General features: G+C 40.8%; 1 long non-coding RNA gene across 1 annotated transcript; it reads left to right on the top strand.

The window, feature by feature from the left end:
• The first annotated feature begins 40,663 nt into the window (after positions 1-40,663).
• On the top strand, positions 40,664-65,001 carry LOC140632925 (uncharacterized). The gene is made up of 3 exons (XR_012030569.1): positions 40,664-40,749; positions 63,636-63,694; positions 64,312-65,001. It is a non-coding gene; the product is annotated as an uncharacterized lncRNA (long non-coding RNA).
• The last annotated feature ends 7,088 nt before the right edge of the window (positions 65,002-72,089 follow it).

Genomic DNA, 72,089 nt, shown 5'->3' with positions numbered 1-72,089 from the left:
ATACAAAGCAAGACTTAGGACCCATTCAAGGAAGAAGTCTGGGTGGAAATTCAGAACGGCATCATTAACATACATGATAATTATAACACACAAGGGGTCCATTTTCTTTTTTTCTTAATTAATAGTTATGTTTTAGAGCTGTTTTAGAGTTGCAGAAAAATTGGGTGGAAAAGTCCAAAGAGTTTACATAGGACTGTTCTCCCCCTGCCCCGATTCCTCTATCATTGCATCACCTTGCATCAATGTGTTAAACTTGGTACCATTGATGAGACCAGATTATTAGTATTTCTTAACTACACATGAGCGTAGGTATATAAGTGCAGAAGTCTACTATTATTTTGGTGTCAAGTGTACAGCAGCCACTCGACAATTCTATGCAAAACGCTCACCGTGATAAGTGCGTACCCAGAAGTGGAACTGCTGGGTTGTATGGTATTTCCATTTTTAACTTTTTGAGGAACCTTCATACTGTTTTCCACAATGGCTGCACCCGTTTGCATTCTCAGCACCAGTGTAGGAGGGTTCCTTTTCCTCCACATCCTCGCCAACAGTTGTTATATCTTGTCTTTTTGATTCTAGTCATTCTGACAGGAGTGAGATGGTATCTCACTGTAATTTTGATTTGCATTTCCCTGTTGATAAAGGATGTTAAACAACTTTTCATGTGTCTGTCAGCCATCTGGATGTCTTCTTTGGAGAGAAGTCTGTTCAGGTCTTCTGCCCATTTTAAACTGATGATTTCTCCTTTTGATGTTGAGTTGCATGAGTTCTTTAATATTTCGGATATTGCTCCCTTATAGGATACATCATTTGCAAATATCTTCTCCCATTCACTAGGTTGCCTTTTCATTTTGTTGATGGTTTCCTTCATTGTGTACAAGCTTTTCAGTTTGATGTAGTCCCAATCGTTTATTTCTGCCTTTGTTTTCCTCGCCTCGAGAGACATATTCAGAAAAATATGGCTAAGGCAGATGTCTAAGAGTTTACTGCTTATATTTTCTTTTAAGGGCTTTATAGTTTCAGGCCTTACATTTAAGCCTTAAATCCATTTCGAGTTTATTTTTGTGTATGGTGTAAGAAAGTGGTCTGGTTTCATTCTTCCCCATGTGGCTGTCCAGTCTTCCAGCACCATTTATTGAAGAGGCGGTCTTTTCCCATTGTACAGTCTTGCCTCTTTTGTCGTAGATTAATTGACCATATAAGCATGGGTTTATTTCGGGGCTCTCTATTCTGTTCCATTGATCTATGTGTCTATTTTTGTGCCAGAAGAGCCAGTATTATTGATGATACACTATTATTAACTCAAGTCTATAGTTTACATTAGGATTCACTCTCTGTTGCATAGTTCTATAGGTTTTGAGGAATGTGTTCACCACTGCAATATCCTACGGAGTCTTTCACTGTCCTAAAGATCCTCTGTGCCCCACCTGTCTATCTCTCCACATCCCCCACCCCCTACAAGCCGGGCAACCACTGCTCTGTTTCTCATCTCCATGATTTTGTCTTCCATTTTCTTTTCAGCAACAACCAAGTCTTGTTCCTTCCACTTCTGTGATCTTCCGCCCTCTCCTCCTGGTGGGCTGCTGTCTTACTCATGCTCTCTCTACGCTCCACCTGTGTTTACAAGAGATGAAGGGGCAGAGTCTCCGCTTCTGTTAATCTCAGCTGCAGATATGGTAAGCATTTCCATACAGAAACATTACCATGGTTCTTTCCTCCCTAGTGATCTTTGGTTGTGATGTTTGTCCCTCAAAGAAACCTATAGGCCTGATGCGTGGTGGCTCAGCAGTTGAGCGTCTGCCTTTGGCACAGGTCCTGATCTGGAGATCCAGGATCAAGTCCCATATTGGGCTCCCCACAGGAGCCTGCTTCTCCCTCTGCCTGTGTCTCTGCCTCTCTCTGTGTCTCTCATGAATAAATAAGTAAGCCCTTAAAAAAAAAGAGAGAAAGAAATCTAGAGGCTTTACAAAAACAAAGGAGACTGAAAGGATCACACTTCTGCAAACTGCTTCCTTGTTCTTTTAGGAGCCTGCGTCCTCCGCCCCACCCTCCTCCCTTCAGACTTCATTCATGAAGACAAGTTCAAATTCATCAAAGTAAAACATTTCCTTTCACAGAGGATCAACATCCCCTGCTCACTGGGTCAGTCCCTGGTTGGTACGGGAGCAATGCTAGCTGCTGTAACAAAGGGGTTTCAGTGCTTTAATGTGATGAAATCATGTCTTTCTTCCTCACAAAGAAGCTCAAGTTGGCGGCATTCCTGCCCATCAGGAAGCCACGTGATGGTTCAGGGACCTCGTTTTGGTTCTCCCTGGTCATTTACATGTCGTTAGTGAAATTCATAAAGAAACACAGAAACACAAGCCTACTTCTGAAAAGCTGCGGCCAAGAGAGTGACATCTATCGTACTGGCCCATGTTACCTTGGTTACAACTGTCACATGGCCACCGTGTCTTTGAAGGAAGGCTGGGCTGGGAGATGGGGCATAATCCTCTGCCCCCAAAAGAGGTAAACCAAAGTTTCTGTCTGAGCAGCCTCAGTGCATATGGAGCATTACGTACGTCTATAAAAATAAAGAAAACAGGGGCATCTGGGTGGCTCAGTTGAGGGTTAAATATCTGCCTTAGGCTCAGGTCATGATTGCAGGGTCCTGGGATCAAGCCCCAGGTAGGGCTCCCTGCTCAGTGGGGGCTCTGCTTCTCCCTCTGCCCTTTCCCCCTGTTTGGGCTCTTCCTCTCTCTCCCTCTCTCAACTAAATCAATAAAATATTTTTAAAAATAAAATAGAAATGAGGCTGATCTATGCAATCAAAAGCTGGGTGGAGGGAGTGAGATAAAGACCATGGAGATGGAGGTGAACGCTGATCCTCCACAAGCCGACAGAGGCTGGGGAGCACACCCAGCATGCAGAGTGTGTGCCAGTGGATGCTCCCTACGGACGTGGGGGTCGGGCTGAGGGGACAGGGACACTTCTTTTGTCGACTTGGCTGGTAGTTATACATAACTAGTCCACTTTCCTGTGGGCATTTTTACTTCAGTAAAGAGTTTAATGAACACACAAAAAAGAGTCCCCTTACACTTGACAATTGCTCAAATGTTTTATAGCAAATTATAATTTTAAGTTGTGTACTATATATGTGATGGCTTTGAATATGTATCACAAATACCCTGGGGTTACCATTTGTACTTTTAGTCACAAATCATGGTGCTTCACGTGTTTGGATCCTGTTGATTTTTCTCCCTTCAGTTCCCTCTTCTTATAATTTCTTTGTCCCCCACTCAGGCAAATAAATTCCTATTAAGAATTTATTAATAAATTAAATTAATAAAATAAATTATTTAAAACTTATTAATAAAGTTTTAAAGACTTTATTATTAAACATAATTCTCTTCATGAAGCCTGTTCTGGTAGAATTGACCATTCATGCTCTTGTGGCACAAAGCACACCTGGCCAGTCCCACAGCATTTCAGTAAACTGATCTGACTGCATTTTCAGGACAGGAAGCTCTGTTGATGGGAGGGATTATGCTTAATCATCTCTTTATTGCAGTTCCCTAAAAAACATAGTAAATGCTTAGATATTTCTTTGTTGAATATTCATTCAACAAACTGGGAGATGGAGCATAATCCTCTGAATGTGTACCTGTATGAATGTGTATGAATGTGTACCTACATAATATGATTCTCAATCATGGCTCTGTGACTGTCACATTTTATACTAAAAACATGAATTTAAGAGTATAGAGCATAGTATAACATCACTTAAATATTTGACAAAAGTAAGGACATTGCGAGGTATCTAGTGAATGTTTTAAGTTTAGCTGCTAAGTAATATTTTTGAGTCACTCACTATCTATTTTCCTCCCCATTAGTTATTTATGATGTAAGTAGTATAAATTTAAAAAACACAACTGCCTATATGTTGGCAAATTGAACTCCAATAAAAATTTTATTTAAATAAAAATAAAATTAAAAATTTAAAAATTAAAAAAATAAAAAACCACAACTGCCCTTTTTGAGTTAGGAAAACGCAGAGTTAAATCTCAGCTTTACTCAAGCTATGTGACATTGGACAAGTACTTCCATTTAAGCCTTAGTTTGTTCATCAACAAAATAAAGAATTTAATTCAACCATAATGATTATTTTGCAAACTAATGAGGTCCATTCTCTGCACTGACTCAGGAGACTCTCAATAAATGTTAGGTGCTTGCTCATGTCATCCATCTGCTTAATAAGATTTCTTAAGTTTATCATAAATATCCAGTCAGGAAAACCTATGACTTGCTATTTCTGTTCATTTTCCATGTTTCTCTATTTTCAAGAAAAATACCCAACCTAAATTTTAAATGTAATTTACACCACTCATTGGCTCGATGAGGCTGGAACTGGGCTGGTGTAAATAGGATACTTTTGAGTCTTGTTTCATTTTTCCCAACTTCTGTTATTCATTCCTGGAGGCAACTCTTCATTTGAAAAATGCTTCAGAGACGGGCATGATTGATGATGCCCTCCACGTCAAGCAGGTGACACTCTGGGTTCTAGCACTTCATTGCTATCTAAGGCAAACACTGAATCACAAATGCATTGATTTCCTAAAGAAGGAGCAGAAAGAGAATGTATTAGTTGGTCAACAGGAGCGTGGTGGCACACAGTCTTCACCATCCAGGACGGCCAGCTCTCACTCCTAGCCAGCCCTGTATTTCCCCACTGCTCTGGGCTCTGCCTCACAAGGGCCTTCTTCAGACGGTTGCCTTGGAAAAGCCTAGAGTCCAGCCCTCCACCTGCTTCGTTCTATCCACAGCCCCGCTTCCAGGACAGATCCCCAGAAGACAGAATGCCCCTCCTCTGTCTCCAGCAGGGACAACACTGCACGGTGGGTGCCACCTGGGTCTCCCTGTGGGATCACCCAAAACTCACTTTTACTGACCTCCTTTACTCCCTCACCAGTTGGTTTCCCTCAGAAGAATCTCCATAATAAATATTTGCCTTAAGCCCTCATCTGGAGATCTGTTTCTCAGACAACTCAACCTAAAGTGAAAGCATACAAAGAAAGGGAAAGGGAAGAGGTTAAGTGTAGAGGCAGAAACTCAGTGCCAATGGAAAGAAGAGGCCGTGCAGGGATCCACAGCAACAAGGCAGGTGGAAGTCTAGACGTCCTTACAAGACTCTTGGTCCACACTGTTGGGTGCCCTCGGTGTGGAGTTGGGGGGTGGGGGGTGGGTGGAAGCTCGATTCTAACAAGCTCATTATACAAAATGTCCCACAGACCCCAGAGTGAGAAAGATCCTTTGGGAAGATGTTTGGAATCACAAATGGGTGTGGGCAAATTTTGAGCTCCTTTAGTGAAGCTGTCACGACAGCACAGGCAAACAGGATGGAGACTGTGACCCAATGTCAGGGAGGGGACCGTCACCTGTATTTTTCCCAACAGACTTCTAAGGTAAGAGGATGTTTTATTGTATAAATATTTATATTCCTTTGTGCTTAGCACATCTTGCATATAAAAGCTACGCGAGACAAGCTGAATAATAAGACCTTAATAGGAATGGTCACAGCACCTGTTTTTATGGGGCAACAACTCTTCCCTCCTGTGCCAGGAAACAATGTGTGTCTATAGCAGGGGAGAAAAGACACTGCGTTCCTTTTCCTGCCTATTTTTACAAGCACCGAAATATACCCTCTAATTGCAAGCCACAGTTCAATTCTGATATATAAATACAATCGTTTACTAGTAGGTATGTGTCTAAAAAGAATAAAATCTCCCTTTTGTGGATATAACATAAGTTCTGTCTCTAAAATGATGGGGAAGACGGGGAAGTAGGTCCAGGCACATGGATTTGAGGATACGCCTGTGTGGGGATATATCTGACATCCAGCAAGTATAATCAGTGCCATCCAAGCAATGTTAAAAAAAAAAAAAAAAAAAAACGAAGTCCTAAGAGCATTGACTGTGTGGTATTTCTGCAAATGATGAGGAGCTCGGAAATATTTAAAATCCTAGTACTGAAAATAAGAGTGTGTGTTTATCTAATAAGGTGGCTATTTTATGATAAAAGGTTAAATAAATACTTTCAGTAATAGAAACTGCTAACAAAAATGTCTCTCAGGGAAAGGAGAATCATTTCATTTAATTGTATTCCATTTTTGCCACTGGAGGTTCATCTTGGGGACAATCTCTGGGCTGCGTGGAGGTAAATCAATAGTGGATGCCTCTCTGTACTCTGATGGATGCTAGTTGCCAAAGTTGAAATATTCTTAGTTTCAGGCCAGTTGCTACCGGAGTCAGAAGCCCTAATTGTTCATTTATCCACAGTCTTCTGGGTGAGGAAAGGATGGCATGGTTGGAGAGAGGCCTTCTGTCCCCGAGGTCATTGTTCTCGAAGCTGGAGACGGGGGAGGGTGCCCAGAAGCCATGGAGTGGCCTGGGTCAGATAAGACACAGCTATGTTGTCATTATGATTTTGATGGTGTCCAATTCCATGAATCTCCTCTCCAAAGCTCTAGTTTCATTATTTTAAAAATGAAATCTTCCAAAATATCGAGTTTCCTCGCCAGGGCCTGCTACAATGGAGTGAGTGACGGTGAGGCCCCCCGTTCTGTGCGCTCCCCGGCCCTGGCCTTTCCGGCAGGACGCCGCCTGACCATCTATCACACCGACAGAGAACAAATGTGCGTAGTAAATATTATGGTTTCATCTAATGCTTCAACTGTGCAAACAAATGGCAGCAAATGTAGTTCACATAACAGAGAGGAGGTCAAAAATCTACGGGTGCAGATACTCCACAGGGCCACAATCACAGTACACTTTTCATACAGGGCTTATTTATGGGAACACAGTATGAGTCATGGCAATTCGTAACACGATGTCCTATGGAAAATTTCATTCTCGATTCGGACTAAATGCTAGACACACAAGCGCTCACTTTTGATCAACGAGAGCCATCAACCCACCCCAACAGGTATCATATGGTAGTTTGCAGCTTTAGCCTGAATAGGCAGATGTATATTTTTTTTCCTTCATAAAACAAGGGAAATGGTATAGAATGAGATCCTTGTGGCTGTCAGCAGGATGGCTGCAGCCATCGCGGGGACGCGTTACCCACTTATCAGGGTTCGGTCTCCACCAGCATCGTTTATTCAGTACCTGTACTGCAGCTTCTTAGGCTGGTCTATAAATACTTTTCTAATTTGAATTAAGATAATGTGCTATCTGGTGCTTGTTAGATGTGGCAAAATGCAGTTTGTGCTCACTTTAAATCTCACCAAGTCAGAGAGCAGTTTTGCATTCCAGATAGAGCTAAAAATATGCACCCATTAAAATAGTAATCATCATTAAAATTAGCTCACTGATTTTGCTGATTAATTTCTCGGCGACAAGTATGCTTTCTAAAAAGTTTCAATTAAATCTTCTCTTTTTTTTTTTTTTTTGGACAAAACTAGGTTTTCAAAATGTACACTATCTAAGAAGACAAGAGATAATTAAGGAAATAAAAATAGAAGATTGAAGTCTACCGTAATTTGTACAGACTTTTTGAGGTTTGCTCTCAAAAACAAGAGAGGCTAAAGGATGGGGAAAGTGTTGGTAACTGGAATGTGGGATTGACGTCCCTCATCTTCACTTTGCAGGGGGGCGGGAGGTGACTTGCACACCTTGGGAAGGTGGTTTATATTTGTCTGCGTAGGAGAAGTAGCTGCAGGCATAATAAGTATGCAAGTGATTGGAGCCACCCTGGTGAGACTTAAATGTTTTTGTGCACTTGCTCTATTTTCATATGCAACAGGCAGGCTTCCCGTTCAGCAGAAGGCTGTAAATCAACACCAGCATAGAGGTGCACTTCACAGGCACGGACGGAACAAAAGATTGTTGCTCCTCAGACACAATTGGCACAATCTTTTGTTGTTGTTGTTGTTGTTTTGTCTGTCGTGTCTTTATTTTAGTTTCTATGTTGAATAAATATATTCCCATATCATGTAGGGCTAAAGGCATCAACAGGCTAAACTATCATTTTTGATCAACCCTATTGGAAATGGTGTTTCCACTCAGTCCATTAATCAAATCAACCCCTGACTGTAATCTTAAGAGGCTAGTACAAGTGCCTCTGGTTTTACAACACATTCTGTTTAAACTAAAAATGGGGACACTAATTATAAGACAGAAGCCTGTCGAGAAAAAGGGTTCGAGACAGAGATCTGGAGAAAGTTCTAACATGCGTGTGATCGTGTTTCAAATAATGTGTGTGTGTCGCTCGGTACTAATTAAGGCAATAAAGCATTCCTTAGCCATGAACGTTTGAGGTTTCACATTATAACAGACATACATCACAAAGCAAGAGCGAAACCCAGTATGTCAGTGGGTTTGCCGTACAGTGTGCACTGTACGGCAATGGCCACGGAAATACTTCTGACCTTTCTCAAATAACGTGGACCAGCAGATCCAGAGAAAGACATAGATTCATGTCAAAATGATCTTGTGTCCAGCAGGCGAGAAACAGGAGCACGTAACCCACGAGTGTCCATCTTTCCATGAAAACACAGACACACATTTCTTTTTCATTGTGAAGACACAGATAATGAGCCGTTACGTATCTCTCTGCTTTCAAATATTAAGCTGTCATGGCATCCAGCTGGTTTTAATAATCGTTTAGATTATTCCTGAGCTCTTGGGTGAGTTAGTTTCCAAAATTTTCTGAGAGTCTGTCATTTGAGGAACATGCATCTTACTCTATAATCTCTTGAACATGTTTGCTGCAAGAGATAGTAAACCCAATACGCACTAAAGTTCACTCATGGGTCCTGTGACACTGGGTCTGATGTGTTTAGGATCTGAGAAGAGGTCATCGTTTTTAGCTCCTGAAATTTGAAATGTAAATCTGGTTTGGCATAAGGGAATTCCACGAAAATATTAGTGAAGTGAAATAATCAGTGTGTGTGGGTGCATATGGATTGGTAGGTACGTAGACAGACAAGCAGATATTCAGAGGCCCTCAATTGCCATGTATTTTCAAGTCTTGGCTCTTACGTAAATCCAGAAGCATGTAAAAGTAAACATTTTGAGCTATTCTGAATCTTCCACGTCTGTGTGTGGTACTCCCAGATTTCACTTCTGCTCTCTTACAAATCCTCTTCCCTTTAGTTTCTGAAATAATTAAAAATAATAATAATAAAGCAGACTTGTTCCTGGCCCTCCAAAGTCATCCCATCAAACTCAGACCCTGATCTAAAGCCTGGGCCCCAGCACCCCCATCCTCTCACGGTTCTCCCTGTACTCACTGAGCTGCTGTCCCGGCCTGTACCCCCTCCTTTCCCTCCTCAAGGCACCTGTGCCTTCCCTTTCTCCTGTGCTTCCTTCCATCCTAGGAGCCAACTCTGGGGGGCAGTCTGGTCTCTGGAGCCCACTAAGAAAACAGACCAGTGCCGGGACTCCCCTGAGCCTCACCTCTTCTCTCTTCTGATTTGGCTCCCCAGCTCTCCAGTGGGCTTGACTTGGAAGGAGTCTCTGACAGGCAACTTCCGTCTTCATCCTCATCTCCAGGCATGCCTCTGAGGCATGTGAGCTCAGAAAAAAACATCTGGACATCTCCAAAGCCACCTCCATAACCCCAACCACAAAGTCCCAAGTGACTTTGCAGCTCACACATCCAGAGAATCTGAGGGGATGACTTCCTCAGAGCTACATGTTTTATATCGTCCAGCTTTATTCACTTTATGACACTTGGTGCTCTCTAAGATTATGCCTCATTTAATTGAATATTGTTCTCCCCACCATGGTATATCTCTATGAAAACAGCAGCCTCTTCTCCTTCACTATGGTGCTTTCTGGTCCTAAGAACATCCTACAAGAAGGCAGGCTCTCCGTCTCACTGCTGGATGGAGTAGAAAGATGGTCTAGAAATGGAAGAAGATTGACCTCTCTCCACGTGAGGTCTCATGTCTCCACGCTGGATCCTTGACCGTCTCCTCCCCCAGGTAGAACTGAGAATGGTGAGCTGTGGTCCAGGCTCCTGGGGTCGGCACAGAGACTGTGTAGATTCACGAGAGGAGGAATGAGTAGGCCAAGAAATATAGTGTCCTCTGGTCGTAGGCTAGATCTGCCCAATGGCTATCCCGTGCCCAGATATAAACCATCATGGAAGAACTACACATTAGTAAGTGTGAGATCACTGCCAAGCACAGGGATTGTCTCTGCCCAGTAGAACTGGTGTGACCACGTGTATAAACATCCCTGATCGTCCCCGGGGCCCTGGGTACTTGCCAGGGAAAGTGGTGTGTGAACAGGCCAGTTCTCCTGGTGATCAGCCCCCAAGGCGTCTGTTTTCTATGCTTCCCTGGGAAGGTGGGGGAGAGGCGAACAGGGGCAAGTCAAGAGGTTGCCTCAGGACTAGCAAAGGTTTATGACGACCTAGCAAAGGTGTGTGACAGATTCTGTAGAAGAAAGGAAGTTACATTTAATTTTTAAGTCTGTGTCTGGTGACACACTGAGCCAGATGATTTATCATTTCCACAAAGATTTATTGCACATTTTCTATGTCCTAGGCATTGGTCTGGATGTTGAGATATAAAAGTGTGCACAACAGACGCCTTCACTGCTTTCATTTGGTTTATATTCTTGTTGGCTGAGAGAGACAATGACCATATACTAAAAACCATAGCCATCCGGGAAAAGTGGTAGTGACAGGACTAATGAAGGAACACGGTGGCCAGCGGGTGTCGTCTCAGCAGAGGTAGAGGGAGCCAGGGAGAAGTCCCTGCAAACATCTGTGGGAAGCGAGGACGGGAGGTGCAAAGGCCCTGTGTCCACAGCAGGGAGGTGGGAGACAAGATGCTGAAGTTGTGTTACTGAGGCCACATCTACTAAAGGCTGAAGAGGCCCCGGTTACTTTCCCTCAGCAACTAACCGAGTAAAAGAGGATCGATTTTCACACACAGAAGACTGCTCGTGAGGGGAAATGGTGGGTAGGACCTACCTGTTCTGTGACACCTCATCACGGAATAGTAAATAGCAACCAAATAATACAATTCCTGTTATTCTTACAGGAGCCTTTTTAGTAAGTTATGGATTTGCCTGGGGGAATGTCGGAATGTTGGGTTCTAGAAATTGACAGTGAAGGAGAATTTAGGTGGGACGCTTCATCGTAAAACTTAATATAGAAATAGAGAAACCTCTCTCTCCCCCTATAGATAAATCAGGGAGCAACCATTACCCTAAACAACTCTGCACCACATACCGAACGGTTCTGTGTAAGAGCACTTACACACAACGATTTTCTCTGGAGCAGTTCAAGCGGGATTTATTCTTCTCCAGAGGAAACCAGAGTCGCCGCTCCATGTTCTCTGCCATCGACCTCGAAATTTTGCTTGATTTTAATTCATAAAAATTGTGCAAGACGATGGCACACAGTCAGATTCTTTTCTGAGTTCTATTAAACAGAGGGTACCGCAGTTGATTGGAAAATAGGTATGTGATAGCTAGATGGTGCGCACGGGTGCGTGAGTGGGTGAGGTGCATGAGTGTGTGGGTGATTGTGTGTGTGTGTGCGTGTGCGTGGCGTGCAGTCCCAATGGCCCTGCCTTGGTGCATCACTATTCACCGCCCGAGCCGCGCAGGGATAGAGGAGCTGCTTTCAAGCATGTCTGGCCCAGCGTCCTGCAGATGTGGCCACTTAATTCTGCACTGAAGATGGTGATTAGTTTGATGACAAATCTGAGTGTTGAGTAGAAGGAGCTTGCTGATTAGTTTCTGGAGTTTTTGCCCAGTTTTGTGGGGGGGTTTTTTGTTTTGTTTTGTTTTGTTTTTAATGGGGCATCGCTCTTTTTGTCTGTTTTTGGATTAGTGAGTTCTGTTACATACTGCAACCAGGAAGGCTGCATCAAAATGAACCGATTCTAGCCCTGCTGGGATGTGCATGGGTGTTAGGATCCTCTGCCTACGCCTTCCAGGGCACCCGGACATGGTCAACTGGCTTAGAAAGAAGGGGAAACCAAGGTGTGCTCCGTGGAGCAGGGGCTCCATATGTCCTTCTGCACATTTGAATCCGTCATTCCCCTGTCCCAGGCCTCAGGAAAAATGCCCAGGTCAGCCCTCGGCATACCTCTCCAGCTAGACTCTCCCTCACTGCATCTTGCTGTAATGGATGGGATTTAAAAATGAAAAAAAAAAAAAAAAAGGAAATGGAGAAGTCCTTTGTAAGCATCTGAGGAGAGCTGCATGTGAATCAGCCTCTCTCTGGGTTTCCTTGATGTAGGCTGAGTGCTTGAACCATTTCCAAGAATCCTGTCACCCTTTTACAAACTCGGTTTATGATGGCAGCTCCTGGGATGAATTACGTCCTCTTCTCTGTGCTACTCAAGTAGGAAGTGGTACCTATTCTGTTGAGCTGTTTCAAGGAATTTAAGAAATATGAGCTTAGGAGACTGGGCCTGAAAGCGTAAGAGTTCAGAGTGGGTAGGTTTCAATACTGTGAAGGATGGATGATTGGTCTTTCCTAAAAAGAGGTATTAAATAGGAGGGGGATGAATATGGGTGTCCCCAGGTCCCAAGGAAATGCCACTTTTGGAGAAGTTGCTGTTCTCCGTCAGCTGGGATTTCAGACAAGTCACTGTCTGACTGGAGCATAATCCTAATAAAAAGAAAGAAGCCGCCTGAAACATCAAGAAGTAAGACATTGAGACAATGCGATGCAGGCTAAATCTGCAGGATGAAAACCCCAGGGTTTTACTAGAACTTCCTCTGGGAAGAGCTTTATCGCAACAGACAGAAATCCGGTTCTCCTCTGTCGGAATGATAAAGCTGTATGCCTGACACAAGGAGATGTAAGTGGGGCTTAGAAGAGCAGACCCTGGCGTGTGAAGCTCTGGGAGGACCTGGCATCGCTTACTGCATCTGAACTTCAGAGCAACCCCAGAGGCGGGGAACCCCAGCTGTATCCAGCAGACTGACACGGGAAGAGGGGAATGGGGTCCTCGGGGCTCAAGCCACAATGGTAAATTTAGTTTGCAAAGTGACGACAGCATGATGAGCCTCACAGCAGTACCTGGGAAGCCATCCTGGTGGGACCAAATCCAGGAGGGTGGTTTAAAAGAGGACTGTTAGGAGATGCACAATCGACATGTCTTCTCTGGCATGGAACGGTGTAGAAGATTCCCGTTCCTTAGTTGAATTAGGATTCTAAGTCAGGCTTTAAAAATGGATATAAATGATCTTGTGAACGGTCAATTATTTCACCTTCTGTTCCCAAATAACTCCTATCATTTTATAGTGGGGAAATGTCTACACATGCGTGTTGTGGACATACGCTGATCACAGGCCTTTGCCAGGAGGCCTTCTCTCCAGGGAAGGAAGGGAGATCAAGCTAAGGGTGACCCAAGGCTTAGGCCTGAGATAATCAGACTTCAGAGTCCACGTGTGACTACATCAGAACCTTCAGCCTGTGTGCACCTGAGCCTCACGCCGTCCTCCGGGAGAGCACCCCCAGCAGGCCAGGGCTGCCATGAGACTCAGACCTCAGGAACGTTATATGGACACATGGACATTTTTAGAAAATTCACTTCCTTTAATCCTTCTTTTTTAGGTGATAAAATGTCCAAAAATCACAAACCCATATTTGATTCCCTACTTGCAACTACTAATGATCCCCGATGATAACGAGCATGTGATTTTCTTGGAAATGAATTTATCTGTTGCATTTCTCTCTAATAAATCAATTTGTGATAGCTCTGAGATTATTTCAGACAAAAAGGTATTATGTATTTCTTCACCTTTAGGCATCGGAGGATTTTAAGTGGGCCACCGTGGGTCTAGAGAAAGCACTTAATGTTTCCCTGGCTCAGCTATATTTTGTAAAACTGTTAGCAATGTCTAGACGAGAATGGGTGGGAGGGGATGAGGATATATGTTTTTGTTTTCTTTGAGTTATTTCCATTGTATGTTTGCTGAATGAGTGTGAGTTTAGGCTCAGTCACTTTGAACCCAGGATTGTTGACTGGGGACTGCTCGTCCCCTGCCCAAGGACTGCCACAGTGAGAGGACCCCAACACTTGGGGAAGGACAAATGTCTTACCTGTTCAAGCTGCCCTAACAAAATGCCATAGTCTGGGGAGTTTAAGCAACAAATATTTATTTTCCACAGCTCTGGAGGCTGGAAGTCGTGGATGAGAGTGTCGGTGGGTTTGACTTCTTTTGAAGCATCTCTCCTGGACTGGCAGATGGCCACCTTCTCACTGTGTCTTCACATGGGCACTATGTGGGGTCTTTTTTATAAGGGCACTAATCCCATCCTAGGGGCTCCACCCCCATGAAGTCACCCCCCGAAGGTGCCACTTCTTAACACTATCACACTGGGGATGGGTAGGTCCCCACAGAAGGAAGAATCTGAAAGGACACAAACATTCAGTGCACAGCCGTGAGAATTACAGAGACCAAAGGCTGACAAAAGGCAAAGAGTTTTATATGGGAAATTATCACTTAGTGAGAACTCATATAAGTATTGGGAGCAATGACTTGCCAATCGGGGACTAGATGGCAATGATAATTCTAAAAAGGAATGTTATTTTTAGTTTCCAGCTTTGCAGCAGTCAGGATTTTCATTCAATTAAAAAGATGTTCATTGATTGCATTTTCAGCCAACAGCTGAAGAAGGTAGTCAGCCTTTCTCCCCGACCCTCAGAGGGCACAGCTGCCCAGAAGTGTCCAAAGTTCGCTAGTGCTGATGACAATGGGGTCAATTTACATTTCACACAGGATTGGGATTTTCAGTATTCATTATAAAATCCAAAAAAGATACAGGAAATAATAAAATGAACTCCCAGATTTCTTAAGTCTTCACGATTCAATATACATAACTCAGACTTTTTTAAGAAATTAAAATTTACTGGTAAGTTTGAAGTCCCTTATTGGCCTTTTCCTCCCCCTTAGAGATAGCCAACACTTTGTCATCCCATTCCTACTTTATGCTACGTTTATGTATTGTGTTCGCAGATCTTATACTGAGTTGTCTGGTTTTTTTTATTAATATTATTTTCTTGTTCAAGTGCAGTTAACACACACTGTTGTATTAGCTTCAGGTGTAAAATATAATGATTCAATAATTCTATACATTTCTCAGTGCTCATCACAATAATCCCCTTAATTCCCTCCATGTAATTTACCCACCCCCCCACCCATCTTAAATATAGAGAACAAACTATCAGTTTGTTCTCTATATTTAAGAGTCTGGTTTTTGTCTCTTTTTTTTTCCTTTATTTGTTCATTGCACACATGAGTAAAATCATATGGTGCTTGTCTTTCTCTGACTGATTGACTTCACTTAGTGTTATACCCTCTAGGTCCATCCATGTTGTTGCAAATGGCAAGATTTCACTCTTTTTTTATGGTGAATATTCTGTATACAATTTACAATCCTCTTTATCCATTCATCTATCTATGGATACTTGGGTTGATTCCATATCTTGGCTATTATAGATAAAGCTGCAGTAAACACAAGGGTGCAAATATCTTTTCCAATGAGTATTTTCCTTCCCTTTGGATAAATACCCAGTAGTGGAATTACTAGATCATGTGGTAATTCTATTTTTCATTTTTTTAAATATGTATTTATTTATTTGATAGAGAAAGAGAGTAGAAGTGGAGAGGAGGAACACAGAGAGAGAGAGGGACAGATTCTGCACTGAGCACAGAGCCAGACTCGGGGCTCAATCCCATGACCCTGAGATCATGACCTAAGTCCAAACCAAGAGTTGTATGCTTAACCATCTCAGCCACCCAGGCACCCCCTATTTTTTTGAGGAACCTCCCTATTGTTTTCCATAGTGACTGCACCAGTTTGCATTCCCACCAACAGTGAACAGAGGTTCCTTTTTCTCCACATCCTCACCAACACTTGTTGTTTCTTGTGTTGTTGGATTTTAGCCATTCTGACAGGTGTGAGGCGATATCTCATTGTGGTATTTTTTAAATATTTTATTTATATATTCATGAGAGACACAGAAAGAAAAGCAGAGACACAGGCAGAGGGAGAAGCAGGTTCCCTGTGGGGAGCCAGATGCAGAACTCGATCCCAGACCCAGAGATCATGACCTAAGCCAAAGGCAGATGCTCAACCACTGAGCCACCAAGGTGCCCCTTATTGATTTGCATGTCCCTGATGATGGGTGACATTGCGCATCTTTTCATGTGTCCGTTGGCCATCTGTATGTCTTCTTTGGAGAAATGTCTGTTCAGATCCTCGGCCCACTTTTAATTGGATTAAAATTGTTTTGTCCATTTTTTAATTTAAGTGGAAATGTGCTGTATATTCCATTGCTTAAGTAGCTTTTTCACAAACTTTTGGAGAATGTATTCTATTACATGGGCAATCCTTTTAGGGTGATACAGTATTTTTGCCATATGAACATTCCCAATTGTTTGTCTGTTCTTCTATTATACTCACATGGGCCAGTTCTAATCTGTGCTGATAGTAAAGGATCTTTTCTCAGGCCATCCTCTTTTAAGACCATGTGTCCAGGATTTGCTGATTTACCTGCATAGAAGCAGTCCAGAACACAGGCAGATGTACACTGGGCCCAACTCCACCAAGAGAGCAGCATGGCCACGCACGCTTGCTCTTACAGCCTTGGTTTTGGAAGAAGAATCCAGGAGGAGCTCTGCACAACTCACATAACATGTGCAAGTGTGAGATGGTGGGATTCTTCCGGCAGCTTCCAAGGTGCCAAAAACTGAAGAGATGGCCCACAGTATTTTGTACATGTGAAATCTCAGAAAATGTTCTTTTTCCAGAAGCAATTGAGTTTATGCTCCATTACATTTTTTTTTAAATCAGTGCATTATATTGGCTGATTATATTTTAATGTGTTCAGTTAGAATTCAGGGAAGGACTAAATGCTCCCAGAAGGGAAACACAAAGGTCACTACAACAGGGTGGTAATGAGAGCAACACTGGACTGGGGACACCTGGCCACCTGCTGCCCTTCTGTTGCAATGTAAGCTCTAGCTCTGAGGCTGGGCTCCCTCCACCACCACCCTGTACCTTCGTGTATCCTAGTGAGGGTTACCAGCTCCCAGAGTTCCAGTCCTTCTCCTGTGGTTCAGCTTCTGCTCCCTGTGTTCTGCTTCCTGGGCCATCTCTCCCAAGTCACCTTCCAACATTTCAGACTTAGAGAAAAATTTCTGCTCCTGTATTTCATTTCACAAACCTCTCTTATCTGATTGTTCCTTTTATCTTTTATTGGGTTCTGTCCTTATTTCAGAAAGGCAACATTTTATCATATTTTTATGGATATTTATAGTCTTTTGTAAACAAGATTTCTCATGTTTCTTTTAAGGCTCTGTTGTGAGACATTCCTCCCCCCACACACACACACACACTTTCTTTTTTTTTTTTTTACAGTTTGCCTGCTTATTTTCTTTTTAAAGTGAAGTTCCAGGCTTTCCTCAGATACCTACAAATGTAATTTCTCAGTAAAACTGAATGTTCATCTTCAGTTTTATTGGATGCTGCCAAACTGTTCTCCAAAAGCCTGCACCAAGTCACTGTCCTGAGCAGGGAAGAGCATTCCTGTAACCACCCTCACCCACTGGGGTTGGTCATCAGCAACACCCAGGACACAACACGGCACCTCCACACCTTCACATTGGCTTTCCTACATCTCATGTAATGAGTCTCATACATTGAATGCCCTGGATGACAGCCCCCTTTAACATCGTGTGTTTTATCTGGTTCTTGACTGATGCACCCTTTTTTTAAAAGTCTTCTCCTCAACTGATTACTTTTTTTTAGATCTTTAATATCTACTTTGGTCTTTCTTGGATAAGACATATTTTCTTTTTGGGGAGTTTCTTTTTTTCACTGAAATAATTTTTTTCAGAATTGTTGTATATATATTTTTTCAATCTAGCAAATAAGAACAGGACAGTGAATTAATATTTTCTCCTGCTTTTGTTTGTAGAACTCATCATTTTAGATCCTTTGAAAAGAAATGTATGGTGAGTTTCAGTAAAAGATCTTTTATTCTCTTTTTTATACCCTGCCTAGATCTGTTTATCCTGTAATACAAATGGGAAAGCCCCATGCTACCACAGAGTTATTTCAACTACACATGCTGGCACTTTCTGTCCTTAGAAAATGTGAAATATTCTCTTGGGAAAGCAGAAACATGCTTATTGGCATTTCTAAAGGGCAGTTACATGAAAGAATATCTTTGCAGGACTAGGATATTCATTTGAAAGATCAGAACTAATTAGGATGAATTCAATTCATTTTCCTTGAGAAAAATCTTCAGTGGTAAATTTTGAAAGATGAGGGAAGAATTTGTGTTATTTTAAAACAAAACGTGATTGATTTTTGTAACGAGATTTTTCACTTGGACCAAATCAGAAACATATTTATCGTTATTCTCTCTCTCTGGGTCATATGGACACATACCCATGCCAAAGCCATTCCATCAAAGGCTAACACTTCATTACCCAAATGGAGTACTATTTTTATCAAGCAGTTCAATTATGAAATGATTTTTCATTTTTATCATCCAAATTCTCTATCTCTGTATAGATAGATATATAAGTATGCATATAGATCTTTATTATATTATCTATATACTATCTGCTGAAGTTTAACTTGGGAAAATGAAGAAATTATATTTGGTCATTATTGTGGAAAATTATAGGAGACAAGATGATTTTGTCACTTTTTGCTTTTTGTTTGCAGCTTTTTGGACATGTATTTTGTTGATTACCATAAAACTCAATGTTTGCATATCCGTTGCTATGAAACTGGAGATGAAGTTTCTTCAAGAATATTTACTTCTAAAGATATTTCTGCTTTTCGTAGGCTATATATGTGCTGGAAAAGAAGAGTCTGGTTGGAAGGAGTGATCCACAGTGAGCCGTTGGTGAAGGAGGCATCCCTGATGGAGCTACAGTAAGTCCTAGACCTGCTTGCCTAGAAGAACTTTCTCCAGAATTGTGACACTTAATGTTATGTGTCAATTCAACTGATTCACAGAGTTCTCAGCTTACTCAGTTAAATGTTATTTTGGGGTGTGTCTGTGAGGGAGTTTCCAGATGAGGCTGGCATTTGATTGGGTTGACTGAGCAAAGTAGATCTCCATCTTCAGTGTGAGGGCTCATCCAATCTCTTTAGGGCCTGAATAGGACAAAAAAAAGGTGGAGGATAGCTGGATTTGCTTTTTTAGCCTGGCTATTGAGCTGGGACATCAGTCTTCTCATGTCTCTGGATTGACACTGACACCACCAGCACTCCTGGGTCTCCAGCTTGTCAGACCATGGGACTTTCCAGCCTGCATCACAGCATGAGCCAGTTCCTCATTATAAATCTTCTGCAATGTAACCCATTGGTTGTGTTTCTCTGGAGAACTCTAATACAATAATCATTTAATATTAATATCTAAAGGAAGCAAGATTCAGACCATGCACTTTTAAAATGTCCAAGGAGAAGCTGAGATAAGAAAACTAATATTGACTCATCTTAGTACATAATAGGCTTTTACACTATAATAAGAGAAGTAAAATTTTAAAAAGAGGAAACTGGTTCGAAACTGTGACTTGAAAAACTGTGTATCTTAAACAACTTTTAAAACTAAGTAACCAGTTCCCCTTTCTTTCTTTCAAGAGTGTCCATCATGACGTTTTCTAATAAAAAAAATCAAACTTCTAGAATAAAGGAATTTGTTAAATGTTATAGGAAATGGTTATTTGAGAGAATATAATTTAACCATCTCTACATTACATCAGAGGTTCTGTGATAACTGCTTTTGAATTGACCCAAGTTACTTTCTGATGTATTAGTAACGGTCATTATTCTATTTAGACAAAACAAAACAAAACAAAACTGAGGCACCTGGGTGGCTCAGTCTATGAAGCATCTGCTTTCATCTCAGGTCATGATCTTGGGGTCCTGAGATCAAGCCCCGCATTAGGCTCCACGCTCAGTGGGGAGTCTGCTTCTCCCTCTCCCTCTGCCCCTCCTCCTGCTCTCTCTCTCTCTCTCTCTCTCTCAAATAAATAAATAAATAAAATCTTTTAAAAAACCTTAGGTTCATCATACGTGGTCTGTAAAATATCAATATATCTACTAATTCTTTAAAGTCTTGGGTATTATTTTATTTAATGTTATTTTGAGAATTGAAAAGATTTATTCACACGGCTTCCACTTCAATCAAGTGAAAACTCAAATGGAACTAAAATAGCGAGCCTTTGCTCTTTCTCCCTATCCTGCACTTCCAGAATCTGCATCAGACCTCACATTTGAAGTGAGCAGTGCACACACGGTAAGACTATGCTCTCTCTCCTTGCAAGTAATCCTGTGTGAAGACTTCAGGAATCATCTTTCTTCATTTTGGTTTTGGTCTAGGAAATCTACCCTAACTAAAATGTTTCCTTGTCCCTTGCAATGGCATGTGTATCATGGAAGCAGGAAGGATTACACCTGAAATCCTAAATTAAATTCTCTTCAAGCCTAGGTCTTACAGGAGGAAACCCTCTGGATGTCGCTACATCTTCAGCTATATATCAATCGGCCCAGAATTTTTCTAACATCTTACTTCTCCTATGATTTAGCTTTGCTTCACTTCTCCACTTTCTAGGATTCAATATTTTTCTAGAAGTTCGTGATGGCTCTACTGAATTTGCTGTAACTTCTTCTTTAGCTTTTTTAGTTATCACTAAAGGATAAAAAATTGAAAGACTCATTGAAAATCCCCAATAACACCACATTCAAATAAGACACGGTCAAAACCAAAAATGTTTGCAAATTTTTAAGTGAAACCACCTCTTTAGGGCCTGTGTCTCCAGGCTAGTGCCTATCATTCAGGACTATTTGTGTTGTATATGTCAACAAACCCAACTTAAACCAGCTTAATGGAAATGGGAAAAATCTCAGCTCCTGTAACAGAGACATCCACAAGTAGGGCTGTTTTAGATTAGATCCAATTCAGCACTCGAACTGTATTACTAAGATCCAAGGGTGCCTGGGGCTGCCCCATGCCTCTCAGCCAACGCCATCAAGCCCGGAGAAAGAGCGAAGGCTCCTCTTCACCACAAGCAACAGCACATATTTTCTCGATTTTTTGACTCTCACTGTGTTAAGTGTCGCTTTACCAATCATTATATTCGAGGGGCTTAGGATGTACTGATCAATTTAAGCGAGCTGATCCAACTCGGGGAGCTGGTCATAGAGTCTGTGCCCCCCAAAACAGGAAAACTCTGTTTTCCTTAATGAAATTTTACGTTCTTTTATTACCAAAGGTAGGAGAATGGATGTTGATCAGCTAAAACTTAATGTTCTGAAATTGGAATGCAAGGATATTTGGAGTTTTGTGAACGGACTTCAAAGACCCTTGAAATTCCTTGAGATTACATGTCAAAAGATATAGGAGAAAACACCAATATCTTTAAAAATATTTAATTGACCTAAAATTAATAGCCACTACCAATGAGTCTGTATGTCTGAATATGCTGATAGAAGGAAGCTTAAATATAACAATATGCCAAAGACATCATCACTATCAATTATCTGCGATTACTTTTCTTTCTTTGAATAGCCCATCTTTTAGCAGATGAGGGCACTTAATACATATTACTTGATTTAGATAGATATTTAGACAGAAAATCAACAAGATGTTCATATTCTGTTGTTGCAAGAAATAGGGTTATTATAAGGAGATTATTCAAAATAAATATATGATTTTGTATTCTGTGAGCATGCTTTTAATAGTTTCTCTTTTCATTAGTGGGAACAAATAAAACATTGTAAGAGAGATCAAGAGCATTGGAAACGCTGGAAAAGAGAAACAGAAGATAGTAAACTTGTAATAAACTGTCCTTTAATGGGACCATTCTGCAAATACTTTAAAAATCGCAATGGTAATAATGGCAATAATAATAATTAGGACTTGCAGTCTGTAGGGTCTTCCTACTAAGGCCTATAAAGCATTTCGATATAATGGGATAATATTCACGACAAAGGAATAGCCAGAGCCATAAATGTCCACAGCACTTAAGCACTAATGAGGAGCTCTGGCGTTCCCTGACTTGTAAGAGCATTTCCTCAGAGTACTTCTCAAAGACGGGAGCATGATCAGAGATAGCTGGCAGCTGGGAGAGGGAAAGGAAGGTGAACGGGTTCAGTGGACAAGAGGCAACATGTTTCCCTAGTCAGCAGCAGCAATGCTAGCTGTGATGCGGGGGGGGGGGGTGGTGAAGGTGGGGAGAGAAGTTTTATAGTCAACTCTTTGACACATGGAATCAAGACATTTACTGACCATCCATTCTAGGGGACATGCTGGGTGCTCTGGAGTCCACAGCGTGCCATGGCTCCTTGCATCATCTCATCGTATACAGAAGTTAGCCCAGCATCCTCTCCCCCATCTGCTTGGTGGTTGCCTCACTTAGTTCAGGACTTCACCTTTCTCTTGAAGAAAGCTAATTGGTCTCCCCAGTGAGTCCATCCTCCAAACTCAAACTCCAGGGAAATTTCCGAAACACAAACTGGACCTCCCACTCCTTAAAATTACCAGTGCATTCAGGATGAGTGCTCCCCGCCCTCCACGATTGTGCTGTTTAGTTTTCTAGATGGTGGTGTTGGGAATCTTAGCTCTGGAGTCAGCCAGAACCTGAATCTGCTGCATTCAGTAGCTGTAGGGCCTTGAGATCCCCCTTAGAATTTTTATGCCTCAATTTCAGCATTTATAAAACTAAGATCAAATGAATCTTACTTTGTTAATATGCTCTGAGAATTAAGGGAGAAATGGGAGGCTCGAGGCCCAGAGTGAATATTGGCCTAAAGTGTCTGGCTGAGGTTGGCCTTCCTGAAGAGCTCCGTGGGAACTGGCTATTACTGGTGCTTGAAGTCCGCCTTCACCCAGTGCTGAGCTGATGGGTGGCACTGGAGGTCACTCGTCTGCTGGGGCAGGTAGCTAACTTCAGGGCTCAGACACCAGCATCGTGCATACACATGGGAGCACTCAAAGAGCAGCAACCCAAGAGGGTGGTTAGAATTCGGGTTCATAGAGAATCTTAGCAAAGACCAATACACTTGTAGAGAGGCGACAAGACAAAGGAAAAGGATTCTGAGTTCCTAGGGCAGCAAGTTATGGGGAGGTGAGTCTCGGGGGAGCTAGTGGGAAGTAAAGCCTAGTTTAGTGAGGTTTTCTGTGCCATCTCTGGGGTGATCAGGGTCTAGAATTGTCTCTGGTGATTAACTTCTGTCCTTCCTGGTCGGGGGAGGAATTCCTTTTACAAACTTCCGTCCTGTTTTGAGGCAAATGGAAAGGCAGAGAGCTTTTCTTCTACCTATTTCTTCTCAATTATCTTCAACTCAGAATAATCCTTCTACTGAAGTGTCATAATTTGGGGTGCCATCGTATGAACCCCTTTCACGGTCTTCGATGCTTTCTGAGAGATCAGTCCACCCAGAGCCACTCAGTAGCTGCCACACCCATAGATCCATGTGAAATGCCGAAGGGACCCCTGACCAACGACTCCATTCATGTGGCTTTAGTTCTTTGCCCTCTGAGATCTTCTCCTTCTGTGTCCGTAGAAAGCTTTCCTTCCTCTCCTCCACTTAACTGAGGTCTCCCAGGGGATTCATCTCTCTCTTCTCTTTGCAACCCTGCCCACTGATCCCTTCCACTCCCTTGTTTTTGACTCTGCCCAGAGCCCACATCCCTTCCTGGAACTCCAGAGCGGTGCATGCACACCAGAGGCAGTCCTGTTGGCAAGCCCCCACCACCACCATGGGAGCCCCCCAGATCCCATCTGCTCCCTCCTGGCACCCCTCCTGCCCCCGCAGAGGAAGCTACAGAGCCCCCACTGCCAACATGCTGTGGTTACCCTCAATTCCTGTCCATCCCTCAGCACCTCCTTCCCAATCACAGCTCCATTTCCCTCAGCTCTGACTCTGCATTCCTCAAACCTTCTTCCTTCCAATTGCGTCACTGCCTGAGCTCAGCTCCTCATCCCATAGCCTGGGGGCTGCCCCCGCAGCCTCAGGCTGGCTCTTCCTGTCACAGATTTTGCCCTCTTTAGATTTACTGCCTCTTCTGTGAGCTGAGTGTTCTTTTTGAAATGCAAATTTCATACTTGGGTTACCCTGCTGAAATCCATCCTGACTGAGTATCAGACCATCTGCCTCACTTCCCCAGATTGAAACTGCAACTGGGCTCTGAGGAATGGATGCCCCCCCTCTTTTCCCGGCCCCCACCTGTAGGGGGTATCCCTGGCACTTGCCTGTGGCCTTCGGGGTGCAGGAGGTCTTGCTTTCTCACTGGAAGCACACTGATACCTGCGTCCAGATGAGGGCTCCTGGGACCCAGAGTGCAGCCCCTTTCCACACACAGGCCCACAGAGGAGAGACCAGGTGAACAGCCTGAGAAGAACAGACGACACTGGCTCCCTTTGGCCGCTCTCTGTTTTAGAGGCTTGCTTTTTTGTTGCTTTGGTCTGAAGGACAGCAGAACCTGCCACCTCAAAATATGCAGCTGTGACATACTGGTTATTTTGAGCTGAAGGTTCTGAAAACAGAAGCTGGGAAAGGTTTTCTCTGAATTCCCCTCACTGGCTGAAGACAGATCCTCCAAAAGGATCTCAATGTCCTCATTCCCCTCCCTGGGAGCTTCACAACTGATAAGATTGACTCTAGTCTCAGGAAAGAAGACATGGAGTTGATCCCACCCTATAAAGACTATCACAAACTGTCACCTTCCCTTCTCTTCTCCTAAGAGCCCAGCCATCTCCCCTGACCCATTTACTCCCCGTCCCCTACTAGGATGGTGTGTGGGCCTGAATCTAAGACACCTGCAGCATTGTTCATGTTCCTCAGTATTTCCCATGTACATGTGAGGGGTAAATATTCATGAACCTATTTGGGTTGTTTTCCTTGTTTATCTGTCTTTTATCATAGGAGTCTCAGCCAAGAACTCTGAAGAGTAGAGGGCGATTATTTTTTCTCCCCCACAGTACGCGATATTTCATAGTGTTAGTGGAAGGACCCTTTCCATTTGACCACTGCCCTTCTTTCTCCAAACACAAAAGGGATATTTGGGCTTCCAGAGGACAGACCTGAGTAGTCAATGCCAGGCTGTTGCACAATATCCGGTCCTACCCTCGGGCATTCACAGGACATGATTCAGCCTCAGAGAAGCAGAGTCTGGGTCCAGGCCACCATCTGTATATTTGGTATATCTGTGTGCCAAGGTGGGCCCTCCTCCAGAGTCCTCCTGCAGCTTTGTCCCCCTGGCTAGACCATAAATTCCTGTAGGCCAGACATTAAGTCTGAATTATTTTGGGACTGTCAGAGCTTAGCATGGTACCTAGCACATAGCAGTCACCCAAAAAAAATGTTTAATGAGTAAATTAATTCATTGCCTCATATTTTGATTTCTTGTCATCAAGCAGGCAATACGTCTACAGCTCAGTAATGAAATTACTATTGTAATTATTCTTGTGAGCTAGAGATGTGAATTACTTTTCCCCAAACTGTTGCCTGGAGTGAGGAACTGAACAGGTAAGAGGAGGTGGCCAGGTCCATGGAATGGAGACTACAGAGGCCACAGGTGAGTAGGGTAATTTAGCAACTACTCCAGGTCAGGCCTGGTACTGACAACCTTACACAGGTCCCCTCTTATTTCTCCCAACAGCACCAGGAGGTGGGTGTTACTCCATCATCTCTTGAGGTAGCCGAGGCTCAGAGACCAAGTGATTCACTTAGATGCTCCTGTTCCCATGTCCTGCCCAAGCAGCTCAACACACACACCCCTTTGGAAAAGTTCTGTTGGCACCAAGACCCACAACCTGGTGGGGCTATGTGCCGAGGGTGCTGGGTCGGGGCACAGGTGGGGGGACCTACAGAGGAGGTGGGAAGGACCACCTCAAAGGTATAATCAGTGGGACTTTGAAGCAGGAGATGCAGCCTTGGACCCCAAGCGCAGAGCCCTTCTGATCCTTCAACCCGTGCACCCTGATGCCATGTAATATGGTTGCAATAATAAAAAGTGATATTTCAGTATATATCACAACAATTCTTTTCAATGCCTTTTGGTTTTCCAGGGCATATTAATTTTTTCATTACTTTCTAAAGGAAGCAAGTAATTACTAGGTAGTACATTAACATTATTAAAATCACTAAAACTCAAGGAAACACCAAATATTTCAAGTGACGTGTATAATTTAGTATAAAGAATAAGATGCTATTCAAGGAGCTTTAATTACTAAAAACACAAACAAAAAACCCAAAGATTATCACCAGAGCTCCCGTTAAGAATACAAGTGCTGTTGGGATGGATGCCAGCAAGGTATTTCTGAGAAGTGAGAAGGGCAGATAAGACGTTAGGGGTGGGACATGTGACACTGTCAGTTTAAATCAAACTGAAGCCATCAGTATATTAAACTTGTCTTGTGGCCCGGGACTTCGGAATGGATATTTACTGTGTTTTGATTGAAATATTGTTAAAACTGCGCACAAGATCACAAACAGAAACAAACGTAAGGTCAACATGAGAATGAATGGGGTGGAAAGAATCCCTTCTTTATAATTCGAATATGGCGGGGGGGGGGATGTCTTCTTGTGAAATTTATTATTTTCACATTCTCATGTTTGGGTCTGAGGACCTCAGCGTAGATACGCACAACTTTGAAATATTAATTACAGTCAGGAATTTTTTTTTTGACGTTAATGAAAGCCTTATGTATGGGAGAGTTCTCCAAAAATGTGAGAACCCCGCCCCCCCACCCCCACCTCCCCACCCCCGCCACCGCCCTCCCTCCTCCTTCCTCTCAAGCCTTTTGGAATACGTGCAAAACACTTCCAAGTACAGAATGTACTTTTCTTCAGTGCAGTCAATTTTTCCTAATGACCATTTATATAAACCTTGGTAATGTTGAGAACAGAGAATTCTTGCAGCAATATAAATAGCTTGCAAGGACTCTGCGCTTGACCCCCACCGCACCAAGGGAATAAGTGTTTGTAATTACTGTATTCTGGTAGGGGCCCACAACCAACAGACTCTGACACGGCCACTCCTGTTTCCTTTGGCCGGTCAACAGTTCCAGCACTGAGGCCCAGCCAACACTGAGCTGATGGTCAGGGGCACTCTGGGGCTGGTTGTGTTGTCTCCTGCTAGACAACACAGCCCATGCTCACCAAGGAGTATGTTAATCAAGATAAGATTGTCCATAAGAAAAGCATCACTAAATTAAAATGTAGAAAATAGGAAGTCCACCCACAGCTAAATGACGTGTCCTCAAGGACTGTGTGCCTCTAGCTCTGGTTTGGGGTAAGCCTGTGGAAACGCCCCAAGGGAAACAATATTCTGGGTTACTCAGATGACAGCCTCAGTATAAACATAAATTTCCTGAAAATCCAGATAATACTTTATGTTCTACCATTTTCTCCTTCTAATCAGGGTTAGTTAGGTTCACCGAAAAACACAACATTCTCGGCCTTCACACTTTCTACATTTTCTTCTCCCCAAACCCACTCACTCCCTAGTGGCCTGTATGAATTTTTTTAGCCAACACTGGACAGATTCCCACTGCTTTGATGGGAGCAGCTCAACGCAGAATGATTACCTTTCGTTAGCATGATAACGTGGGGTTGAAGCAGTGGCTCACAATTCTCCAGAAGACTCCATCTGTCTGTGATGATCTGGTTCTGGGGGTGCCACCACAGGTAGGGAAGGGAGTATTTTTTGTTTTGTTTTTTTGTTTTGTTTTGTCTTTATTTTGTTGTTGTTATTGTTTGTATTGAAGTTCCATTTGCCAACTTCTAGTATAACACCCAGTGCTCATCCCATCAAGTGCCCTCCTCAGTGGGAAGAATTTAAATATCTCCTGACCTACACAATGCCAATATAAACTTAAGTTCTCTCTGCATTGAGTCATTACCACGAGTTCATCCTGACACCTTTATCTTAAATACCTGGTAATAAACAGTATTGTCTCACCGGTGCTTTGTTTATGACCACAAAGAAAAGAAGGGCTTTGGGATGCTGAGGTTTGCCTAGTAATTACATGGTTTCTTCTGTAAACACGGCCTGAGGGAAGCGTGGGCTTCTGTGGAATGCTGAGCAGAGTTGTGGATACGGCACTCCCAAATCACCTTTGATTTTTTGCCCATGGTGATACTGTGATAATGTTCTTGAGTCTATGTAATAATTTTCTGCTTAAGTTTAATTCCAAAAGCCGGTAGACATCTCTGCAAATGATTATCATGTTTTCTCTCCTTAGAAAAGACCGGTGCGATGGGACATATTCTTTTTCTCTCTCTCTGTCTCAGCTACAAAAAGCTTTAAATGAAATGGAAGGACAATGGTAGTGTTTAACAGTCTCTTATCACAGGTAGGAATCTCTTCCTTTAAGCTGCTTTTAGATGATTCCTTCATTCTTTAAAAATCTCCAGATGCTGCATTTAGCTATTTTGCAGTGCATTTTAACTTGTAAATGAACTCTATCCTTCTCAGAATTAGAAAGAGAGAGCGAGAGAGGAAAAAAAAAAAAAAAAAGCCTTCATAATAAGAGAAGATTATGGTTTTATTTATGCCAGGCAAGGCCTTTAATCATAAACACAGAATGGTATTTTCTCATGTCCATCCCAAAACGCAATTTAACGGTGATCACAGATGATCCTAAACCCTGAATGCCAGCCAAGTCACCAAGGTCAAAGAGATAGTGGGCACAGTGAGAGCAGAAAGAAGGGAGGAAGTGAGAATCTTGGTCAGCACCACACTGCACAGCAGCTTTAGGTTAGCTTCCAAGGCTCATAGTTGGCTTTTGCCACCAGCAGTAGCCAACCTGCTTTGCCCTTCCCTGGTTTCGGGGGAGATTTTGCCTCTCAGGCCCTGTGTTTGCTTCATCGCTAGGACACACTCAGGATCTGGAGAAGATGTCCCTCTGTCATCATTCCCTCTGACCTGAGCTCCTGTCAAGCATTTTTCATCATCTCCATGGGCAATGGGCCACAGAATCACCTGATTCTCTTGGTGAGCTGCTCCTGGGAGATCTGAACTCCTGTCCCCACTCCCTACTGCGTGCCTTTATTCTCTCTTTATCCAATGGCTTGATCAGATCACTGTTCTTAAACATCTCTTGTTTCAAATTTAAGCTGAGCTTATGCAGGAGAAAGTTTCTCTTTCTGTGAAACTATGAGGTATGAGCAGTGGGGCCCCCTTTTTTTTTCTTCCACGGCCAATAGAACCAAAATGATCACTCACTCCTTTCCCCCACCAGCACCAGAGTGTCCTTCTATCATCATGCTCCTGCGCCACACAACTGAAGTGCTCTCCAGTTAGAGCATGGCTATTTTATGGAGATAGACTGCACTCCTATTTAATAGGTAAAATGTAATCATCGCCCTTCCAAATACTTTATTTCCATTTTCTACTTTTTCCTCCTAAACTTACCGAAGGGGGAAAAAAATAAAATGTTCTTTCTTATCAGAGTCTAACATGGAGAAAAGGCTGAGATGATCCTATTACTGAGTTTTATCACACCTACCACGTGAAACATATTTTTACAGTCCTTCTTTGACTACCTTCCGCGCCCTTACTGTCATACATTCATGACAATATCCAACATTTCTGGAGCACTGCCATGGACATTTTGACTGACTACAAAAAGCAGGACTCTATTTTCCACCCCAGAGATCTAAATACTGAATAAATCATTTAAAAACATACTCCTAAAACACTCAAGATCGTCGACTCTAACTGTCTTAAGTGTGTTCATCAAAGTACCTGCATGCTTCCACTGAAAGTGAAGCCCAAAGGCTGATGTATTTGGACACGTAATCATTTATATATGGTTTTGGGATTAAGGGTAAGCACCTGACCCAAGGCTAGCAAGCTATAGGCTGGTCTGTAACCTATAACCTGTAGAGTACAAAAATGTTCTTGCTCAGGAACTAGGTCTGAGACTACAGAGGAAAAGGGCACACTAGCTCCCCCTTATCTTCAGTTTTGCCTCCCATGGCTTCAGTGACCCACACCTAACCACGCTCTAGAAGCAGATGACCCTCAACAGCCTACCCCTCTGTCCCAGCAACCCATCACTCCCCTCACTGCATCTCATCACATGGGCATTTTGATCACCTCACATCATCACTAGAAGAAGGGAAAGTACAGTGCAAGAGGATATTTTGAAAGAGAGACTGCATTCACATAACTTTTATTGCAGTATGTTGTTACAATTATTCTACTTAATTATTAGATACTATTGTTAATCTCTTAATGTAATTTATAAATCAAACTTTATAGGTAAATATGCATGGGAAAAGATATAATACACTTAGGATTTGGAACTATCCCTGATTTCAGACATTCCCTGGGGGTCTTGGAACAAGACCAGTCAAGAGGCAATGTCTGTAGCAAGCAGTGGAAGCTGAAATACTAACAGAAATTATGGCTAACCTTTAAAACTACATAAGCTATTCTTGTCTCAAGAGACACTAATTTCCTAGATGGTCATTGTTTTTCTGAAAGGAGACTACTAAACTAAAATATTAACACCATTTTGAAAATGTGACTATATCTTACAAACTGTTTGGAATGGTTGTCTTCACAGGATTTGGCAAGAAAAATATGGAGAGACTAAAAGGAAAAATAAACTGCTTTCACTGGAGATACATCTAAAGAACAATTGGTTAACTGAAACAATTTTCCTTTGACATTTAATGCCTCCCTTGAACAAAAGGTTTCCAAGCTGCTCCACAGCTTGACTCTGAATGAGTTCAACGATTAATTTATCTGACGAAAGGTGCTCCATGCTTCACTATGTCCTCGAACAAAGAGAAATTGATTCTTCAATATCATTGTTTTCACATGGTAAGTGGTAGCACAAATGATTCATTTATAATTCTCTGTGCATAAGCCTTTAGATTATGGCAGGTTATTGAAATACTTCAAGCTATTTATCATGATCTCATCAGCAGTACCCAGACAAATAACTAATCTTATCAATTCTGGAGTAGAAAACATAAAAACAAAACAAGGTGACTTTTATGCATCCACATACTACAGAATGTTTGCTACGTCCAGCTTCATGACTGACCAGCAGTTGCCTTTGATCTTAGGTGGTTTGCCTGTTATGCTCTGGTCTTAATTATCTGAGTTTCAGTGAATGCTTCATCCAGTAATACACATATAATAATATGTGACTTGACTGACTGTAATGAATGGAACTGTATTATAGTCTAAATATTTGTGTTCACCCCAAGATTACAGGTTGTAATCTAACCCCTATGTGATGGCGTTAGGAGGCAGAGCTTTTGGGCGGGCCTCTAGGTCATGAGAGGGAACTGTCATGAATGGATTGGTATCCTTATAGAAGGAATTCCAGAGAGCTCCCTCGCCCCTTCCACCATATGAAGACATAGAGAGAGGATGCTATCCATGAACCAAGAAGTGGGTCCTTACTAGATACCAGATCCACTGGTCCCTTGATCCCAGCCTTCCAGACTCCAAAACGGTAAGAAATATATTTCTGTTGTTTATAAGCCAGACTGGATATCAACAGCATTTTGTTGTAGCAGCCTGAGAAACTGAGACAAATTGTGCTTCCCCAAAAATATGTTTAAATCTTCACCCCCAGCACCTGTAAATGTGACTTTATTTGGGGGGGAAAAAAAAGGCCTTTGCAGATAACGGAGTAAAGTGAGCTCATACTGGAGTATGATGATGTCTTTACAAGATGCGAAGAGACATGGACACGAGGAGAAGGCCATCTGAAGACAGACACAGAGACTGTAAGGATGCATCTACAAGCTGAAGAATGCCAAGGATTGCTGGCAGCCACCAAAAGCCAGGACAGAGGTGAGGAACAGATTCTTCCTCTGAGCCCCCAGGAGGGAACCAAGCCTGATGAACTTTGATTTCAGACTTGTGGCCTCCAGAGTTGTGAAAGAATGAGTTTCTGCTGTTTTAAGACATGTACTTCATAGTAATTTGTTATAGCAGCCTTAGTAAACTCCTACAAATGGAAATGGATGGATTTTTTTTCCCATATGAAGTTAAAACCTGAAACAATCAGCTTTAAAAAGAGAAGTGCTTCTTGAAATACAGCTATGATTACTGAGTATCTGTCTTTTTATCTCTGTCTCTGTCACCCATTCATAATCTTGTGCGTGTGAGCATCCATTCTACCTAACGAATTAAGAGCTTATCTTTATATGGAAATCCAGAGATGATTTTATTTACACCCAAAACAGGTAAAATGGAACAGAAACAAAAAGAAAACAGGAAGCAAAGAATCTGAGGGTAGATTAGAGAATGCAATGTGTGCTTGTATGTCTTCTCTGTCCCTTCTACTCTCTGTTATGCTACTGTTTTCATAGAACCCTGGAGTGAGATGCCCAATTTTGAGTCATTTTACACAATAGATTGTAAATCAAGTGTTAGACATCTGTTTTATTTTTATGGAAAATAGTTTTATCTATGGCTGCCAACAAAAAGCTTTATTTGCATTTTTTCAAAAAAAATTCAGAAAGCAATTCTTATTTTCGTACGTATGTGGGTACATTTGTAGAACCATGGGATGCTGAGATTATGGATTATATTCTGAAAACACCAAAACTGGGGTTTCATTTCTTTGCCATTTTGAAATTACTTGAATAAAGGGCTTTGGTTTTGGTGATTGTTACATTCTTCAGACTAACTGCAATGTCTACCACTATGATGAATTAATAAGTATTGATTCTATAAAAAAAATTATTATAAGTGATCATTATAGTAAATTCTTCATAAAATCATTCTTTCTAGGGATCCCTGGGTGGTGCAGCGGTTTGGCGCCTGCCTTTGGCCCAGGGCGTGATCCTGGAGACCCGGGATCAAATCCCATGTCAGGCTCTAGGTGCATGGAGCCTGCTTCTCCCTCTGCCTGTGTCTCTGCCTCTCTCTCTCTCTCTCTCTCTCTCTGTGTGACTATCATAAATAAATAAAAATTAAAAAAAATCATTCTTTCTATTTAGGTCACCGGGCACTTCAATCTTGGTAGCATTTTGAAGGCAGGCACAGGCTATATTCAGTATTGTATTATTTTTTTCAATGTGAAGTTTTTGTTGTTTTGTTTTGTTGGTCAGAAAAAGTCTCCATAGTATGTAAGTTTTCAGAAATATTTTTTCTCATTGAGCCATATGTATTTTAAAATATGTAAAAGTAAGGAAGCATTAAAGTCTAGTGTTGGTCTCAATGCTCTGCCAAAATCTGCTGCTGTTTGTTGGCTGTTCAGGAGGCCAAAAAGTAAGTGCCTACTTCATCATTTCTGGTGTCTCCGAGCTTGAGTAATGTCTGTGAGCCTCTAGGTTTCCATCCTACCTAAATCAGTAAACATATCCATTGTTTGGACAAGGTATGCCATTCTGATTTATTGTTAGTATTTGAATATTGACTGTCAAATGCAGTTGTAACCTCTAAGAAGAAATCCGTATGCTTTATGTCCAAAAATGCATTGAGAATTTAAAGTATAATATGTATTTATTATTGCTATCTGTAAACACATATCTCTAATAATGTTTGTGAAACTACTAATTGATGTATACATAGGTATGATTTTTAAGAACTTCTGAATAGTTGAATAGAAAAATACGTTAAGGGATCCCTGGGTGGCGCAGCGGTTTAGCGCCTGCCTTTGGCCCAGGGCGTGATCCTGGAGACCGGGGATCGAATCCCACGTCGGGCTCCCGGTGCATGGCGCCTGCTTCTCCCTCTGCCTGTGTCTCTGCCTCTCTCTCTCTCTCTCTCTCTCTCTCTCTCTCTGTGACTATCATAAATAAATAAAAATTAAAAAAAAATAGAAGAAAAGCCTTTAAAAAAAAAGAAAAAAGAAAAATACGTTAAAATAATGTAGCATTAAGGAGCAATCCTTTGGAATGTTCCATCAGTAAGACCATTGTAACTTTCTGAGTCACAACATTTAAATTGAATACTTAAAATAATAATGCAAAGTAGGTTAATAGAGATTTGGTTAAATTATAGTTCTAATCTCCTTAGAAATATCTGTTGTGAGATCCCTGGGTGGCTCAGCAGTTTAGCTAGCGCCTGCCTTCAGCTCAGGGCGTGATCCTGGAGTCCTGGGATCGAGTCCCATGTCAGGCTCCCGGCATGGACCCTGCTTCTCCTTCTGCCTATGTCTCTGCCTCTCTCTCCCTCTCTGTGTATCTCATGAATAAATAAATAAAATCTTAAAAAAAAAGAAAGAAATATCTGTTGTATTGGCATTTATAGTGGAAAATAAAGTAACTTTTAAGAATTATATTGAGTTTGGCTAATATAGACATGAATCTCTCGAAAGAAAGAAAGATAGAAAGAAAGAAAGAAAGAAGAAAGAAAGAAGAAAGAAAGAAAGAAAGAAAGAAAGAAAGAAGAAAGAAAGAAAGAAAGAAAGAAAGAAAGAAAGAAAGAAAGAAAGAAAGAAAGAAAGAAGAAAAGAAAAAAGAAAGAAGAGAGGAAATATCCCCTTTAGAGAATGTTTCATATTTTATGAGGATAAGTCAAAAACATAACAACTGCACCATGTTAAATTTTCTCAATAGGGAAAAATTCCAAAATTATGCCATACATGATAAAATTAGTATGGGAAAGACATAGCAAGAATAGAGCACAAGTATATCTTACAGAAAGTATAAAGAAAAGAAAAAATGATAGGAAAAAAAGAGGAATATATTTATTGTCCCAATTAATCTTCTCAATATTGTATTTCAATCATTACAATGAGAAAATTCCTTGAAGTTTATGAAATAAGTTTTAACTTATTGCTATGAACACTGAATCATTTTCAGCAGCTAGAGATAAAGCACATTTTATAATTGTCCAAGCAGTAAATCCTTAGCACAAAGTTTGTTCTAGAAAAAAAAGGTTTCTGAAAATCTTTTCCCTGAATTATATTCAGCTGTGCACCAAAAAGCTCATAATATCAACAAATGTGCCAGTTGGAATTGAGCCTCTATTTGGTGTAGCAAATATGAAAAGCATGTCAGCAGGTGCAAATCCATAGCTGATGGCAGTGGAGTATTACCATTCTTGAATAAAATGTCTAACTTTGAAAATATGGGTGCAAAACTATAATAAAATTGCCATGGTAATTGTTTGGAGGTTGTGCAGGTTTCAGATGTAAGCTTGTGTACCAGAGATTCAATCTGATGAAAAATCACCTTCAGCCTTGACATCAGCAATGCATTCACTCTAACACTGTGCTATTCATGTCTTAGTCGGCTCAAGCCACTGTAACAAAATACTATACACTGGGTGGATTAAACAACAAACATTTATTTCCCACAGTTTTGGAGCATGAGAAGTCCAAGATCAAAGTGCCAGGACACAGGATTCCTGGTGAGAGTTTTCTTTCTGCTTTGCAGACGGTGACCTTCTTGCTGTGTCCTCACAAGGAGAAGAGAGAGAGAGAGGGATCATCACTTTGTGTCTCTCTGTAAGGGCACTAATCCCATTCAGGAGGGCCCCACCTTTATGACCTGATAACTTCCTAAGGCCCCGTCTCCAAATACCATCGCATTGAGGATTAGGCTCTCAACATAGGAATCTGGGCAGTTGAGGAAGAGGCACAAAAAGTCAAGCCATAGCAAGCACAGTGTTAGGCCCCTATAAGTATTTCCCACTGGTTTCTATTAAAAGTATGGGACCTTAACCTGATTTCTTTGTTTTGAAGGACAATATTCCATACTCTACACTCTCCTCTTGCCTGCTTTTGAGGCAGGGGAATAAATAAGATATAGGTAAAATATCATTCCGTTTAATTTTTTTAGCAGCCTTTTCTTCTGTATCTTAAGAAGAATTTGTATCAGTGTGAAGAAATAATAGGAAATGAGTTAATTTAACATAAAGAAGACTATCTCCTAAATATTAGCTCTGATCTGAAATCAAACTTGACTTAACCAAGTTAGTTTGTCATTTCCCCCCTAAGTTGTACGATTCCTAGACATGGTACAGGGGGGTCCATGACTAGGTAGGGAATTCAGCTAGAGCTGGAAAGGTCCCTTTCCCATCTAAGATTCGAAAACTCTAGCTTTTATTTCAAAATCAACCTTGCCTTTGCAATTAATCACTGATTATCATCAATTTGTCTTTAATGAAATCAACCAGGTACTGAATGACTGTTTAGCATTGTGTCACGTACTACATGAGCTTGTGTTCTAGTTACAACTTTTTGTTTGTGAAATATAATGCCACGGAAAGATATACAACAAGGGCACAGCGGCAACTGTACACCAAACCCCTGTGTGACCAGGCCAAGGGACAGAGCATGACCAGAGCCGGGAAGGATCTTCCACCCCGAGTCTCCTTCACCTTGGCTCATCTTTTAGCGACTACCTACATAAGCATCCTGGTCATCAACAATCTCGATTAAATTGACTTTTTAAAAAAGATCATCTCGTCTGTAAATTAGAAATGATGGTGATCATAATAAGAAAAGTAGCAAGGTTATTGTGAGAATTAAAGAATTAAATAAAATAACGTAAAGCCCTTAGAGCAAAGCTCCCCATGCAGTAAGTTCCCCATAAATATGAATATTAGCACTAAGTGGTGGTTTCTATAGTAATAGGAGTTATGATTAAGTTCCAAAGGACAAAACAAAACAAAACCCCCAATACCAAGGACAATGAACCCAATAAACTGAAAGCATTTATGTGAAGAGCAGAGTAGGCGTAGCCCAGGGATCCCACATATACCTCATTTCACAATGAACCTGAGGTTGTTCATAAGAAGAAATTATATTAAAAGGAATAAAATAAGGAAGGAAAGATTGCAGGAAAAATGTGAGGCAATAATAAAGTTTAGGATGCAATTCACACATAGAAACAAATGTCAAATTTAGGTACATTTTTTTTTCTTTCAAATAGCTGCGTTCTTTGCCTGCTTCTTCTGCTTCCGGTTGTCTCTTGATGTCTGCATTTCTCTCAGACTTGGTTGTTTTCAATATGCCTCTTTTCCTAGTCTCCATCTTTCTCCTTGGGAGAGCACAATTCCCACTGTACTCTTTGGCAGCCTTCTTTGGGCTTTAATTTTCTGGTACTTTAAAAACATAGTAGTCATCGGGATCCCTGGGTGGCGCAGCGGTTTGGCGCCTGCCTTTGGCCCAGGGCGCGATCCTGGAGACCCGGGATCGAGTCCCACCTCGGGCTCCCGGTGCATGGAGCCTGCTTCTCCCTCTGCCTATGTCTCTGCCTCTCTCTCTCTCTCTCTCTCACTGTGTGCCTATCATAAATTAAAAAAAAAAAAAAACACATAGTAGTCATTAGTTATACCACATTTATTAAAATGATTGGTTTGAGTTAAATCAACTTCAGAAAACAAAATGCTAATCCATACCTCCCCTTCTATGTCATGTATTCTAAAATAAGACCATGTCTCTTTGATTAAATTTGCTTGAGGTGCAGATGTTAAGGAACCATGAACTTATTATGTTTCTTGGTGTTCATCTTATTTCAAGCCAACTTTTTATTCTTTTATGGGGGGGTGGATTCTAATAAATTATTACTGATGAGAAATTTTCTTCCAAATGTAACTGGGAACTAAGTTGTTTAGTACACTGAAACTAGATTTAGGTATGGCTCTTTTGTCATGATTTAATAAAACATATGATCACCTCCCCCAGTGGATTATTATGCCAAAGACCAGGCTGTCTATCTAAGATTTCAACTTCAGTTCCCATCATTTATTTCCCCAGATTACATATTGACCTCACACCTTAAACCCATGAGGTAAGAGTATTGATGTGTAAATTAAAATAGATTTTTTGTGAACATCTGTTTATTTGTATATTGACTTTTCAATCATATTGGAATGCAAATTCATAAGGACACTTTCTTCTTTCTGCAACATTCTCCGATTCACTCCAGCACCTCCCACTTTCCTCAGACACACATATGCACCTGTACACATATATCACACACAGGAACAGACAAGCACATGCAGACACACACACACACACGCATGCACAATGCACACACACTCACACACAAACACGCACCCATGCACATGAACCTGCACACACCCACAGACACAGCCCTACCTGCTACCATCACCTACTGCCAACCCCCTTGTGGGTCACCTGTGGATCGCTCCTCCTCAAATCTCTGTATTTTCGGGTTCCGGCTCCCGATCACTACCTTTAGGACTGCTCTAGTGCTAATTATTAGTGATTTCCAGGCACACAGAAGTCATCTTCACACAGGTTAGCTTCTCACTCTCCAACTTCTGTCCTCCTAGATCTTTGCTCAGCTTGCTCCACCCTTCACCTGTGAGCTCCTCTAGCAGCCCTGGTTACTGGTGGTCTTTGCAGCCCCTCCCCAACAGCTGCTTCGTCCCTGGCTCCCTCGGCTCTGGGGTCTTCAAGACAACAGTAACCCTTCAGTCCCTCAGAGACCCCACTCTCTTCACCATACCACTTTCTGGCACTGCTTCCCCCCTCCCCCCACTGTTGCTTCTCCTTGCCTTTCTCCCTCCCACTCTTCCCTTCCCCAATTTATGTCCTGGAAGCCCTCCCCCCACCTTGGGCTCTAGCTCTCATGCTGGTTCTTTGGCAAAAGCCATCCCAGCTTGACTCTTGTTCTCTCCTCCCTCCACACTGCATGTGGACAAACGGTCCATCCATGCTGGTCTCCTCTGACATCCAGACAGTGGGCACAGCTGTGCTTAAAGCTGCACCTTCCCTACTCTGTTTCCAGGGCCCCTTCCACACTTCATCTCATAAACAATCACTGTCTGCTTTTTCTCTCTATCCAAACATCTAGCATCTCTTTTCCCATTGTAAGCTAATGTCTTATCTTTTATTTAAGAAAATGAAATAAAATAAATTTAATGAAATGAAATGAAATGAAATGAACAGCCACCAAAGTGCAACACTTGGAAGTTCTGACCAGGACATGTACCCAACCACTAGGATGTCATCCACAGATATGCTTTCCCTTCTTACTAAGGAATGTGTATTTGTGATTTCATGCAAAACCAACCTCTCTCCTTCTCAGCTGGATTCCTACTTCTCTCATCCCTTCAAGAATATGGCTTTGGTAATTATTGATTCTGCATCAATTTTCCATTTCTTCTGGAAGTGTCTCCAAACTGTTATTTCTCTAGCCTTAAAATCGAAACAAACAAAAACCCTGTCTAGACTCCACTTGCTCCAACAGAAATTGTCTTATTATCTGCAGAAAAAAAAAAAAAAAAAAAACCTCTCACATATATTGGCAATCTTTAAGCTTCTCCCCCTCTAATCCTGTCTGAAACCTTCCTTGGAGTAGGCATTCCCTCAAACTCCACCATCAGAACTGCTCATGGGAAGGAAGTCATCAATAATTAATCAGCCCTCAGTCTTTGCTGTGTTTGTCCTTCCTTCCTTGGCAGCCAGGCTCCCACGATTTGTTGGCTTTTCTCTACCAGGTTTCAGCTGTCTTTCCTGATTCAGCTTCATCTTTCCAATCTCTAAATGTTAAAAGACTCTAGGGTTCAATCCTTGCACCTTTTTTCTCTAGCTACACTCACTTGTCTGGTGATCACAGCCAGTCCCCTGGCTTTCAATAGTGTCCAGAAGCTAAAAGATCCCACATTTACATCACTAATATTGCCCCTGATTAGAAGCCACAAATATAAGTGTGTTCTCAACATCTCCACCAAACCTATAACAGTTAGCTTATCTTGACATGAGCTCCTGGTCTTTACCTTTGAACCCATTCTCCCATACTTTATCCTTTCTTAGTTAAGGGAATGGCATATGTAAACAAGTGCCCTGAACAAAATCTTACCTCCAACTCCTTCCTCATACACCATGCCCCACTTATCAACAGATTTTGTTGGATCTGTCTTCATCAAACTTCCATATTTGTCTACCTACACATCACCTCTACTGCTACCACCTTGGTGTTAGTGAACATCATCTCTTGCCATAATTATTTATCTCTCTGCTTCAACTGCACAATTTATTTCAACACATTAGCTAGAATATGCCCCCTTTTAAAAACAGGTCAGATTATTTCACTCCTCTGTTTAAGTTTCTCCAATGATCCTTGACTCAGAGTCAAAGTCAAAGGCATAGCCCATTCAATCGCCTAATGGGCCATGCACCATTTTTTTTTTTCTCTAGTATGCTCTCTGCCCTCAAATCCTACTACTCTCTTTATGGCTTACACCACTCTATACATACTGGTCCCTTTGCTGTTCATAGAACATTCTAGACATCCCTCCATTTGCTGTTACACTGTTGCTTCTAACACTCTTACCTTCCTTAAGTCTTTGATCATATGTGACTTTCTGAGCAGGCCTTTCCCTGATATCTTATTCATACCTATTTATACTTGGAGTAATATCTTACTCCTTCCTCTGTACTTTCTATACCATTCCACAACTTCTTCATACCATAGAACTCACCAACTTTTAAAAATACTACATAATTTATTTATTGTTTATTTCCATCTTTCCCAATTGGAAAGTAAGTTCCATCAGAACAGGGATTTTTTTTTTCTTTCTTGTCCCCTGATGCATTCTCATAGTCCAGAAGACTGCCTACCCTCTATCAGGGGGTTAGCAAATATTTAATTTATTTAGTAAATATTTAATAAATATGAATTAATTCATTGAATAGATATTAATCCTCTTTTTGCTTTATTGGTCCTATTCTCCCAAATCACTACAGTTTTTTTTTTTTAATGTTGTTTTAGAGTTACTTTGAGAATTCAGTGCACAAGAAGATGGGTATAAAGGCAAATGCAATTCCCAGCTCTACAAAATGAGAAATCAGAGTGGTATGGTGAAATCTGACTCTGTGGCAAATTGTATTACATCTCACAAAAATTTCTGTGAATTTCTAGAGACCTGGAGTATGAATGTTTGGCTAATAAAGACCTTCCCCATACTATTCTCTTTAAATAAAGGATATGAAATAATAAAGCCAGTGTTCAAAAGCAGAATTCCAAAACTAAAGTTAAAGATAGAAAGTTCCTTCATTTAAAAATCCCCCTCCCACCATCTTTCATGGCTCCTTCTGTCAAGAGAAGGTAAGTGAAGGAATCCAGAGGCCTCAAGGTCTCCGGATCAGCAGACACTTAACCAACATACAGACTGGTCTGTCATGTGCAAGAAACAAAATTCAATCATGTGAAGCCACTAAAATTAGGAGTTAATTTTTTAGAGTAGCTACAATTATCCAATAAATCCACTCCTCAGCTGGCATATGTATTTGCTGATATTAGAGCTACATGCCATTCATCCTCATAAACTGAACAAACCTACATATTGAATGAACAATTGAATAAGCAAAAGATGCCTATGGTTTATCACTGTCATTCTTCAATATTTCTAAAATGAGCTATTGTGTTAAGCAGTCTGACACATGGAATTCAGATCTAGAAGTGGCTTCAGAACTCAACTAACCTTCCTCCTAATTTTATGAATGATTAGATTGAATCAAGTAGCTAGAAAGAAGCAAAACTAAAAGCAACCACTCCCTGCTATTTGTTCATTCAAAAAAGGCCCTTCAGCAAAGAGAACTCTTTATTTGCATGTGAGGGTGTAATGATATAATAAGTGTGGGTAAAGATATAAGCCTGCATGTATGCATTATATAAGCAATCGGATGTTAAATGTCTATTTTTCTTGTTTAGTTTTATCTAATTTATTTTCTAATTGTGTGTTATTTTTTAGTATAATTAACCTAAAATATATCGCATGTATTTCAAGTTTGCAGTTTGATGGGTTTTGACATAAGAATAAATCCATGAGCCCATGTTCACAATCAAGTAATAAACATACGCATCACCCCCATAATCTCCTGTGCCCTCTGGAATCACTCCTTTCCTCCCACCAATGCCTCATACCCAGGCAACAGCTGGTCTGTTTTCTTTCAGTAAAGATTATTTTACATTCATCAGAATTTTATACAATTTTGTATAAAAGGAATCACAGAATATATAACTCTGTGGTGGGGGGGCAGGTGGGTTTCCTTCATTCAATAGTTATATTGAGGTTTATCCATTTTGATATGTATCAGTAGTTCATGTGTTCTTATTGCTGAATAATATTCACTGAAAAAGAGTTATTACAATGTGGTTATCTATTCTTCTATTAAGGGGCTTTGGTTGTTTATAGTTTTTGGCTGTTTCAAATAAAAATGTTATATCAGTTCATGTACAAATCTCTTAAGTATATACTTTAATTTTTTTTTGACTGAATACCTACAAATCATAGAGTAGGTAAATATTTAAGTTAAGAAACTGCCAAAATGTTACCCAGAGTAGCAGCACCATTTTATATGCTCATCAGCAATTTATTAGTTGCTCCACATCCCTGACAATATTTGGAAGTCTACTTTTTCTGACATTAGACATTCTAATGGGTATATATATAGTGGTGTCTCATTGTGGTTTCAGTTTTCATTTTACTAAATAGTGACTATTTAGTGCTGAGCATCTTTTCATGTGCTTATTTGCCATCTTAACAGTATCTTTCAAAAAGCATAAGTTCTTAATTTCACTCGAGTCTAACACCATTTTTTTATTTGTGTGTGTGCGGTGGGAGAGGGGGATGTGGATTGTGTTTTCGTTTCCTAACTAATAAATCTGTGCCTAACTCAAGGAAATAAAATTTTTCTCCTTTGTTACAGTCTAGAAATTTTATGATTTTAAGTTTACATTTAGACCTAGGCACATTCTGAGTTAATCTTTTTTTCTTTCTTTTCTTTCCATATGAATATATAGTTACTAGAATACCATTTGTTTAAAAAAAAATTACCCTTTCCCCACTAAATTGCCTTTGTACCTTTGTGAAAATCTGATTGAGCATAAGTGTGTGAGTCTCTTGTGAACTCTGTGTTCTGATTGATCAATTTGTTAGCTTATTGATGTCAAAACCATACTATCTTGATTACTGTGGCTGTAGAATAATTTTCAAAGTCAGGTATTATAAGTCTTTTATTTTTCTTCTTTTTCAAAGTTGTTTTGGCTATTGTATATCTTTGAAATTTCACATAAATTTTAAAATCAGCTTGCCATTAAAAAAAAAAAAAGCCTACAGGGATCTTGCTTGAAATTCCGCTGAATCTAAAGATGAATTTGTGGAGGATTGCTATGTTAACAATTCTGAATCTTTCGATCTATGAATAGAGTGTATCTCTCCATTTACTTATGTCTTCTTTAGTTTGTTTCAGTAATACTTTGTCTCAGGGTACAGAACTTGTATATATTTTATTAGATATATACATATATCTCTAAGTTTCATATTTTTTCATATTTTTTATTCTACTATGGCATTGTTTTTTAAATTTCTATTTTTTGAATGTTTATTTCTAGTATACAGAAATATAATTTGTCCAGGTTTTTATTGCAGTAAAACATGTATAACATGAAATTTACCATCCTAACCACTTCTGAGTTTATGGTTCACTAGTATCGAGTGCATTCATACATTGTGCAACCATCACCACCATCCATCTCCATAGCTCTCTTCTTGTCTTGTAAAACTGAATCTTTACACCCATTAAACAAAGACTTCCCATTCTTCTCTCTCCCTACCTCCTGCCATCCACCATTGTATTTTCTGTCTCTATGATGCTGACTACTCTAATTACTTCATGTAAGTAGGTTCAAGCAGTATTTGTCTTTTTGTGACTGCTTTATTTCATTTAATACAATGTCCTCCAGGTTCATTCATGTTGTAGCATGAGTCAGAATTTCCTTCCCTTGTAATGCTGAATAAATATTTATTGTATGGCTAGACCACATTTGTTTATTCATCCATCTGTGGGGGACACTTGGGTTGCTTCCACATTTTAGCTACTGTGAATAATGCTGCTGTGAACATGGGGTATAAATATCTCCATAAGACCCTGCTTTTAGTTGTTTTGAGTATATATGCAGAAGGAGAATTTCTGGCCCATATGGTAATTCTATTTTTAACTTTTTGGAGAACGATTATAGTATTTCCATAGTGGCTGCGCCATTTTACATTCCCACCGATAGTTCACAAGAGTTCCAATTTTCCACATCTTCATCAACACTTGTAATTTTCTGGGGTTTCTATAGTAGCAATCCTAGTGGGCATGCAGTGGTATCTTTCTGTGGTTTTGATTCACACTTCCTTAATGGTTAGTGATGTTGAGCTTCTTTTCATGTCCTTATTGGCCATCTATCTTCTTTGGAGAAATACCTATCAAAGTCCTTTGCTCATTTTTGAATTGGGTTGTTTTGGATTGTTGAGGTTTTTTCAAAAAAGTTTTTATTTAAATTCATTAGCTAACATACAGTATAATATTATTTTCAGGTGTACACACAACAAAAGAATAAATAGACAAATTAGATTTCATGAAAATTTAAAACTTTTGTGCACCAAAGGACACTATCTAAGAGTGAAAAGGCAACACATGGCTGAGAGGAAATATTTGCAAGTCATATACATGATAAGGAATTAACATCCAGAATATACAGAGAATTCCTAAAACTCAACAGTCATTTATTTAAAAAATTTTTAATTTTCATGAAGTCTAGTTCATGTATTTATTCTTTTGTTGTGTGTGCCTTTGGTATCGTATCATTGCCAAATCTATTGTAGATTTCATAAGATTTTCTATGTAGATGATCATGATTTACCTATAAAGGAAGACAGTCTTTATTTCCAATCTGGTTGCTTTTTATTCTTCCTTGCCTAATATGAAGACCAGCAGCACAATGTTGAGTAGAACTGGGGGGAAGCAAGAATCCTCTTCTTAGGATTTGTTCCTGTTCTTAGGGATTCAGTCTTTTGCAGTTAAGTACAATATCAGCTTTAGACACTTCATGGATTCCCTCATTAGTGTGAAGAAATTCCTTCCTAGTGCTAGTTTGCTGAAAATTTTTATCGGGAATGAAAACTAAATTTTGCATCTATTGAAATGATCCTGTTTATGGTTTGTCTTTTTAATCTGTGATATTGTGATTTATATGGATGGATTTATTCAACCAAATTGAACTCCTAGGATAGGTCCACTTGATCTTACTGTTGGACTCAATTTTCTAACACTTAATTAATAATTCTTGCATCAGTGTTGACGAGGGATGTAGGTCAGTACTTTTCTTTCCTTATAAGGTCTTCAGTTTCAGAGTAATGCTGAACTCGTCATTTTAATCTCCAGATGATCAACGTGGTTCTCTTATATTTTTGTGTCTCCAGTTAGCATTCTCAATCTTTTCTCGATACTCTTGAACATATGGAAGATAATTATGGTTGTATATTATTTTAATATCCTTGTCCACCAGTTCTATCATTGGTGTCATTTCTGCATCTATTTCTACTGATGGATTTCCCTCCTCATCTAGAGTCACATTTTCCTGCTTCTTTGTCCAGTATCTGGATTGAATGACAGGCAATGTGAAGTTTACTTGGTTGGATCCAAGCTCTTACATTATTCCTATAATATTCTCAACCTTTGTTCTGGCATGCAGGTAAGTCACACTAAAAGAGTTGGATCCTTTTGAGGTCTTCCTCTAAAGTGTTAGGCAATCAACAGTGTAATTTTACTCCATTACTGAGCAATGAAAATTTGAAAACTCTATCTGATGCCCATGGATTATAGAGTTTCCCAGTCTTGCTGGTGGAAATACAGACCATTCCTGGCCCTGTGAGAGATCTCAGATTATTTCCTCTCCTCCCTTTGTGTACTTTTCTACATGTGTGAGCTCATAATGACTCAGCTGGACATTCAAGTGGGCCTCTGCAGATCCATGGACTCTCTTTACAGGCTGTCCCCCCCTCCATACTCTGCCTCACAGACTCACATTAACCTCCCTGGTATCTCAGCGCTGTCTCCTCCACCCAGGGAAATCACCATGGAATGCTTGAGTCGGTCTTCCTCCCTCAGATTTTGGCCCAGATGCTCGCCCATGAAGAAACCTAGAGGGACCATAGGGCTTATCTGACTTTTTCTCCTTTTCAAGGATCACTTTATTTTCTGATGTCCAATGTTTGTATATTTTGTTCAGTCCTTTAGTTGTTTCACAAAGGAAAGTAAATTTGGTCCCTGTTACTCTGTCTTTGCCAAAAGTGGAATCAGTCCTCCAATTTAAAATTAAATTTATTCTTTTAATTTCTCACATCTAACCAAAGCCTATCATTTGATGATATTGCCTCCATTTATGAGGGTTTTTTTTTTTTTATTTTTTAAAGGTTTTATTTATTTAGACTCAGAGAGAGAGAGAGAGAGGCAGAGGGAAAAGTAGGCTCCATGTGGGGAGCCCGATGCGGGACTCAATCCGGGTCCCCAGGATCACACCCTGGGCTGAAGGCAGCACTAAACCGCTGAGCCACCTGGGCTGCCCCATTTATGAGTTTTACAAACAAATATTTGTTCTCACTGGTCCAGCATCTTGGATTCTGTAAGATGTGAGTTCATGTGGTTTATAAATAGACTGTATTTACATGTTAGGAGATTCCCTGACAACTGTGTTGCTGACTTACCTCTGGAACTGATCTTAGGGCAACCTCATTCGCCCAACATGGTCATTAAATGCTTTTTCCTAAGGTCAATAGAGCCTTTTTCAGCATTATCATTAGCATAATGTGTCCTATTAATCAAGGTTTGTGTTTTAGAAATGGGTATCAGCAGTCCAGCACTAATAGCATTTCAATGGTTGCACCTTAATGCAATTGTTGCAGTTGTAATTATTTTCATTTGTCCCTCCTTTTAAACTACAAATTAGAACAACCTACTAAAATGAGGAGTAATTATACACATTAAACAATTTTTTACTTGCTTTGGCTTATCTATTGTATCAATTTGGGTGAGAATGCAGAGTCCCATATTTGAAAGCACTATAGGCTTATGGTGAAACATTTATATTTTTATTACAATATGTCAGCTTTTATACTTATAGACCCTTTGGGACTTACACAGATTTTGTGTGAGCTTTTGAGCTTATATTGAAAACGGATGATTTTAGAAGAGAGATGACTTGGAAAATGTCTTCTTGTTGTGTTCTTTCCTCTTGTTAGCAAATCTGAATTTATTCTGAAATGAATTAGTAGCATGCTGCCATTAAACATGAGTGTCTGCTCTGTTAACCATCCCTTCCAAGTCTAGTAGCATTCTGGTGCAAACCATTGTTGAGGATGAAAAATCATAAGTCATCAGGCCTTATAGCTTCAATATATGTAATGTGTCAGGTACTTCATTTCTAAGAGATTTTTGCTTTGTTTTGTTTTTGTTTCCTATAATTTTCTCAGAAGAGATAAAGTTACAAAGGAGCCTACTTTCATGCAAATGAATTGCACATTTTGGTTCAGGTTGCCCTACTAAATTTTACACTTGATACCTCATAAATAATAAATGAAGATTTAGAATGGAGAAGAGTTAAAGAGACAGCACTTCCCTCCTAGAAAGAGCTTACTACTGGAAGAACCGGGCATGGTTTCATGCAGGCGGTTAGGAATCTAAAGCACAGCAAATAACTGATTTGGTTTAGAGAATGATTTAGATAATAAATATGCCCAGTACTGATTTCATTTTTAGTAATAGCTATATTTAGTTCATTTTAAATGGAATAATTTAACATGTAATATAAAGCACACTATTTGATGCCTCTGGAGACAGAACACAAAATTCTCATAATTATTTTTCATTCATATACTAGCCTTTAGTTCAAGAGAAACAGTCGGCTCTTTAAACAGCCCATCATGTTTAGTTAATAGTTTTAAGTGTGAGCATTTTAGGAACAGAAAATCCTAAGACCAACTTCAGTTTAGATACTCTTTAAAATTAAAAAAAAAAAAATGTGTATTTTCTACTATTTTCTACTTCCTAAGTAAAATGTACACTCTTGTTAAAATGGCACTGATTCTCTCAAAAATGTTTGAGTATTTTATTGAATTGATATGACTTCCTTTCTTATCAGTGATATTTTTCTTTAGAAGGGCAATCATTTGAATTAAATAGATGGCTGGATCTTCAGTCAATCATACTGTGCTCTGAAGTCTTCGGATGCTACTTCCAAAGGAAGCAAATTACGACTTTCAGCATATTTAAAATATCTTATTTTTTCTGAGGATCTCTCTGACTCAAGGAGGGAGGATAAGGGAAAAATTCACTGATGGCAAGTCGCTTCAAACATGTTCAACCTAGTTTGAGTGCCAAGGTTCAAGAATGGAGCTACATAGTCTTTCCTTCACTCCCCTTTCCATCCCTTCTCTTTCTTTCCTTTTTTCTTGTTTGAGACTTTACTGAGCTATGCCTTTTTTTGTTTTCTTTCATGATGCCTTTTGGGGTACCTGAAGTAAAGCATAAAGCCAAAAATCCCTTGTAAGATTGATAACATTGATAGATTTTGTCTCAGTTTCCTAGGGCTGCCAAACAAATGGTCACAGACTGGGTGGCTTAAAACAAGAGAATTTACTCTCTCACAGTCCCAGAATCTAAGTCTTGTGCTTCCTGTGAGACCAAATAGGGTCCCTGCTTGCAACTTATAGCTTCAGAGATGCTTGTCCATCTTGACTTACAGCGTTGCTCTAGTCTCTGCCTCCCTAGTCACATGGCACTCTGCCTGTATGTCTGTCTTCATGGGTCATTTCTCCTTTGCATAAGGACACAGGTCATACTACATTGGTGTCCATCTTAATGACTTTATCTTCACTGATTATATCTGCAGACTCTCTCTTCGAAGTCAATGTATCTATTTGGGGGAAATCCTCATAACAGAATTCCACTTCATCAAATGATAATTTATGAAACGGACACATTAGTCTCTTTTATTTAAAAACAGTAACTTGTATTATGAATATCGTTTAAAACCAACTAATATGGCCATTCAGACTCATTTAATGAAGAAGGAGCATTTTAAAATTATTGGGCCTATCCCTAAGCTTACTTTTATCTTTTATTAACAACATTGGCATAAATGTTTCATTGATACGAGGTTATGGATCTATGAAGTAGAAGTAACCTCTAATTTTGTTGACACTCAGAAGTAATCTAATTCCACTGTTCTGGACTCATTTTACCTGATACATTTTTTAAAGTATATCAGATTCATCTATAGCTCATTCATTAGCTCTTCCTTACATTTCTCCTGAATTAAACCCCCTGCCCCATTTTAGTCTAGTGATTGGCGCCAGTATTCACCCAATTCTCATATAACAATCCACTTATCTGGGAGTCATCTCTGCAAATCCCACATTCTCACCCCCGTGTATATGCCCACCATGGCTTGTCAGCATCATGTCATTGGTAATTTCCAAATATGTCCACTATCACTCAAGCCATCTCTCTTAGCTGTCCCTTCTCAACCACATTCTAATATGTATCCTTACATTCACTCTTGCCTCCCACTAATCCATTCTCCAATTATAGCCAGGGTGACCTTTAAAAAACAAAAATCAAACCATGTCCCTCTCCAGCTGAGAAAGCACAATGAGTACTCACCTCTTGTTAGATAAAGACAAAAATACCCCCAAAACGTAACTGGTGTTCTAGCTGTTGTAACAAAACTGGACGTTTCCTCTCTGTGGTTTGACCTTTGTCTTAGTCTATTTTAACTGTTTCAACAAAGGACCATAGACTGGAGGTTTATAAAGAATAGATATATTTCTTACATTTCTGGAGCCTGCAAGTCCAAGACTAAGTCACCAGCAGGTCTCTTGTCTGGTGAGGACCTTCTTCCTGGTTCACAGGCCACATCTTCTAGCTGTGTCGCCACATGGGGGAAAGGGAGAGAGGCTTCCTAGGGGTCTCTTTTATAAGGGCACTAATAAATTTGTGGGGGCCCCACCCTCATGACCTCATACCTTCTAAAGGCCTCACATCCAAACACCATCCTACTGGGGGTTAGACTTCAACATACAGATTTAAGAGAAGATGAACATTCGGTCCCTAGCAGAATCCCAAACCAGATTTCTTTTCTTTGCTTTAAAAACACTATACAATTCCAGCATTTACAGCCCTCATACAGGTCATTTCTCCAATTTAGAACACCACCTTCACACTCTTCCATGTTTTTTACAGCTACTCTTATTTCAGATTTCAGATCAATTGTCACATTTGTGACTCATAGTCAACAACTTCCCCATGCTCCCTGATATACACTCATGAAGGAAGCTTCATCTTTCTAGAAAACTCACAGCAATCACAAGCAAGTAAATTTGTAGTTAGACGTTAGGAAGTTTGCGTTCATTGATGGGATATAAGGTTCTATAGGGATAAAGATCTGATCCGCTTCCTTGTTAACTCTGCCCCTTGATTCTCATACCACCACCTGCAGAATGATTAAGTGTGCAAGTAATGGGACCTAAATCACTAAAATTTAATTCTGTTCTCCTGTGATTCCCTTAAAACCATCTTCCTCAGTGTGAGGTTTATGGTGAGCTGCATACAGCACAGGACTACATGAGGATTTTTTTAAGATTTTTATTTATTTATTCATGATAGAGAGAGAGAGGCAGAGACACAGGCAGAGAGAGAAGCAGGCTCATGCAGGGAGCCCGACATGGGACTTGATCCTGGGTTTCCAGGATCGCGCCCTGGGCCAAAGGCAGGTGCCAAACTGCTGAGCCACCCTGGCTTCCCTAAATGAGGATTTTTAAAAATCCATGGTCTTGGAATACCTGGATGGCTCATTTGGTTAAGCATCTGCCTTTGACTCAGATCATGATTCCAGGGTCCTGGGATCGAGTCCTGCATCAAGATACCCGCTCAGTAGGAAGTCTTCTCTCTCTCCTTGCACACCTCCCCCCACCACCTCTCATGCATGTGCTCTCTCTCTCTCTCTCTCTCCCAAATAAATAAAATCTTAAAAAAAATCCATGGTCTTGAAGATCCAAGTGTTAAGAAAGACAATACATATTTCTTAATTAACACAAGGTAAGAAGAGATTTCTGTGCAGATGTCCAGAATGGAGTAGAGTGGACAAGCCCCCTTGTCTAAGAGTACACTTGAGTCCACAAGCATTTTTAGGGTAGATGAAAGAATGTATCAAAATGCAAATAATTTATGTTCTGAAAATAGAAGTATAAATAATGTATTGAGTATACGAAGCAAAACTGTACATAATGTACTTCTCTAATCTACTTGGAATTCAGGGCGCTGTTAACAAAGAACTGATGTATGGTATAAAAAATTGCATCAAAAGAATGAATGACATTATGAGCAAGCCTGGAAAGCCTCTGCCAATGCTACCATCTACATTTTTTTTTTCAAAATTTTCTTAGAAATTTAGAACTGTGGCTGAATCTTTTGTATGACAGCATTTTCTCCAATTTCTCAACCATTCCATTCCTTGTAGAGAAGAGGAAGATATCCCAGTAGAAAGCTCTAGAGGCTAATTTCTATAAATACAAGCACAACTCATTATTTTAACCAATGAAGAGAGATTTCTATTTCCCACTCTTTGCTTTCTCCCTGAAAAACTCAGTGTACTTCACTTGCTTATTTTCAATATTTAACAATAACTTCCTATGTCCTGGCAAATAAAATGTAAATCTTGTCTTAAGCAAAATCAAGATGTACATTTTCTGGCCTGATTCACCATGATGAATGACTTCCTCATTGATGGAGTGCCCAGTGAGTTCCTGATTTTAACGTGTTTAATTTTCCTCCACTGTAAATTGGACAGAATTATTTTTTCTACTCCAGAGGGTCATTATGAGGAGTGCTTGTTCTGGAGACACGGTGATCATTAACTTAACTGTTAAATCTCTCTTTCTTTCTCTCTTGCCCCCAAAGAACATGGATCATTTGCAGAAAGTTGGCAAAGGCCAAATGGGCAAATTCAGAAGAGAATCCCTATTATGTCCCATGTGCCTGCACCTTATGAAGCTTCAGATCTTCCCAGTTGTCTTTCTTATTAATAAACTCTTTTATTAATTTTTGTGATAATGTATAAAGCCAACCCTAATGGTAGCACTTTTTAAAGATGATGAAGATGGTTATAGAAATAAAGCCAGTTCCTAAAATGGCTTATACTAATATCATTTACATGACAGAGACTTGGTGTCAACACATCTGTGTTCAAACTCTGGCTCTGCTGTGAGCACTTGAGTGTAGATTTTCCTGTTCAGAAAAGAATGACAAAGATCTCCACTGCACATGTATTAAGTGACATGAAAGAGGCAAAGTCACTTCCACAGTGGCTGACATAGAGTAGGTCCTCAACAATTATTTAAATATGGTCTCTTTTTATTGTAGACAATACTGATCTAACTCATTGAATATATATAATTATTTAACTTTATTTAAAAGAATGTGAAAATATATATGCCATGTTCTTGAGGTTTAGACATTACGTCATCTGCATTTTGCACACATGCCTTGTTACAAATAGCATAAATATCCTCTCTAGAAGGGCACACACAGTTGTTGGAATCAGAAACCTGAACACAGTTCTGTGATATGTCAGACAAGTTATTTAACCTCCACATTACAAATGTCCTCCTCTGCAAACTCCTAGGCTTTTCATGAAAGTCATATAAGACAATGGCCTTAAAGTCTTCAGCCCAGTGCCTAATGCCTACAAAATGATAAATATGAGATATTTTAAATATCATAATCATAAATGCACTATGTATGTAATCTAAACAGCAATATTGATGAATGTCTAAAAGGAAGAGGCATTAGGACAATCAGTAGTCCAACTGCAAGATTATTTTTAATTACAGCATTTTAAAAATAGCTGCTATGATTATTCTGAACCTGACAGTGATCTGAAGCTGAAGACATGCTGTGGAGTGTTATGCTAATCAGAGCGCTCTCCATCCAGTGAGGGAACACAATCGGCTAACAACAAACATGGATTAAGATCCCGCAGTGTGAAGCCTTGCATCTTGAAATTATTGTTGCTGTTATGTGCAGGGGTCGAGAACAGGGATGGAATGCACTTCTCATTTGCTAGTGAGCAAGTGAAGGTGTTTGCTCAAAAAGACACACGATTTCCCATTTGTCTCCTGGGGGCGTCCGTCGTCAGTGACTAGGAACTACTACTTCTGTTTCTTCTTCTAGCCTACCAAAAACCCCATCAGAGCCCAGATGTGTGTAGTGCAGTCCCATAAATCAAACACCCTAAAGGTACCAGTTATTACTTCATCTAGAAAGGCTATTATTGTAGTGTTTCTGTTTTCCAGTGGTCACAATAATAATTTTCTTCCTAAGTTAAAATACTTTAATATTTTTCATTTACCGTGTCTCCATCCTTTCATGTATGGAATATATTTTCTTTATTGCCTTTTACCAAATGTCTTTCATCTGTTACCCACACTACCAAGAAGGGAAGCATCATGAAAAACACATTGGATCATATGATCATCTCTCCATGACTGCTATCCTAAATCTGTCTAGGTTGCGTCAACTTAAGTCCTCCCTTGCCGACATCACCTGGGTGCAACCACCCCTAAAATCCAGATCCTACATTGCTACTTATGATCACACGTCTTTGACTTTGCTAGTATCTTAAGTCTCAAAAAGTTCAAACGCCTTATCTTTTATGAGTTCTTTTCCCCAATTTCATCATTTTAACACTATTCTTCATTATTACCATTGTCTAAAATCATATAATATTTTGGATTCAGTAAACGGATCCAAAGACATGTTGCAAGAGTGCTTTTGTGGCTCTGCATTCACTCAATGTTCAAAACATTTCACGGAATAAGTAGGAAAAGTACTTCAACCCACACAACCAAGAGCAGAAGTAGGGGGTGGGAAACGGAATGCATATAAAACAAATGAAAAGCATGAAATGTGCTACTTTTGATCCCAGATATTTCCTGAATATTATCAAAAGGAACTTGAATGATTACACAGGACCAACTTTCAAGTATTTTACATTTGTGTCCTTTTATTTGCCGCTTATAATTTTTTTTTCTTGAGATCCCATAGTAACACTTGTGAGATCATTGGCTGAAGTACACACCTAAGTATTTTGTATTCATTCCTTCATAAAAAATAAAATAAGTAAATTTTTAAAGAACAGACATTGAGTCCCTGCCACAGTGGTTTTACAAATGTTCGCTAAAATTCAACGCCAGTGGAGAATAAAATCAAGACAGTGCATTGAATTCTTTGGGTGGTCATTGTATTCTCTCCACTGGTGTACTCATAGAAGAAGAAAAAGCCAGTTGTGTTTCAGAATGCTCCTGATGAATCAGAACAAAATATTGAGTTAATTAAACCTTCATTCTTGAGTATGTCTTTTCATTATCTGGGACTAAAAGTTAGGAAACGCATATAAAGCACTCTTGCTGTGTCAAAATATAATGGTTGTCACGAGGCAGGTCACCTGTGCAACTGAGTGGCCAGCTCAGTGGGCACTTCTTCTGAGAGACACCACTTTTACTTGGAGAATGACTAACAGGATTATTTCATCACTGGGAAAACCCTTGTAAGCCAGTGAGCCAATACCTTATAAATGAGTAAAGCAGGCTATCGCACAATCAAGTTCTGGGGGATTTTCACATAAAGAGGGTGAAAAGTCCATCCCATTATGGCTTCTATTTCTGCATCAGAACTAATCGCTAAGAAATGACCACTTGTGAAACTTTGGTGTAATATCAAAGAAGAATATTCACAAATATATGGATTAGTTATTAAAATACTTCTTGCATTTCCAACTACATGTCTCTGGGGGCAGAATTTTCTTCATATACTCCAATGAAAAGAATGTATTCTACAGGTGGAATGCTGAAGCAGGTAGGAAAATCCAGCTATCTGCTATCACTCAAGAAATTCACAGACTTCAGATAGTGCCACTCTTCTTACTGCATTTGTTTTTGTATCTTAGAAAACAGACTAAAATGTGATTTATGTTAACCTGTAATTAGTTTATTATGGTAATTTTTAAATGGATTATCACATTACAATATATTTCTAAAATTCTGTTTTAATTTCTAATACAGTACATATTGATAGATACAAATCATACCAACAAAGCCTCTCTGAGGTCGTCTATAAATTTAAAGAGCGTAAAGGAGTTTCAGCGCACACACATTTTAAGAATGACAGCATATAAAAGGAGACAGTGGCCAAATGATTGGTTGGAAAAAGCTTTAACCTCTGACCATCCAAGTTCTCCCAAAACAGATTGTTGTCCCAAAGACTGAATTTTTATTCTGAGCAATGGTTTCCCTTTGGTCAAATACTGCTCTCTCCATGTGGTCCTAAACAATCCTGTATGATTTATGTCAAATTGGGTGATGCGGTGGAAAGAGGTTAAGCACTGGAGAGAAAAAACAAACAAACAAAAAAAACAAGTATGTTTTAAAGGCTTTCTCTAGTATTTACTTAAGTGACATCAGCCTTGCCTGGGCCACGCATAAAAGGGGGGAGACTATTACATTATCCGTTATTGTGGATCTGATTTGTTGCTAAATAAGATAATATATATAAAATGCCTGTTAAAAAGGGAATCCTTAATTAATGTGTGTGTCCTCTCTTGCTCTCCACTACAAGTGGAACTCGATCCTTGGATCATTCTCCTGAGTGGAAGAAGCAGGTTGCAGGAGAATGGTCCAGGAGAGAAAGAAGATGAGAAAGGGAATTGTCTGGAAATCTGTTGGGGGCTTAAGCTGAACGTGCTTCATAGTACACAGGTCTCAGCTCCCAGGCAATCCCAGACCACATCCCAACGACGTATGGTTCTTTCATGACTTGCACCTCAGATTTGCTTCATTATGGATTCCCAATGTCACCACAGTGCATATTTTGAATGTCCGCTAAGCATTCCCCCTTTTTAATAATTGAATCTTTAGGCATACACAGAGTCTAAGACATAGACAGTCTTCTCTTGCAATGGTGTTTGCAAACAATTTCATTGTTTGTTGAGTTCTGAAGCATTAATTGGCTTCGGTCAGAGCGTGCAAAACCATCTGACGAAACATCAATATTCATTCTTGTTCAGAGATTATTGAAAGAATTTCAAACCTATGCCATCAACCTGCAATTGGCCATTTAAAACCCTTTTGTCACTCATCCTTGTACAAGTTTAACAAGATATTAGCTTCAACTTCACTATGTGATAGAGTGAAGGTTTTCTACATTTTGGCTTTACTTCAGAATCACCTTATTATGTAATTGATGTAAAATTAATATTCATTACCTAACCACAAGTTATGTCTTAAAATATTTTTAAAACGTAAAATTAATATGTGGTCACATTAAAATATCTAGAAAAATAGGACTTTAAATATGACAAACATTATTACATGGATTTTTTTTTTCTAGCTAATTCACTGATCTGTAAATCTAAAGACTAATAGTCACTGTGTCAGAGCAGACTGTCGTCAGTCTTACTTAGTGCAAAACCTGTGATGAGTCCTCCCTCTGTTCTTCCCATCCACATACACTATCTCAGGCTATCTGGAGATAATATAAATATAATATAAATATCCCGATACTTGTATAAATCTACATGACCTTGGAGAAGCTATTCACTTCTCTGAGCCTAGCATTTTTTTCCCCTATAAGAACAGAGATAATGATTTTATTCTTAAAGATATTTATTAGTGTGCATGGGGGTGGGGCAGAGGTGCATAAATCCAAATCTACACAAGCAGTCAGCTAATTCCCTGTGTTTTTGTTTTTGTTTTTTTGTTTGTTTTTGTTTTGTTTTGTTTTTTTTACTGAAACAACCAGGCAATTGTGTCTCTCCTTTCATGCTGCTGTTCAGTGATGTGTTTACTCATTTCTTCCCAAGATTATGTCTTTGCACGGCAGCGTCGATGGGAAACTGCCATTCTCCTGTGTTTTTACTGGAAGGCAAGTAGAGGAGTGAGAGCCAAAACTCCACTGGGGGTTACAGATGTTTTGAGAGTGCAAGTAGATTTTCACAGCTTCCAAGTGCTGAACGGTTCTTGCTAAACATCTTTTTATGCGTAATGATTGAAAATTTTCAATGGGACTAATTTTCCAGTTGAAAGAATAAAAACAAAAAGAATTATTATGAGAAACAATGAAAATCCCTTTACACCTAAAGAGTCTGCTAGCCCTTGTATTGTTTGGGTGTTCTGAGTTAGGGGTTAGGTGGGGGAGACCACTCAGCCTCTTTGAACCTGGCCATGGGACACTTGAGGCCTGTCGCTACTTCTAGTGTAATATGCGGGAAGTAAAAAATATTTCCATTTGCAGTTCTTACACTTAAAATCTACAGGCTCTTCTCTTTCCTGTGGCCTCTGCTAAAAGGCAAGTCTCAGAGGACAGACAATCTTTCTTGACCTAAGGAGAATTTTCTAAGAAATAGATGATCTCTTTCAAAAAAAAAATTACAAAAAAAAAAAGTAAATAGCAGAAGTAGCTCTAAGGCAGGACAGCATCTACAGGGCAATGGTGTAGTAAGTCTGGGGAGGAAGGGAGTTGAGCTACGTGTGTGCCACACAGACTCCCTTTGTCCTCTGAGCATTTGAACATTCAGGCAGCTGAGCCAGCATGTGGCAAGCTGGCATGGGGGCGTGGGAGGCGGTGGTCGAGGGAGGGGAAAAAATGGTATTTGTCATAATATTGGTCGGTGTAACATTTATGGGAATGGAACCAGACAAAAACCCAGTGGCTGAATGTCATGCATGTGGCTCCTGAGCGACAGCATCCCGTGGAGATGTTTCTGTGCGATCCTGTTCAGCCAGGGAAGCGGGTCCAACCACAGAATGCCATCACCACCCAATCCCCTTGGCTTGTGAACCATGGGCCTGGGCATCCCAACAAAGGACACTTCAGAGAGTGTCCTTGGAACAATAAGTTTCCATGTGTCCAGATGACATCACCCTCAGGAAGCCCGAAGGAAAGGCATGGGTGGGAGGGGGGCCAGTCCAAAAGACTTGTGTCATTTCCAGCAGGAGCTTCAAATTAGACAGTTTTTTTTTTCTTTTCAAGGCTTTAAAAAGAAGAGCATCAAAATAATAAGCTGGGGGTAGGGTGGCGCTTTCAGGGAACACTGTGCTGTTTTTATAAATAACTATAAAAATACTATCCTTTCGATTTTCTTGGCTGTGGATAAGAGTGTAGGAAGTAAATAGGAATGGAGAGGAACACCATCTTGCTGTGAATATAGGAATTCCAAACAGGATTTAGGTGGGAAAAATTGCCTATGCCCAGAGAGATGACTTTCTCATCTTTGATGTATCCGCTAAGATGCACAATCTGGGAACCATTAGCTGAGCCCTGGGACCGATGCTATTGTAAAATCGTGACTTCAGACTCAAGTCACCGAAGACATGTACCTGAATAATAAGAGCTCTTGATCAAGGGAAGCAGATGACTAGAAATGTAGGTACAAAGGTGAGAATCTATATCCCAAGCTTAAGGAATGGTAATAAGGTTCCCTTTTGTCCATTGTCAATACATTTCTCAGTTCCCATTTTCAAAGAAAACAGCTGAATTCCAAACTAAAAAAAGGAACTCCCCGGTTAAATATCCTATTTTAGTCTGTGATGTGGAGCAAACTTGAGTAGTAGGAGAATAAGGAATGAGATGAAAGTTAAGAAGGGGGAGGAGGAGGAGGAGGAGAGTGTAGTTATCTACTTGAGTATCTTAGGAAATTCTTGCAAAGAAAGAAAATGATGTCAAATTTGGGTTCTCTTGCTTCTTGTATCCTAAACCTCTTTTCTAAAAGAAACACCAAGTTAAAAGGCTTAGAATAGCTGTTTCTTTGAAAATACATTTATTCACAAAAGGATCTTTCATTCTCCACTATAAACAAAATTCAGTAATTGCCTTGGACCTTATATATTTCCCCAAGACATTATAACTCGGCCCTAAGAACACAAACGAGTTTAAAAAGGCCTTGAACCTGATCCAATTACATACTTCCCCTCCCCACTTTGTTTCTTTTAATTGTTAACACAGCGAACTTCATTTATTGACCTAAAATTTGGCTCGAGTAGAATTATATTTTTAGTTGGAAGTGGTCAGATACCACTTGAGAATTCATTTTGCTCTTAAATTAGAATAATAATGGATTTGTGTTATTGGAAAGAAGGAAATAACTAGCTGAACGAAGAGATACCAGTTGCAGCCTCATGCTTGATGCTAAATTGTTTCCAGAAATGAAATGGCTTTTCCCTGGAGGCTTTCATGGGTGGAGACAGAGAGACTTCATGGTTGAAACATGTTCTTGGCAAATGTCATGAAAAGTGTAGCTTCACGCCACAATTTGTTAACATTTATGCTCAGAATAGTAAACCACTCCTTCCAACAAGTTGAATTTGGCAGAAATCCTATTAAAAAAAAAGTTAGGTTGGAGAGCCCTGCTCAGGGACACAAACAGAAAGAGGTATGCGGAGTTTCCCTCTGCCCCGCCAGCCAGGACTGTGTCCGTGAGCACCCTCTCATCCACATTTTGGGAAAAGACACGCACAGGCTCCGCTGGGGAGTAGATGGAGGAGTAAAAACATCGCAGTCTGCATTATTAGCAATGTCCTATAACGTCCCTAGCACTTAGAACCGCACCCTGGGAGGAGTGTCAACACACCCAAGGTGGAGAATATATACTTTTCCTACCAAGAACTACTGACCGGTTTGACAAGAAGTCAGTTGAGTTACAAAAACTAGCCATGGAATGAACAAACCCTGTGGACTAATTATATAAAGAGGATGGGGAGAAAAACAGTAATGAACAACCAAACCCCCAAACCAACAGGTTCTTGAACAGTCAACTCACCATGTGACTGAGAGCAGGAAATAGAGCTCTGAACTACATTTTTAATATCACGTTAGGGCCAGTCAAGGTGTAAGAGCAGAGAGGGAGGCCTCTGAGGAGGAAGCTATCCAGAAGGCTAAGGGCTGGTATAAGCCAACGGAGGGAAAGAAGGAGGTCAGCGCCTTCTGCACAGACATTGCCCCCCCACCCCCAACCCAACCCAGGCCTCCATGTTCTCCCTTCTGGAATGTCTGAGTCATAACCATTCTAACCACGAGAACAAATCAGAAGAGCAAGCCTGCCTGATATGTGCATCCCGGGTATGGGAAATAAAACAAAAGCTACACAAATCAGATCTCAGTATGTACCAGAAGCCTCAACTGAGACCTGCAGTGGGTTCTCTTGAGGGACAGGAGCACTCACAGGATGGGGACGAGGTCAGTGCTCGCAACACCCTGCACTCCTGACACCACAGGCCTGACGAGCACACCGTGGCTCTCAAGGAATCATTCTTTCCTTAGTTTCCCACTGTTCTGATATGTTGACGTACGTGGATGGTGTATTTTGCAATCTCAAACCATAGAAGGTAATAAGGTGAGTTTTCCGGTGATGGTGTTCTGTTGTGTTTTTGCTAAATCCCTTTTATCATCTTTTTTTAACTTCTCAAGTCATTTTTAAGTGGGTTGACCTGCAGGTTCCCATCTTATATGTGATTTTCATCTCAGCTGGTTGTCATCCTACCCTCCTTCCCCCTAACATAGGGGAGTCTGAGTTCTAGGGTTTAGGGAAGAGGGGCATGTGCTCTGCTTCCTCCCACCACCACCATCCCCCACTCTCCAACCCTCCAACCACCTTGACACCAGGGAGTGTGGGGAGGGAAGGTGGGTTACCTGCCAGAGCTTCTATGACAAAGCTGGTGACCAAGTGACATAACAGAAGCACACGATCCCCCAGCTCTGCAGGCTGGAAGTCAGGGTGTTGGCAGGACTCGTCCCTTCGGAAGCTTCTGTCCCTGGCATAGAGATGACAGTGTTTTCCCTGTGTCCTCACTTGGTCTCCCTCTGTGTATATCTTTGTGTCTAAATTTCCTCTTCCCGATAGTTCCCCAGCCACACTGGATTAGGACTCATGCTAATGGCCTCATTTCAACTTGATGATCTCTGTGAAGACATGCTAGGATGGAAGGGCAGTCCCTCTTCTGATAACAGCAGAAAGACAGACACATTTATTAATTTTTAATATTATGTGTGCAAGGGCATCACAGGCCAAAAAATAAATACCCAAAAGGAGATGAGAGCTGAGAACTCACATACCATCCTTGTAGGTGACTGGAGGGAGTGAAGGCATCTCAGGGGGATGTGATCAGGTCCAGGGAGATGGCTGGGTCCATAGAAGAACAGAGGGGAGGGTGACAGTTTGTGACAGTCTATGTGGGTGCGCAGTTGACCTCTCAGTTCTTGTGCAATGAGTGTCCATCTTCCTGGTTGGTGAAGCTCTCAGAGAGGGGACCAAGGACATTGAGGTTGAGGTCTCTCTGGAGGATCCATCTTCAGGCCAATGAAGGGAATTCAGAGAAAGCCTCTCCCTGCACCTGCTGTGTTTCAAGTGCCTCCCCACTCAAATAACCAGTAGGTCACCGCTACGCATTTGGGGTGGCACGTCCTGGACTCCCTCAGACACTGTCTCCAAACACAGTAGTTCAAGCCACGTTGAACTCCTAGGGGTTAGGATTTCAACATGAATTTTAAGAGGGGACACAATCCAGCCCATAAAAGGAGTCATGAGATATGTGCTCTCCTGCCCCAACTCCTCTTGAAAAGAAAATTTAATTGTAGTAAGAACACTTAATGTGAGCTCTACCCTCTTAACAAATTTTAAGGGCACCATACATCACCGCTGACTATAGGTGCACTGTGACGCAGCAGATGGCTAGAACTTTCTCATCTTACTTAATTGAAACATTTTGCCTACTGATTAATGACTCCCCATTGCCTCCTCCCCAGCCCCTATTAACCACCATTCCAGTCTTTGATTTTATGAGTCCAACTATTTAAAGATACCTCCTATAGGAGGAGTCATGCAGAATTTGTCCTTCTGTGTCTGGCTCACCTCACTCAGCACAAGGTCTTCAACGTTCATCTGTGTGGTCACCTACTGCAGGGGCCCCTCCTGTTCAGAAGCTGAGAGGCCTGCATTTGTGTGGGTACATCACAGTTGTTTTATCAACTCAGCTGCCTAACTCTTGTGTTGAGACTCGAAAGGGGCTTGTTCAGAGGAGGAAAGGCAAATGTCTCTTCGTTCACTGCTCACTGGGGAGTCTCTTCTCTTACTTGCTATCTGCCCTGTAGCACTGATGGGCCGACGGGGGCCTTCATGTGACTCTGCTGCAGGACCCCATGGCTGGCGCTGGCATGTCCTCTTGTACCCTCTCTGCTCCTGCTGGCACGGCTCACAGCTGCTCAGTACATCTCAGGGCCTCCTGAGTGCAGTTCCAGTGAGACAATGCAAGTGTGGACAGGCAGCGATACCCTGAACCCCTGCCACGGCAGGTGAGAGCACAGCTGCACCTATGCCTCCCAGCCCAGCCATGACAGTTCCCTTTCTCAGGTCCAGATAGGCTGGCCAGGCTGCTGACTACTGGCTCTCCAGGGCAAGGAGGCCCTGAAATTTCTCTGGAAGAATCTAGAAGCCCCTCTCCCTTGCCATAGGGAAGCAAAAGAAGCACTCACTTCTTGCTAACTCTTTTTTGCCAAAAGACCTATAAATAAATAAATTAAATAAATAAATAAATAAATAAATAAATAAATAAATAAGACCTACAACAAAGATCCCCTCTCCCCTCTCCTTTTATAAAATGGACCTTGGGGTGATGATTGAGAACAGGAGGCTGGTTCATTCTCAAGAGGTTTGTGGCCTCACTCATGGAGGACTTGCTTTACCATGTGGGATTCTTAAGACTTCACATGGACCCCCAGCTTCTAGTCCTAGGCATCAATTCCAGAAAAGCAAGGAAAGTCTCACTCTGATTGCTATTACCAGGAGTTTGGGAAATATCCTAGAGTACTTTCTCAAATTTATCTTGGCACTTCCAAAGTACACTGCAGGCTTCTATGCTCTCAGCAAAGACACTGGATTATTTTTATTAAAATGAGAGTTTTAGAATGGAGAGAACTGGGAAGAAATAACACACTGAAGAATCCAAATTCTTTCTCAAATTAACCTTTCCCTTGGGGACCAAAGTGGCAGTTGCACTAGCAGTGACAACCAGGAGAAAGTGTGACACAAAGTGACACCCAGAAGTTCTTTGCTGAGAAAATATGTCCAGAAAATCTCTTCTTTGAAGATCAAGGGAGCATGTAGATTGTTACATTTCAGTTAAACCTCTCCATTATTTGAAAAATTCCCTGCTCCTAAAACACAGCCCCTTACTTCTGATTGGGACATTATTGGTAAGAAACACTCCCTGAGTATTTTTGAAACTCAAGCTATACCTTCCTCATCTACTACTAAGGTGTTTTGACATAGTCTAAAGTTACATTTAGTAATATTTTTGGTCTTTTCTGGTTTTAAAATGTAGTAATTCAGGCTCATTATGAAAGATGACAAGGTTTTCACAATTGCTATACTCTGCATTGTTAAATAATTTTCAAGACATTTGTATCATCTATCCCCACACTAGAACTTCTCAATCTGCATTAGTATAAATGAGGCATCAAAAGGTACCACAGCTTAGGAAATAAGCATATTTGACCATGGGCTCCTTTTACTATGAAATAATTTTTTAATGTTAAAAAAACTATTTTCAGTATCTCGCTAACACCACTTTTAACATTTTGATAACATGAAACCCCACTTAGGAAACAGTACCATGAACTATATTCTATCTATATAGTGAAGACAAGATAGTTCATAATTAGAAAGACAGACAAGCTAATGTTTCTGAACACATTTGCATGGTTTTTAAGAACAATTGTCACCTAAGTCTTGATAATATTTGAGGTAAACATATAAATATCTGTAAAAGTATACAGTTTTATATGTTTTTTTTCTATTTTTTTTTTCAGGCTGAAACTCTTGTTCAAAACATTGGGTAATGTGAAAGGAAAAATCTGTTCTTCGAAAGGTCAGCTATTTCCCACAGGAGGGGAAGAGGGTCGATCAGTCAAACAAATAGCAGGCTTTTCTGTAATGCATGTTTTTATGGTACCTGATTCTGTTGTAGTGAGTAATGAAAACGATTCAAATGATCTTCCATAAGGACACTGATTCCTTCCTTCAAAGAGTTCCCTACCCACTGTTTAACACAGAAAAATTTCCTGATACTTCAACAAAAATTAACTATAATTATAATACTAAAAGAAGTTATATGCATTTTATACATATATATAAACTAGATTTTCACAAATATTTATAAGAATTCATGAAAATATTAGAGCGTATTGAAAGCTGTCCACATGCAGTAATTAAGGACTTTAAAATAAAATTTTGGCAGGCTTTGGTTGAATAACAAGTTGATACATGTAAATACATGCTATCTGTTCATCCAGTTGCTTTGGCGTCATATTTGAAAGCAGAGTATTTATTTCCGTGGCATCCACAGTATGATGAGTGTGTTTGGTGGCTCATGTCCATGGATTTATTAGAATATAGGACTGCACGTTGACCAAGGGTTCACTATCATCTGTCACTTACCATTGACTTGGCTTGACCAAAGCAAAGAGGTTTCTCTTCTCCCCACAGAGCCCCAAACTTTGGGTAGCCTGCATGAGTGAGCAAGGACTAAGAACTAAGGACACAGAAATCCCCCTCAACTGCTCATCCTGAGAGTCTGGAACCAACTGAGCACAAAAAGATCTCCAATGAAACCACCCTGATTGTGCGGTCTGCTGTCCACATCCCCTGCCCTACCAAGTCCTACGGTCCTCCTTACTCTCCCTAAAACAGGTGCCTGTTTGATTTTGAGACACTTGCAGATTGATGTGTTCTCCTTATTGTGATAGTGTTTTCTAATATGTCTCTCTTCACTTTAGTCTAGATTTCTTTTCACTTGACATCACCCTACTCACATACACACACACACCCCTTTTAACTGCAAGTAAGAGTTTATTCAACATGTTTATTATGTGTCCTGTGAAGTGTTAGATGAAGTATGAGAAGATGTCACCAAGTAATTTATTTTTTTTTAGAAAATACACACACGAAGCATTAAAGGAGGCAGTCCAGAATGGTTAATAATGACTTTCCAGAAGACTTTGGACTTGTAGTCAGCCAGTAGAGAATGTACAACTTGGCTATTTTGGTAAAGAAATGGGACTGTGATTGAGCCAGAGCCCCAAAATAATGTCTGAAAATGAACAAACAAACAAAATGTGGAGCTTCTTCTGAGAGGAATAAAGGAGTACAGCATCCATATTTAATAGATTGGCGCCTTCCCTCATTTCTTATGTATTTAACATTTGTTATACACTTGGCACTTCACAGGAATTCCAGACCAGATGATATTTTGAATTGGACCCAAACCATTTTCTCTTCTCATGTTATTTTACTGAACTGGCTGACGCGATATAACCCTCAGTTGGAAATTTTTTTTTTAATTTGTGACCGTGACTTTGATAAGCATCCGAAGCTATCACAAGAAACAAAATGGAAAAAGAGAAGGGGAAACACGAAATTGGGGAACCTGGGAGACTAAGCAGTGAGCCCTTTACCTTGTATGGAGGCTATGCTCTATGCCAAGTTGTCTACAATGTGATCATTTCCCTTAACACACTCATCAGATAGAGAAGATCAAACCAAGATGCCACCCACCACCAACACTGACTCATTTTCTTGGCAGATTTGGCTTATATTCCTAAAAGCGGGATGGGAGGATGGGAGGCTTTGGCATAGGCAGGGGCCTCTGATGGGAAGGAGGCAGTGAGGAAGCACGAGAAGGAGCCAGGCCCCTAGATCAGAGGGGATGCTCTGTGAGAGGGGATGAAGCAAAGTGGACAGCAAGCAGTCAGGGGGTCATCCCACTGGCTTTGCCTCCCCAAATTGCTGTCCTGAATAAGTTCCTCTTCCTTGAAATCCTTGTGATACAAGAAGCATGAGGTGCTCATGGCCAACACTGACCCTCTAGGTCTTTTAAAGATCAAAGAAAATGAGATGAGGAGCATGCTTCTCTCCTAGGAAAGTAGAAGCAGAGAGAATTAAGGCAGACAGTAAATTAGGGAAACTCGGAATATGGAATATACATTTGGCTTCCTTTTTTTTTTTCACTATTTCTTCTGCTGTACCTATTGACATCAGGTGTCCGAAAGTCGTTCTATTTGTCTAGCTGTCTGTACATTTGAATCACAGGAATCAATCAAAGTCAGTTCTCTCTGCCAACCAATAGGGTAGTAAGGAATGACTCATGCAAGGTGGAATTTGAGAACAACGCGCCGTGCTGGAACTAGAGTGGAAGCTGTCTGCATGGCTTGATGTGGAAACAGAGATTGGATGAAGGCAGGACACAACGGCGTGGGTGTTCTGTGTCTTAAGGAAGAAAGCCAATTGCACGCCATCGGGTAGGAGGTTGGAGAGGAGGGTTTCTGGTTTCATAACGATACAGGTATAATTTCTCTAACCGTTCTGTTGGGGAAGGCCCATTGAGTAGTCGCCTCTGAGCAATCTCCTTGGGAATGACTTGAAGATTATCAGAACTATCTGGGTTTATAAATATATATATATATATATATATATATACACACACACACACACATACATATACATATACATGTATTTATATATTTATGTACATATATGTATATATGTACATATATATGTATATGTATGTGTGTGTGTGTGTATATATATATATATATATATATATATATTTATGATCTTTCCAAAATTACTGGGTGAGCCTCTTCCACTGGAATTTAGAAACTGTCATTATTTCAAGTAACTAATTCAAGCTGCCACCACCTAACTGCACACAGCTTTCCTAAAACTTAACTGGCCCCACATAGATAAATCATTACATAGACGGAGTATCAGCTTTTTGCTATTTTCTTCCAGATATCTATGTTTCTTGGTGTTTGTCTAGATTGGGTTATGTCCATTCCCCTCAGTCACACGTGCGTGTTGGAAAGGCTCCTTCCTTCAGGCTGCAGGCATCACCTCTCGGTGGTAACAGGGCCCTGGCACAAGTACCAGAGAAGGACTAACTCACCCTGTTTGCTCCCCCTGTAATTAGTAAATTACTAATTTACTCACGTGTCAGGGTTTCCATCTTCAATTTAAGCCCTGCAAGGCTGTGTCTATCTTTCTCTCTGTCTGGTTTTGATGTTTTATTGTTGTTGCTGCTGCTGTTTTTTTTTTTTTTGGGGGGGGGGGAAGGGGGTTGTGCCAACACATCATGAGCTAGAATAAATGTGTTCCTTTATTCTTCCCCAAGAGGGGGGATTTTATGTCTTGGTCTCTTGGGTGTGCTTATCATTCCATCCTGGAAGTTCAGGCACTTTGATTCTAGCATCACTTGGAGAGCTTTTTTTTTTTTCAATTGCCACACCCTAGACCAATTAAAGCAGAATAGGTGGGGGCCGGTGTGCTTTAAAAGCTGTCCTGGGGAATTATGAAGTGCAGCTGATGATAACCCCTGGTGAGTGTCTAGGGGTGCCATCTGCAGATCCCCAGCCAGAGAGACAAAGAGACCCGCTCTAATTCACTTCCTCTTCTCACTTCAAAGCCCTTGTGACTACACTATGGGATCAAAGGGATTTCAAGCCCCTGGGGCTGTGACTGCCCGAGGGCTCACAGCTCTGTGGGCCCACAAGGCTTTGAAGTCCACTGTAGGATTGCCTGGGCAGAGAGAACAGGTCCATCGCAGGAATCAAGGCCACAATTTACCAAAAAGAACTGCTTCCCTTCTACCTACATGGTGAGTCTGAGGTGGGAAGACCGTCAAGCCCACTGACCCTTTGATCTTGGGTCTATTAAATGTTGCCCTTTACAGTAAGTGAATACTTAGTGTCTCCATAAAAATTAAGAATGAGTTTCTTGGGGATCCCTGGGTGGCTCAGCGGTTTAGCATCTGCCTTCAGCCTAGGGCGTGATCCTGGGGTCCCAGGATCGAATCCCGCATCAGGCTCCCTGCATGGAACCTGCTTCTCCCTCTGCCTGTGTCTCTGCTTCTCTCTCTCTCTGTGTGTCTCTCATGAATAAATAAATAAAATCTTTAAAAAAATTTATGGGAGACTTAACAAGTTTCTAAGAAGCTAATAAAACATGCAACTTGTTTTATTTTTTTATTTTTTCATACAACTTGTTTTAAAAAAAAAGAATTAGTTTCTTTTCAGCCCTTAATTAATCTGTCATTAAAACTTTATCTGAGGCAATAGGAAAAGTTTTAAGCGTCCTATTACATAAAAGATAACGGGAAGATGAACTCATTGTCCATTCAAGTTCTCCCACAGACAGCGGGGCTCCTATAGACATAGGGTCGCTGCAGAACATTCTTGAACTCAAATATACATTAACAACAGAAGAAAAATGCAGATTCTATTTTCTAAATCTCCAATTGTATCAAAACACAACTACGCAGGTCCAATGGAAAGAACAGGAGGAGGGATTCTCCAGCTTCACCACTGGAGGTGAGAATTGACCACAGGTATTCTGTTCCTTTAAAAAAAAAAAAAAAAAAGAACATTTCTAGGAACACGTGATCCCCCATAATTTGGCTTTATTGTATTTTTATGCCATTATCTGGTAGATTCTAAATATTAATGTGTCAGAACTGCTAGATAAGACAGAGATTGATAATAGTACAGTCCTAAAAAAAGTAAATACCTTTTTTAAAAAACTGTACAGTAGCAAAAAAAAAAAAAAAAAAAAAAGCAAATTTGCCAATTGGGCTAATGCTTGTATTTACATATCTTATGGATGTTGATCCTCAGGTCATTCCTCAGCAATAATCAACTATCTTCATAAAAAATAATAATAATTAAAAAAAACTATCTTCATAAGACTAAAAACTAGAAGTAGGCTGTCAGAGTTTGGGAAATTTCACCCAGCCTTTTTAGAAATAAAGTAATGACACAGTTTAGAAGGTAAAGCATCGGTAAAGAAGGAATTTCACTCAAGTCGATTTTGATAATTAAAATGTAACCTACTAATGTGCATTATAGGCAAATTGTGTGCTATGAAAATTAATCTCAGTGTTTGACAAATTGAAGCAACATTTTAAATACCAACAGAGTGAATTAGTTATATTTCGGGATACAGGACGCCTTCTGTACCCAAAGGCTGTTTGGTTAAAAAATACATTAATAAAAAAAATGCATTAATGGAAGAGGTCTGTCTCCTAGCTGTGGGCAAGAACATAGCTGCCCAGTGGTTGGGGCGGGTGGCACCAGCGGGCCTGGGAAGGACGTGCAGACTCGTCCTCCCTCCGCAGCAGGCGGCCGGGCTGAGGCCCGCGAGGACTTGGCCCCTCTCCCGCCCAGGACCCCGCGGGCTGAGGCAGGTGCCACCTCCAGCCAACTTCAAATGTAGCCGGGATTTTGGCGGAATCCTCGTACTTGATTAAATGTCTGCGACACCTAGATTCGGAGCAGACGCGTGATGCCCCCGGCGGCCCCGAGCTGGAGAAATGGTGCAGCCGCGCAGGGCTGACTTCCTCGGCTCGGCTTCCCAGGCCTGGGGGGGGGGGGCGGGCGGGCGGCGGGGCAGGGGGTGCTGGAGGCCTGGACTCGGGGCCTCGCGGGTATCTAACCTGAAATGCCCCGGGGGCTGCTGTGCAGGAGCTCTCGCACGTGTGTGTGCGCGCGCACCACCCGGGGCCGGGACCGGTGCACACACGCGCACCACCCGGGGTGGGGGCAGGTGCACACACGCGCACCCACTGGGGCAGGGGCAGGTGCACACAGGTGGCAGAGGCAAGTGCACACACGCACGCACCACCCGGGGCCGGGGCAGGTGCACATTCCGAGCAGGAGGTCAGGTGGGGGCTGATGCTGAGCATTTTAACGGGTTCCCAGCGGTGCACCTGCTGCTCGCCCACGGGGCGGCGGCTTGACTGGCGGGGGTGGCGCTGCGGCAGAGCTGCGAGCAGGAGGCGGGAGGTCTGAGTTGGAAGCCTGGTCCTGGGAGCCTAGCTGAGCACCCCGGCCCAGATGCCTCACTTGCAAATAGGAATAGCAGCACTCACTACTCAGGCGTGATTTGCAAAATCACCTGCGATTCCACTCGAAAATGAGAAATCACAGACAATGAGAAGCAGGGGGCATTCAATACACACTACAAGTCTTCCTTGGCTTCGAAAAGAACAAACTGGAGGCACTTGAGTGGCTCCAGGGTTGAGCGTCTGCCTTTGGCTCAGGTCCTGGGATCCAGTCTCGTGTCCGGCTCCTCCCTCAGGGGGAGAGAGAGAGAGAGAGAGAGAGAGAGAGAGAGAGAGAGAGAGAGAGAGAGAAGCGTGTTCGTTGCCATCCCAGGGCCCCAGGATCACAACCTGAGCCAAAGGTGAATGTGCAATCACTGAGCCTCCCAGGTGCCTCCATAAATAAAAATCTTTAAAAAAAAAAAAAAGAAAGAAAGAAAAGAAAAGAAAGAAAGGAAAAAAAAAGAAAAGAAAAAAAAGAAAAGAAAAGAAAGAAGAAAAGAAAGAAAAGGAAAAAAGAAAATAGAAAAGAAAAGAAAAGAAAAGAAAAGAAAGAAAAAAGAAAAGAAAAGAAAAGAAAAGAAAAGAAAAGAAAAGAAAAGAAAAGAAAAGAAAAGAAAAGAAAAGACACTGGTTTGCTCCCAAGGGACGATGGTCAAAATAATACCACATCATAATTCCCCTTGTCTTTGAGACTTTACTCATGTATATGTTTATTTTTTCCCATAATAATATGCAGGAAATACATTACATTTTCCGAGTACTAGCCAAATTTGACTTATGTTTGTTAACATACTAAATCACAGACAGACAGAGGTCATCCTGATGCTTCCCTGGTCTAGGTCAAAGCGAACGCTGCATCACCAAGAGCGCTCTTTCACTAGATGTGGTGACATTGGGCTGGACACATTCTCTTATGCTGTTTGATGACTTTTCACATGCCGAGGGGAAAAATTTTTTTTTCCCCTTTGGATATGTTTTTCTCATAATAAAAACTCCCTCTAAAATTGAAGGCAAAATTTTCTTTAATGTGGAAATATATTCCAGCTTGAGAATGAATCAACGCCACATTTTTTCCATGGAATGAAAGCATGATGTCATTAAGCTTTTGTGTGTTTTCACAGATGTTAGTCCTTTTGTCTGGATGTGAACTATCAAAATCATATTTTGTGGCTACATATTTTGTATGTACAGGTTGATGCTAGAAATCAGGGAGAATTTTGGCTGAAATTTTCAGCTGCCTAAATTTCTATTTTAGGTAATGTTGCCCACCCTTAAAGCAAATATTTGGGATGTATCTATGCTGAGTGGCCCTTTCCGACTCGTGATGGAACTTTTAGGACAAAGTGAACACACTGTTTCTGCTCCCTGTGCTCAAAGGGTGGGGACAAGGCCATTTTCCCTTTAAATAGTCACAGATTGTATCACTAACCTTTGTGACCCTTCCTAATGATCCATGCCCATAACTTCAGCTTTGGAATACTGACAAGTTCAACTCGGAGTAGTGTGACCTTTAAAAACATATGTTTTTACTCCTTTGAATTTTTCCCCATAAAAATGTCTGGTAGTAAGTGGCCACTCCCCTTGTCTCATTATGTAAATGAAAATAAATGATCTTGATCTCTTAAAAAAAATAAGACAGGAGTGCATAGTCTTGAATGATGTAGACATAGCTTACACACCGCCTTTGCTAAATCTGTGCATTAGAGTAAGTCTATAAGAAACACAGATTTATGTGTTTTAATATAACTTTGTCCCAAAGCATTTTTGTACCTCTTCTTATCATTGGTTGATATATTTGTGGCTCAAGACAGAAACAGGAAAGAAAATTTAATGGACAGACCCTAAGACAGGAGTATGATGATGCCAGCTATGGCAGAGTGGGAAACAAAAGGAGTTGGAGCTGAATCTAAGGTGACCAAGTGTCCTGCTCTGTCTGCAACTGAAGGGTGTTTTGAGCCATGGGCTCTCAGGGCTCCTCCCGGGAGGGCTTCACCTCACCTGCCACACACTGGGCTCGAGTACAGACTCCACTTTTGCTGATCTTGGGGACTTTTGACAAACTAGCTTGTCAGAACCTTAGTTATCTCTATGGTAAAGAGAATAGGAGTAACTAGCTAGGGGCGCCTGGGTGGTGCAGTTGGTTAAGCATCCAACTCCTCTTTTCAGCTCAGGTCATGATCTCAGGGTCATGAGATCAAGTCTTGCATCGGGCTCTGCAATCAGCACAGAGTCAGATTCTCTCTCCATCTCCCTCTGTCCCTCTCACTCATTCTTTCTCTAAAATAGATAAATAAATATCTTTAAAAAGAGCAACGATCCTGTAAGGTATTGAGGATTAGAGGCAACATCTGCAAAGACTATGGTCTGGAACATGGTGGTGGAAACAGTG

Source organism: Canis lupus, chromosome 5 (genome assembly GCF_048164855.1).
Source record: "Canis lupus baileyi chromosome 5, mCanLup2.hap1, whole genome shotgun sequence".
In the NCBI taxonomy this organism is placed as follows: Eukaryota; Metazoa; Chordata; class Mammalia; order Carnivora; family Canidae; genus Canis; species Canis lupus.
The sequence above is the reverse complement of the archived record's forward strand: the minus strand, read 5'-3'. Positions and strand labels throughout refer to the sequence as shown.